Below are 72,089 nucleotides of genomic sequence, written 5' to 3'. Positions count from 1 at the left end.
TAGGTATTAGGAAGATGAATGCTCCAATTTACTAGTATTACATTACCTTATGATCGTGCTCAGACTATTGGAACGTTAGGTTTTTGCTCCAATTAGCATATTTAATTTTCAAAAAATGTTTGATAACCTGGAAGAAAAATTCAAAAGATTAAAAAAAGGGGTGAGTAAAGAAAAAGAAAATGAAAGAAAGATATATTTGTGTTGAGTATGAAAAGTGAAAAATAGAAAGAAAAAATAATTGATATTCTTTTACTTTAGAGAGAAATAGAGATTGTAAGATGTAAGGGTGTTAATTTTTAATTAAAATAAAGAAATATAAAAGGTATTAAATTTTTATGAGCTGCAAAATAAAAAATGCATTTAAATGTTAAAGCCCAAATACTATGACAAATTCTTTGGATGCAAAAATAAAAGTGCAGCTAAAATTGTGTGTTCAAACCCATTTATGTTGTAGTGGTTCTTCTTTAAAAGGTAAAGATTTAAATGCTAAAGATATAATTGGCAACCAAGGGTAAAACAATAATGGAAAGAACATTTGATGAGTCATGCCATAATTAAAAGGAACGTTTTGGAGACTTTTATAATTGTTACTTGAATAAATTTCTCAAAATTGTTTTAGGGTTTTTAGAGATTACAAGCTAGCGTTGCTGGTTTATATATAACTACTCTTCAATTCCTCAAGAAAAAAACAAACAGAACCAAAATGTTGTAAGATAATTCTTATTGCTGGTAATCATCTTTACTCTTTTTCATTTTCTTAACTCAAATCATGGCTGCATTCTCTTAACTTATGGGTTTTTTTTTTTTTTTTTTTTCATGGATATCGAATTCAATTATAATTGCTTTGGTGTTGAAAGAGGTATGTATTCTTTTTCTTTCTTTGAATGTTACGGTTTAGCTTTGGTACTTCTCTCAAGATTTGTTTGATATAAAAATACTTTAATCCAATCTTCATGAATTTACCATGCTTAATCCTGCTTAATAACACCATATCCATTCGTCCTAATAAACTTGTTACATTTTAATTTTTTGACTTTGGTGAAAACTCTTAAACTTTTACCTCTTTTATTTTATATTTATCAATGATGAAAATATTAAAAGAATGTTTTCCAAAAATTTTTAATCAAAATTAAAAGAAAATTCATCAAAATGTGAAAATTTAAATGCGATAAAGGGAGTCTTTTATCAGCAAAAAAAACTTGGTAATCTTGATGTTTTATGATACGAGCTTTTGTTGGTTATTTTGGCTATTCAAATGTGCATAAATAGTTATGATTTTGCATTGAATTAGATTTGTTGGAATTTAATCAATAATACTACTGGGATGCTTCTTTAAATTTTATAGAAACCATTCAATGAAGAACGTAGAAAGACCTATTTTTGAGTGGTTGGAAAATGTTGATGATGTGAATGTAAATTATGTAAATCCAGTAGATAATTACATATATCACATAGCTTTCGTTGAAAAACCGAAGAAGGAAAAAAACAAAAAACCTCCACGGCAGTCTAATTGAATGACACTTGGGCTATCAATTGGAACAATAGTGAAACACGATGAAGTGTTGATTAGGTAACATTTTACTACGGGGTGTCTGCTTCTTTGAGTTATCTAATGAGGGGTTTAGGAGGATGGTTTTTGAGATTGGTAATGGTGGGATATAGTTTCAGAGTACTTAATGTCTACGATGGATCTTGGATCAGTTTTGTTGTTGCTGTTTTTTTTAATAGGTTTGTTCGCTATTTTCTCTATTACAATATAAGTTTTTTTTTTACAAAAAATATTTTTATTATGAAGCAAAAATTCACAAATGTACAATAAATTAAAACAAAAACACATATACCAATGGAGAGAAAGAAAACCGTTATGCCATTTGAAATCTCTAGTGTTGAGTAGCTGAAGATTCCCTACGACATTACAAAGTCGTTTTGGACAAAAATAAACATTACACTTACCAAAGAAGTATTCAAACAGTTACGTGGATCATTCCAGCATGGCTATACCTATTCCCGCATCATACTATGTGTTGCTGTCTAATCCGATCAATAAACACTTACCCTTTATCATCGCGAAAACCACCTAAGTAAATATACAACGACCCATTGACATCACAAAGGCCATACAACAATCCAAAAAAAACAACGCTTACCAGAAAGAACATCCTTTCTCAGAATATTAACAAGCACATCCCTTACTAATCTAGGTAACAACCCAATTTGCCACCATATTAGTTGATCTAGGAACAAAATTTATTTCAACTTTATCAAATTTAGCAAAATACTTCCTATGGGTTGAGGTAAATTCGCCAATCATTGCATCTCTATTCTTTTCTCAAATTTTGAAGACATTTCGTCAATCTGTGTATTTTTTTAAAAAAAAATTTTGAAAACAAATGTCTGAATCTGAATATAAGTTTTTGCTAATTCAATTTTTGTAGATATATTAATAATTTTTTTATTTTAAATATTTTAAAGATAAAGAAAGTTCATATATATATTTTGAGTCAAATACTTGAGATCTTTGTCATAATTGTCCGTGAAACAAATAATCTTAGAAAACGAGAAAATATTGTATAATATAAAATTGTATAAAATACAAATAAATTTAAATTATATATTGAGAAATTTAAATTATGTATATTAACTATATAAATAAAGTATATATACATAATTTAACTCTAACTAACCTATAACAATATTATAGTCCCATTGGATAATAATATTGTATAATAACTCTTAACTAAATAATTTATATAATTATCTTAACAAATCTATAAATCAAAATGTATTATATACTCCTTCATGAAAAAGTGTTATACAATATTTGTTTTTGACGGTTAGCATTTACATATCGAATAGAACCAAAGAATCCCAAGATTTGTTTTCCTAGAAGAAGAAATATGTTTTTCATATCATAAGCATGCTAAAAACTAACTAAACGAAAATGCAGCTAACGTGAGCTTAGAACTTGCATGGGAGAAATAAGTTTTCCATATCATAAGCATGTTAAAAACTAACTAAGCGAGAATGCAGCTAACGTGAACAGCTCTCAATTAACTCATATTTATTGGGACCTTTTTTTTCTTTCTCCACTATTTCTGTAATTAAATGAGACAGACAGGGACTGCAAAGACACCGTTGTGTTTACTCTTTTACAATGAAGGTGGTGGTGGAGATATTGACAGGAAACCTTTTCTACATTCAAGTCGGCAATGATGCCACGGTTGGTGATCTCAAGAAAGAGATTGAAGCCCAGGAAAATTTGCCACGCCAACGTATGATCTTGGTTGTCGACAAAAATCAAAGTCACCCAAGGATAAATGATGAAGATGCAGCCTCTCTAGTTGATTGTGGAGTGCAAGATGGATCTCACATCTATCTCTTCTTCAACCACCTTGAGGACGAGTCACCTTATCATCATGTTTTTACCTTGCCCGAACCTTTCTGGGACTAGCTCCTTTGCAAAAAGAAATATATCGCTATGCGAGTTTGATCATTTTGTGTTTTCATGTGTTTGACATTAACATAGTTTTTGTTGTATGAATGAGAAGATATTTCATGCAGGTTGATGTGTAATGGAATTTTCTCTTGATAAATTTAATTGTAATATTGACCTTGATTAGTGATTAGTTTGGATAAGGCAACATCAATAGAAAACTTAAGACCTGTCCCTAATTAGATGTCTTACCAACTATTATTCCATTTCACGACAAACCAAATATGCCATAAGAGGAGAAGCTTCTTTCTCCTAGACTAGTTGATGGCATTTCATTTATTCTTTTAAGCCTTGTGGTAGAATTGCACCATGTTGATCAGAGGGAGTATGGCATGGAGAAAAAAAGAGAGGAAATTTTACCATATACATATATCTCAACTATGGGAGAACCCTTTTTGACTCTAGCAAATAAAGTAAGCGATGTGACATGCGAGTAGTACCTTATCTTGTCGAAACCCAAATATAGGAACGGTATGCTTGCCAACCCTCTGTAATCTTTAGCTTGCTTAGTAATGTAGATCAAATAGGCTAATTTATGACTACATTGACATGGCTAATGGTTTAAATTTGCAAACCCTACAGAGTATTGAGTTTTCCTCAAGTTATATATAGGTTATGAGATAAAGATTATCGAAACAATTGGTTAAATTAGTTCTTTAATTAATAATATTAAAGATTTGGAAAAATCATGTCTTGCATGCAGATTAACATTCCAACTTTATAATTTTCTTAATATAAAAGTGAATGATTAGTTTTAAATATTAATTGGGAATGTCAAAAGAATGAGCAAAAATTCAGAAAAGTAATATGTTGGAAAGAATAATGATAAGATAGCCTGAAACTAAAAGCAAAGACATTCAATTTAGAGTATAAAAATGAACCGTTACAGACGCAAATGGTTTAAACTAATTATGGAAGAAGTTTATTAGAATTGGTGTCCACCCTCTTCTCCTAAACTTCAAGTTCTAATGTAGGTTCAGGTTTTTGATAGGTGTAATTGCCTGTTGCCGAATGCCATTAATTGAGGAAGAGAGAAAGCTATTATTAAGAGTAATCTTATAGCAGGTCAACACATGGAGCTCACAAGCACACCCCACCCCACCTACCCAACCCATCCCTCCACTTAACTAAAGAAATAAGAACAAAGAAAACGAAACATAAAATCAGTTAAGCTATAAATTAAAGCTGATTGCAAATGCCTAAAACAGCTGACAATCAAAGCATCATAAGGCGAAGAGGTACCCTAGCATTATCAATCTAAACATGCAAGTGGACATGCAAGCTCATCTATAAACTGTATGTGTGACAGGAAAAGAGAGCTCGAGGCTGAAAAAAAAAACAAAAAGAACCCAGAATGGTATATCAATTATTAATACACACAGATACACATACCATTGATTTCATGTTTATATTAACGTAACTATGTTCGACTCATTGTGATTATCAACAAAATTTTGTTAATGCAAGAAAATATAAAGGACCAAATGAAGATATGAATGAAAAATTCTAGCCATGTGAGATGAGAATCTTGCCCACTTAGATGGTCTACAAGAGCTCTGGACCTAAAGGTGCCTTCAATGATGTATCTTGAAACCAACTTCACTTGAGGTTTAGCTTGCAAGATGGAAGGTTAAACTCAAAGAGGTGCAGGTAAACCGCTCACTTTCATCATACATGAATACTTAGTTGGAACAATAGCACCTGCCCGTGAGCACAGGTCCACCACAGCTGGTGCATGCCCATAGTAATCCCGACCTTCATCCAAAAGCACTAATGGATCTTGAGGCCTTCGCCGCCACACAATCTTTGGTGGGACCAAGTCATCAACCCCTGCCTTCTTCCAAAAATGGGCTCCACGCCAACTTTCATATCTAAACACTCCACAAAGACGAGCCCTATGGCCAGATGGCCCCACATGAACTTCAGAACAATATTTACAAACCTTTGCCGGATAGACCAATAGAAGCTTCATAACGCCAGATCTAAGTGTCTCCCATGCCCTCAAGGTGCCATTTGCTATCACAGTCAAATCATCATGTGACAAAGACTCAATCCCTCTGACACCACCATAAAATTCATCTGCAACTAATGAACCCGAGTTCAAATTTTCATCATTTAGATCAGCCCCTGCTTGCCAGCATAGCTCCACAACTGCAGGAACACGTTCAAAATCAAATCTTTGCTGGTGTTTGATAACACCTTGGAACATGTTGTGCAGATGAAATGCTTCTACAGGGACAAGTATATCATTCAAACCCCCGTTAACCCATTCATGAACGCGATTCTTTCCAATGCGCTTGTATCCACAGCAAGTTTTGATTAAATGGCCTTTCTCACCAATATATACTTCTGGACAGAACCTGCAAAGATTTATATGAATCAAATTGCAACTTGGTTTTTGGGTAATATTTTGCTGAATAGAGGCTGGACTAATGCAGTAAAACTAGAGAAATTTCTTTATGGAAACAAAGGTTTCCCCTCCATTCTCATCAATCATGAAAGGTACTAGACTTCTTCCAAATGCAAACATAAATATGAATCTGAAATTTCAACCCAAATGAGAGACAGAGAGAGAGAGGTATTTGCCTTGTTAACTGCAAACTAAAGTTGCTTACTTTTTGTTCTAAATGAGCATTCTATTATCCTTAAAATGCAAGTGGTAGCATTGTGGAGACAAATCTATTGACCAACAAGCAACAATATATGACAGTAGCATTGCAGTTTTCCCTTGTTGTCTGCTTATGAAGTCACAGAGGCGACAGAAAAGAGAAGTGACTGCTCTTTGCAGCAGGAGATGCAGAACATTTATTATTATAGAATAGAAATCAAAGGAACTGGAATATCTGTCAACAGTTTGATTCATACTCATGCATGTTACAAGTGCAATTAAGTTCGGGAAGAGTCAGTTATCCCCATATTCCCATGAAACCATTACTCCATGTTTAATTAATCAGCAATTACTGAACTTGTATCTATAATGGATTCATTGACTAAAATAAACAAATTTTATCCTGGGACTCACAACTAAAATTTTGCATCCAGCCCAAATTCTAGGACAATTTATTGCTGTAAGAGTTGCTTTGAACATTAAAAAAAAAAAACTCTACCTATTTGTGCAAAATACTTCCTGCAATCAGTTGGAGATAATATACATAAAGTGCAAGCAAAACAGGAAAGCCTAACATTAGGGGCAGTTAAATCAGTCAGATTCTGCTGTCTTGACAGTATTGTACCTTAAAATGGTGGTGGCATTTTACAAGGTCCATGGCGGAGTACAGGCTGTTCTTCCATTACCTTACGGCAAACGTGGCATGATTTCACTCTCAGCAAATCATGGGGCACTAAGGTCTCTGTGATTGCACCCTCAGAGGAAGGCACTACACTGGCAAGCGGAATGCCAAAATCCATCTTGAGACAATGCTGGCATTTAAACACTAATCTACTGAAAAACTCGTCTGAGTCAATTGAAAGTTTTATATATTATAGCTTGGCTCTTTCCAGAGACATATTGGGGTTGTATTTCTAGAACATGATATCTGAGTTCATCAGTGACTAGTGAAATTTCCAAACAAGTTATCACTTGACAACCTAACTAGAAGTCTTTGATGCAGATATTATAACAGTTAAGTCTAGCACAAATGAACATATATGCAAAGATGATGCAAACTTGGATTAAGGTTTATTTGAATATAGAAATTGAGGGAGGGACTTACTTGCAGGCAAGGACAGGGAACAATTTGAGAAGGATGGAGACTCCTTGGAAGAGGAGTGCTCTAGCCATGAGGACCTCTTGGGCCACTGGAATCATTCCGGGCACTGGATAGTCCTTAGCTCGATTCTCGATTCTCTTGAGTATCATCGGCCTCAGCTTCTTCAAGTCGACCTTCGAGCTGTATGATCTCCAGTAACCCCTTAATGCCATTGACATAGATCCTGCTAAAAGGCATTGAATCAAACACCTTGCGAACACTACAAATAACAAATAGAAGCATCTTCAGATTGAATAAACTGACAACAGTTAGATCTAAGAAACATAATCCAACACAATCAGATAAAGTTGAAACAAAAATTGGAACTTTCAAACTGAAATAAAATAAACAAACATAAAGCAAACTGAATTAGTTAGAGAATCCGGCACAGTATCCCCTTAAAATTCAAGTTTCCAGAATAAGGACCATGACCATGAGTCCATGACAAGCAAACTACGGCTCTGCCTGATTGCCGCTTTTGCTATATGAAACATTTCCAAAGCCTCAAAACAAATCAATATTTAACCAAAACACTTGCCAATTTCATCAACTTTTAGTTACAAGCATTTGCGTTTAAACCCGAATCCACGCTGACGAAAAGAATAAAAGAAAAATATTTATAGTAGCAATTCAATGTCAGCCAAAATACCAATTCAACTAATGCAACAAGCAGCAATTCATTCAAATTGAGCGAGCAACCCACATCAAATCTAATATATATAATACATAAACCAAAGCATAAAAAATCAGCGCAAAACATTAAATTTTCTCACATATTTTTATCAAAAACAAATAGTTTTGACAAAAAACAAAACCATGACATTAAAAAACAAATAAATCTCAAATTATCAACAATAAGATAAAGTAAAATAAAGCACAATTCTACTTGTTGGAAAGGAAAACAAGTAACTTTAGTTCCAAATTATAATAGTGAAATTCAATACTAAAACGCAAGATCACAAATTTTATACCTAGCGCACAACTGGGTTATTGGGGTTTCTTGCGTCTTTGGGTCTAGAGTTTTATGGGTGTCGGGTTCTCAAGTTCCTATGTCTGGTTTCGTCAGCCCTTCTTGTCGTCCAGAAACGAAAGGAAAGAAAACGGCAACCACCGCCGCCACATTCTGGGAAATTAAGGAAAAAAAAATATATATATATATATATATATATATATTTTTTTTTTTTTTTTTTACGTTTTTCGAGAATTGGTAACTTAAATTTTAAGTTAAGGATAGGAAAAAGTTTTATTATTATTATTTGATAATGAGAATTTCACTTTACTTATTTAATAATTATCAAATAGAAAATGATTTTAATGAAAGTTTTTTAAGGTGATATTAGGGAAAGATTGCATGAAAATAAAAATAAAAAATCATTCCAAGATTATTTGCAATCATAAAAATAATCTAACGCATAGATTAATTGGGACTATTTTGAAAGAAATTTTACATTACTATACTCTTGAACTCAAATTGGTTTCATGAATCGCGATTTAACATTTTTAAAGAATTTAAATCAAATGATTTTATTAGAAATTATAAATTTAATGAAACCCAGTCAAGTTGATTTTATCGAAAAAATGAATGAATGAATAAGGCAAAAAAAAAAGAGACGATATTTCTTTCTAAAATGACTTTGTGTGGGTAAGAAAAGTAGCTTTGATTTTAGCAAGAGTAATGTATGCATCAAGAATGACTTTGTGTCGATCAGAAATACTTTTTTGTTTTTTCAAGATCTTCTCTAATTCAGCCCTGTCCATAAACAATCCTGGCAACCATACCCAACATGACATCACACCACCGTGTCATCCCCCATGCTACCAGGAAAAGAAGGGTCCAGCAGCACGACCATTTCAACCTCAAGTAACATGGCATCTCATTGCCTTAGCAATCTTCCAGGCTACCAGCACCACAATCATAACATCCTCAAGCAACCCCCCCCCCCCCCCCCCCCCCCCCCCCTTCCTTCCCTTCCCGCCGCTACCCTTGAGATTGATCTGCACAAACTTCCAAAACACAGCCTCCAAAGAAACACAGTAGCACAGCCCCTGAACCCCAAGGTATTAATCCTCCATCCAATTGTCACTCAGACATCAATCTTGAGAGACATCCCTCCGCCTATAGCCATCCCGTCGCTCCACCCTAATCAAAAGAGAACATCCACCACCTAAAAAAAACCAGCAATGTCATTAGCCAAGCCACTCCCTAAAAAATAGCAAAGGAGAGGAGCCTTCATAGAGCCAGAGGAGTTAATGGCAAGCCAAAAATCACATGAATGAAGATGTAGAAAGAGAGAGATCATTAATCAATTAACATTGAAAATAGAAAAAGGTAGTGTTTTTTTTATATATATTCTTTTCTATTTTTTCTTTATTTCTTTTTTTAACATAGGAACCTCTGTTCATGAACAAAATTCGTAACCATTCTAGGTACCCTATGAACATCAAGCAGTTCATGGCTCATTAAACACGTCATAGAAGAAGAAACTCACAAAATCTCATGAACCACCCCTCCCTCCCCCTTTCTCACATAGGTGAGTGAAGTGATGAGGTGCAGCATGAAGGAATTGAAAAAGATCAAAATCCCTAGAGACATTAAACCCCATGATATTCCAAACTAAGAATTTCACACATAGGTTTTAACCGCATCAAGTTCAAAATTATTGTCAAATTGGACTTCCTGACACACATCTTCCCCTACCAGGGATTGTTTCTCCAAAGTAGTTTTGTCAGTATGCACTACCATTTGTGAATCATCAAGATTATCATCAGCGATTACAACGAAGTTGTTTGCAGTACTAATTATGTGTGTGGTACTGTTTATGTCAAAATGTTGTTTTTTCTTCCATGACCACAATGTATGCATGTACATTGTATGCATGTACATATATATAACTAATGAATAATAATGGAAGCAAAAATAAATAAGTATAGGCAAATATCAACTATGATTTAATAATAATAGTGCATTTTTGTTTCCTGGCAGATAAACCTACCATCATCTAATAAGGATCATGACACTAACCTCCAACCATAGCAAATATTAAGCTTCTTCCTTCACAAGTTCCAAGCTTTTGTTTTTTGGAGTTCTTCAATCTTTTCCTTATGAGTTCTTCCAACCTAAATAACAATTAAAAGTGATGGTAATACAGTATTTTTTTAATAGATTGCCTAGGGTTGGGGATCCATACATTTTCTTTTATAAGTAGAATCTCTCCCATCAAAGTAATAACTACTACCTCAAAATTAGAAAAATTTTCAAAAACAATAGGTAATTATCACAATCACATTCAAATAATGGGTAGTTATGACAATCCCATTAAAACCTTATCACTTATCATAGAATCTAAAAGTTAAGACCACTAAAGATAATGCGATATTTAAATTTTAAAATTAAAATTCCAACATTTTCCCACTTGATCTGAACTTTTATTACACAATTATTTCTGCAACATAATAAGCTTATTCCCTATATGCTTATATAAAAAAATAGAAATACATGAATCATGGCGGTAAGTCCTTTTATAAATAAGTATTACCTTTCATGTATTACAAAACAATTTTTTTTTAAACAAACTTCATAATATGATATATTACTTTATGAATAAACCTCAAATGTTTATTTTGGGTCTTTAAATATTTGTTGTTCTCAAACATAAATGTATACAATGATAAATAAGAAAACAAACTAAAATTCAGTGTTTCATTAGAAAGAAAAATGTGCTAGCATCTCAACTCAAATAGTAAGTGACAGATCAGAAATCAATCCCATTTTCGCTACATAATCCTTGAACATCTTTGGTGGCATGCCTTTTGTCAAAGGATCTGCAATTATTAACTCAATATGAATGTGTTCAATAGCATTTCATTTGCTTTAATGTGCTTTCTGATAGTGTGTTTACTTTGATTTTCACTTTTTTTATTCTTAGCAAAGAACACAACATCAGAATTATCACAATACAACTTTAATGGCTTAGACATTGATTCAACAACTCAAAACCTAAAGATGAAACTTTTCAACCAAATACCCTGTGATGGAACCTCAAAACAAGAAACAAACTAAGCTTCTATCATAGAAGTAGCAACCAAAGATTGCTTTGTACTTCTCCAAGATATAACTCTTCCAACAAGCATGAAGATATATCCAAATGTTAACTTTCGAGAATCAACACAACCAGCAAAGTCTGAATCCGAATATCCAACAACTTCCAAGATGTCAGATCGTTTATATGTAAACATGAAATCTTTAGTCCCTTGAAGGTACCTTATGACCTTTTTTTGCAGCCTTCCAATGATCTAAGCCTGGATTACATTGATATCTTCCCAAAATTTCAACTACAAATGCAATGTCTAGTTTAGTATAGATTTAAGCATACATTAAGCTTCCAACAACTAAAACATATGGAATGTTTTTAATTTGTTCCCTCTCAAGTTCATTCTTAGGACATTGGATCAAATTAAACTTGTCACTCTTCACAATAGCTGCAACATTAGGTGAACAATCTTTCATCCAAAATCTCTCTAAAACCTTATTGATATAGGCTATTTGAGACAAACCCAAGATACCTTGAAATATGTTTCTATGAATCTTGATGCCAATGACATAAGACGTTTCGCCCATATCTTTCATGTCAAAATGCTAAGAAAGAAATTGTTTTTCCTCGTGTAGCAATCCCATATCATTGGTTCCAAGCAAAATATCATCTACATATAAAGCCAGAAAGATGATCTTACTCTCACTAACCTTGTGGTATATTCATTGATCCATAACATTCTTTATGAAACCAACTGAAGAGAACATTCTGAAACTTTAAATACCACTGACAGGAGGCTAGGTTCAATCCACATATAGACTTTCTAAACTTGCAAACCTAGTGCTTACCTTTATTCGAAATGATCCCTTCAAGTTATTTCATATAAACCTCTTGCTCTAAATCTCCATTAAAGAATGTTGTTTTCACATCCATTTGATGTAAATTTAAGTCAAAATGAGCAACTAATGTCATGATGATACGAAAGAATCTTTTTTCGAAGCAGGAGAAAATGTCTCTCGATAATCAATTCCTTTCTTTTGTGAGAATCTTTTGGCAACAAGTTTAGTCTTGTATCTCTCAATGTTGCCTAATGAGGCTTTCTTGGTTTTGAATACCCATTTATGACCAATGGGCTTCAGCCCATTAAGCAACTCAATAAGATCCCATACTTGATTATTTGCCATAAAACCCATCTCATCCTTCATGGCATCATACCAAAATTTAGATTTATCACTTTCCATTGCTTGTGAGAATTGTAGACACTTAAAAAAATATATAAATATAAATAAAAAATAAAAAATTTAAATTATAATAAAGTAAAATAAAATATATAAAATAATAATAATAAATAAAGAAAATAATAAAAATTAAAAAAAAAAAGGATGGCTGGGCATACGCCCAGCCATCCTTTCCCTAACCACCCCACATGATGGGGTTCTGGCCACCAACTCCCTGGTGCCAGAACCCCATCGCCGGGTTGTCCAAATTTTTGGACAACCCGACTTTTTAAGGGCTATCTGCAAAGAACAAAGGACGACAACAAAAAAAAAATCCTAGATCTACCAGCAGCAAATACCTAGCCACAGGAACAAAAAAAAACAAAACACAAAGCAAAAAAGAAAAGGGAGTTAGATATGAGAAATGAGTGGGAGGGGGGTTCAAGGTTAAAGAGTTTTGGCTGGCGGCGAAGAGAAGAGAGGGAGTGGATCTATCTAGGTGTCCGACCGACGGTGAAAAAGATAAGAAAGAGAGTTTGGCGCCGGCGACAGAAAGCAAAGAGATCCGCCTGGCGAGAGAGAAATAGAGAAGAGGAAGCCGAAAGAGAGGAAAAAAGAGGGATCGGTCTGCGAAGGAGGAAAGGTTTTTTAGAGAGAAGGTGGAGAGTGCCGCCGCTAGAGAGAAAAAGTGAGGAATGAAAATGAAGAGAGAAAGAAAGAAAAAGGGGTTAAATACCTAGAGTTCGGGTCTCAAAACGGTCCCGTTTTAGAGTCAAAATTTTAAAAGGGGAGAGTGTCAAAACGACATCGTTTTGAGAGGCTTTGCAGGTACCAAACGGTGCGTTTTGAGTCCTACCTCGTGGGCTCCTAGAAGCAGACCGGGCGGAGTAGATTTGGGCTTCTGCAGGCCACCGAATTGGGCCAATCGCAGCCCAACAAGGTATAATTCTTTTCTTTTTTGCTTGGGCTTGTTTTAGTTAGTGTTGGGTCTAACCCATTTTAATTAAAATGTATTTATTTTTTAGGAAAGAAATATATATATAATATGAATACTTATATTTAATATTAAAAAATCAGAAAATAATAATGATAGTAAAAATAATAAAATAATAATAATAATAAAAGTAAAAAATAAATGAAATGATTATTAAAAAAATTTTCACCTATGAGAGGTAAAGAGTTATCTCTTCTAAGTGGATTTTTTCTTTTTGAATGCGAAGTTCGAGACGGATTTTCACCGAAGCGTCGGGATAAATCCGAACTCCAAATTTCAATACTCATCAACTCAAATAATGATATATATATTGAGAAAAGTAAATCTACACAATATCACATTTAAATCTAGGTTAGTGTAGTCAGTTAATTAGCAAATAAATATCATTGAATAAAATTGAGTTAACCATTAATTTAATTAATTATTTATTTGATTAAAAAGGAAGATAATACATAAGATGGAATATTAATTCACTATGCTAGCTAAAGAATATATATTTAAATAGGAAACTCTAAAAGCAATAAAAATAATAAATAATTAATAACAAATAATATTAAGTATATGAACAAAGTGATAGATATTATTAAACACATAATTGAGTGGATTATAAGATATTATTAAACACATAATTGAGTGGATTATAAATCACCTAAATCAATAAACGCGTGCATGTAGATATCATCATTTTATCCTGTCATAACATGCCACTCTTATTTTGCAAATGGCGTGAAAATCCCGATGATGGGATTTCCCCGAGGAGCTCGTAGAGACGAGTTCTTCTGGGGATATCTCTAGGTGAGGAGAATTTCGAGACTTCACCAAAGCGTTGGGATGGTTTTCAAATAATTTTCCAATAAAAGATTACCGACTCCATCATTTAAAATAAACAAGTCATGACATCATTTTACGCTTGCATCATGTGCATACGTCAAACCAAATAAAAACTCTCAGTCAGTCAATTTAACAAAAATTTAATTAACAAGTAGGGATTAAATTAAAAGTAGGTTATATTAAGATAACTTAAGATTAAATGGTACCGTTCGTGAAACGGGTGCCACGGAGGTGCTAACCCTTCTCCGTGCGTAACCGCACTCCCGAACCCATCTCTAAAAATGTAGACCAATTCTCGTTCTTTCGACAGATCTAAAATTAATTTAGAACTTCGTCGATTAGAATCGGGTTAATAGGTGACCAATCACACCTAGATAAAAAAGATTGGTGGCGACTCCCACACCATTTAATTTTCGCCCGCGACTGGCAGTCGGGTTTCTAGACCCCCACGTTACGACAAGAATGTCTTTGGGTCATTTTGACACTAACATCATAGTCAAATTCTTGTAGATACACAACATAATTTGGTAAAAATTGTTGATTTTCTTAATGTTGTATTAACAATCTCTAGTGGAAATTGTTGTTCAACAGGTTGTTCCATTTGTGATAGTTGCTCAATAAAATCTTCCAAAACATTTTCAATAAGACATGAGGCTTGAGTAATTGGTTCCTTAATGTCTATCCTATTTGGAAGAACAACCAATGTGTTACTTGATGCAAGAGTAATATCAAGAACATGATCTTCCTCAAAAATTAAGTTTCTAAGTTGATCACTCCCACTAACCACACCCATCTCAAAAAACTTAGCATTATATAATTCAACAATTCTACTTGTATGATTTGGATAATAGAACTTGTAATCCTTGGACTTTTCAGCATATCTGATAAAATATCCACTTATAGTCCTTGTGTTTAATATTTTCTTATGGATTGTAAACCCTAACTTCAGCCAAGCAACCCCAAATGCATACATGTCTTACACTCGATTTTCAACCTTTTCATAATTCAAATGGCGTTTTAGGAACTGCCTTATTTAGAACCCTGTTCAATATATATGTTGATGTTTTAAAAGCTTCACACCACAAAGATAAAGAAAGTTTGGAGTAGTTAAGCATACTTTTTACCATATCCATTAATGTTCGATTTCTCCTTTTTTACTACCCATTCTGAGATGTTGAGCCAGGCAGGGTGTATTGAAATACAATACCTTGCTCTTGATGAAACTCAACAAATGGACCAAGTGCTTGTGTGGTTCTTTTGTACCTACCATAGTATTCACTACCTTTGTTGGACATCATAATTTTTATTTGTTTTCCACATTGTTACTTTACCTTTGCTTTAAATATTTTAAAAACGTTCAACACGTCATTCTTGTTATGAAGCAATAAAGATACATAAATTGTGAGTAATCATCTATAAAAATGATGAAATATTTTTTACTACTCGAGCACATATCAAGGCAGCAAATATCAATGTGTATGATTTCTAGAATTTCAGAACTTTTTCTGGCACTTTCTTAGTCTTGTTAGTCTGCTTTCCTTTAATACAGTCTACACAAGTATCAAAATCAGTAAAGTCAAGAGTTTCTAAAATTCCATTGTTTACTAATCCTTTGATCTCTCAATGGAGATATATCCCAATCTCTAATGCCATAACATGGAAGTTTTCTCATTCATAACACAACGCTTAATACCAGAATTATCATGTAAAGCCATTAAACTTTAAGGAACACTATCATTTAAATGAGTTTTGAACAAACCATCATCCATTGTATCATTTCCAACAATAGTTACATTTTTTAATAAATTAAAAGATGTTCCAAAAAATTGAAGGAAAAACCCAAAGGTATAAGTCTTCAAATAGAATTTAAATTTCTAGAAAAACTTGGAATGTAAAAGGTTCATTCTAAATCCAAAACAAAACTAGTTGATAAAACTAGTCTGTATGTTCCAACATCTTCCACATGTGAAGGCATCTGATTTCCAGAATAGCTGTTACATTCACTCTTTGTTAGTTTCTTTAGGTTTAGAAATCCTTGCATGGTATTAGAAACATGGATTGTAGAACCAGAATCAATCCGCCAAGTGTTACGGGAAACATAAACCATATTAGATTCATAACACACATAAGATATGAGATTACCTTTCTTTTCAAGCTGAGCCTTCCTTTTAAGACAATCCTTCCTCATGTGTCCCTTTTTTTTAACAAAAAAAAAACACTTAGATTTGTCTTTCCTTCTAGTATGGGTAGGTCCATTCGACTTGCCAGTTGCATTTGATTTTCCCTTTTTTTTCTTGTTAAAAGCTTGCTTGTTGTTTTTTATTACCAAATATATACTTTCACCCATTTTCTGAATCAATCTTGTTTCCTCTTGAACACACGTGGTCAAAAGTTCATTGATTGACCATTTTTCCTTATGTGTGTTATAAGAGATTTTGAAAGCATTATATTGAGATGGAAGAGAGTTCGGGATAAAGTGCACTAGGAAATCATCAGAAATCTCTATCTTCAGGGACTTTAATTGAGCAACAATATTCCTCATTTGCATAATGTGCTCATGGACGTGTTTAACACCAGTGGGCTTCATTGATGTCAACTTGCTCATTAAGGTGCTAACAAATGCTTTATCAAAAAACTCAAATTGCTCATTAATAGCCTTTATTAGATCATTAACATTCTTACAATCGAGTATCAACCCACGAATACTACTCATAATATGGGATTTGATAAACATCATACTTAAACAGTTTGACCGTTCCCATCATTCATACAATGTTATCTCAGCTTGAGTACTAGTACTCGTAGGTACAGTTAGCTCATCCTTACGAAGAGCATAGTCGAGGTCCAAGCATCCTAAATGGAGAAGAACATTCTCCTTCCACCCTTTATAGTTGTCACCACTCAAGTAGGGAACTTTATTATTAAAAACCATCAAAGTTTGATCAATTGTAGATAAATAAATAAGTAAATAAAGATGCTTACTTAATAATATATGAGGCACAAACCATCAATCATAAAAATAGGTTTACTAATGTAAGACAAATCAAAATATACATGAATTAACATGTCATCAAAATCTACTTGTGGGCAAAGATTCTAACATATAATGATTCATTAACTTTTATGATGAAACTAAAAATTATTAATATTTTCTAATACTTGTGGGCTAATTAAGAAATAAAAATAATTTCTATTTCATCCTAATTAATCATGAAAATATAATAATTTCCCTATGGGGTAAAATAATTATAAAAATATGTTTAATTTAAATATTATGTCATTTAAACTTGATGTGATCCAAATAAATAAAAAAAATTACTTAATGTATATCTTATCATAATTAAGATGTGTGGCTAATCTCAACTATTCAAATATATACGATCACATGACATCACAATAATAATCAAGACATACACAAAATAAGTATAACATAAATTAAATATCAATTAATTTATTATACTAATAATGTCTCAACCAAATAAAAATAAATAAACAAGTAAGCTTAATTTGGACTAAGTAAACTCCTTTCATGATTACTATAGTCAAACTAATTAGATCTAGAAAACTAAATTAGATCCAAAATTAGCTTTATTTAAATAAGTTTACTTTTTTTAGGTTTATTGGCCCATTAGTTTTTTATACAAAATAGTCTATTCAAATTAACAACCAATAAACCCAAACAAAAACATAAATAGACTAAGCCCAATATCTATTTATTCTGATTCAGACAAATTGCATAAAAGTAAACACAATATTTGTTTATTTTGGTCTAGACAATTCACACAATTGATTTGGAATGTTAAAACATAGACTAACAAAACCAATTTGGACCCAATACAGATATGCAAAGAAAATATTTTCTTTCAAGACTTTGCTAATTCACAGTAAACAAAGCTATACCTCTTTAGAGATGAAGAATAAACTAATTAATGTGATAAGATTTGTACATTTTCGACAAGTAGAGAGCAGTCAACTCAATATTTTATAGTTTTCATCAATTATATAACAAGAGCGCAAACTATTTTCCAACATTATGTAATGACAAAATCTATGAACCAGTTATTCACAAACTAATTGAATATTTTATAGTACTTTGCAATGTAAATGTTAACCAGAAGCTATTACTTGGATTTTTTGTACTCTTAATCACAGCCGTTTCAAGATAGACATAAAAAAATCTAATTTTTTTTAATAAACAATGGGTCTTTATAGAAGATTTTACAAAAGCAAGATTAATGCTAAGGCTTATAACTCTTTAAAAATAAATTTTTAAAACAATATTTTAGAAATATATAGAAAATTATAAGCATACAATTTTTGAATAACTCATCAAATATGTTAGGCAGAGATTATTCATTGCTCTGATGCCACATGTTAAGTATATTCACAAACATATGTATGCACATATATATAAATAATGAATAATTACGGAAGCAAAATAAATAAGTATAGGCAAATATTAACTATGATTTAACAATAATATTGCACTTTTGTTTATTGGCAAAAAAACTTACCAAATCATCATCCAATAAGGATCATGACACTAACCTCCAATCATCCAAGCCTTTTCTTCTAGAGTTCTTCAATCTTTCCCTATGAGTTCTTCCAATCCAAATAACAATTTACAGTACTGGTAATATGGTACTTTTTTTTTAAATAGATTGCCTTAGGTTGGGAACTCATAGGTTTTCTTTTATAAGCAAAATCCCTCCCATCGAGGTGATAACTACTGCCTCAAAATTAAGAAATTTTTTCAAAAATAATAAGTAATTATGACAATCCTAATCAAATAATTGGTAGTTATCACAATTCCATTAAAATTATATCACTTATCATGAAATCTAAAAGTTAGAACCAATAAAGATAATGAGATATTTAAATTTTAAAATTAAAATTCCAACACACAATCCAATCCTTTGAAATTTTCTACTTTGGCTTTGTAGCCCAAATTGTTTCAAGTTCTTTTTCGTTAAGTTCATGCTACTTAAACTCTTGCTTCTCACTAACTTTGGTAGTGTGACCAAACAACTTACACAAATGACATTTTTTAGGACTTCAAGGTATTTCAACCTAACTGACTACAACAGTACCATTTCTCAATTCAACATTAATAATATTAGAAATTTTATCATCAAATCCAACATCCACACGACCTTATGACATGTTTGGTTCACGAAATGAAATAAAATAATTATTTTATGAGAATATAATAAAAAAGAAATAGAATAAAATTATTATTTTGTAGTTTGATTTATGAAATAAAATAGGGTAGAATTTCTATTATGACTGATTCTAATATTTGATTGATAAAAATAACTTTGAAATAATCAAAGAATAAATGATAAAATAACAAAACTACCCTTTATTATAAAAAAATTTTATTATCATCTAAAACAAAAATAAATTCTATTTTCATTAAACATCAATAATTTATTATTAAATTATTAATATAAATTTTTAATTTTTTATTAAACTATAGAATAATTTATTACTAAATTAGTTATATTATTTTTAATTTTAATTATTGAATTTATTTTTCTCTATTTGTATTTTTCATTTCTTAATCTTTTAATTTCTATTTTTATTAAATATCAATAATTTATTATTAAATTATTAAATTATTTATATTAAATTAGTTATACAATTTTTTAATAAATTGTTTGAATAATTTTTTTCCAATTGTATTTTTCATATTTTTATCTTTTAATTTTTATTTTCATTAAATATCAATAATTTATTAACTAATATAATTTTTATTTTAATTTTCTTTTTTTTTTTGTTTTTTCATTTTTCCTCTTTTTCTACGTTTCTTTCCTTTTCTCGTTTGTTGCTGGCCAACGGAGCAACCGTCAGCGACATTGGAGTGCCAATCTGGTCCTGGTCGCGGCTAGATCTAATCGTTGGAATGTCGATCTAACATTGACTGAGACCAGATTTGGCCAATGGCATTACCAGATTTGGTGCTTCCCACGGCCAGATTGGTGCTCCAACGGCCAAATCTAGCCGTAACCATTGTCGGATCGACGCTCCAACATCGTTGCGGTTTCTTCGATGGTCAACAATAGATAACTTGGCGATGATGACGACAGAACATAGCGGTGGCTGTGGAGGAGGGCGGTTGTAAACTTGCTTAGAGAGAGAAGGGGTGGGAGGCAGATCAAGAAAAGAGAGAAACAAGGAAAGCAATTGAGTAAAAAGAAACCTTTTATCGTACTAGGGTTGTAATTATTTCTATTAAATAGGGACATTTTCGTCTAATGATATTTTTACCCTATTTCTTCAATTATGAAATGGCTAATAATGGGGGAGAGAGAAATAGCTAAGGCCCTTTTTTGGGAATAGTGGGGAGAGAGGGGAATAGCTAAGCCTAGCTAATGGCTATTCCCAACAGTAAAATGCAACCAAATAAAGGAGTAAGGGGGAAATGGCTTAGCTATTCTCCCGTGCCAAACCCAAAATCACCGTGAATCAATACAAGAAAAGAAAATGTTGCCCCAAACACAAAGAAGCAACAAGAACAAAATCTAAAAGTCAAAAGAGCCTTAACAGGTACCAAGAAAACATAATGGCATACTAACTCCTAACTAGGTAGTTGATCTTAGTTTGAGTGGAACATTCCACAACTTTAGTCGAGGTTAAAGCCGTGAAACCCGTACCAGGTTGCCATCTACGATTTATTATTAGCTTGTGATTCATATGCCATAATCCTGATTCCATAATCTATTCACAAGCGCCATTTGAAGGGAATAAAAAAAAAATGAACATTGACCTTCCAACAAGTTTAATCTAATCGTACCAGATTTCCCTCATATTAAGTATGCAGCTTTTAGCTTATGTTTTAATTGTTAGTTGGATTTGTTAAGACACCAAATTGAAAAATTTTTAAATAGACTTCAAAGTGTATTAATGTCATTGTCCTTAAGGTTTTATTCGCATCACTTATAGTGTGTAAAAAAGTTACCGACATATAAACTTTAAAGATATAATTGACAACGTTTTGCACTAACGAAATCAATTCATTGAGTATTCACCGGAGTACAACAAGATTATCAAATTTTTATAATATTTTTTTATAAGTAAATAATAAAGAAGAATTGGAGAATGTTTAAGAAAAGAAGGAAAAATATTATTGTTTTTTTATATATGTTCTGTTATCTAAAGGATAGACCTTTTTATAGGTTTAGATACTTATTCTTAACAACACAGTTTGTACTTGTCTATTTCAAATAAACATAACTCTTAGTTTTTCTCAATAAACGTGACTCTTCTTTATTTTCTTATTTTCAATAAATATAATTTTCAAATACGATTTTTTCAATAGAACATTTTAATGTTCCAACAAAGTTCTCCAAAAACTGCACCACCAAGCTAAAATTCGATGAATTGATAACCTCATCAGTAACAGCTTGTAGAGGCTTGACCACCTTCCTTCCCTCTGCTTCAATAAAGGGAAAGAAGTCGAGGCATGTACCTTTTTCAAGCCCTGACAAATTTTTCCAGTTTGCTTAAAACAACGCATTGGCAACATCATAATTTCTACAACAATTCCAATATCAAATATATAATCAATTCAAAGTATAAAACTACTAAATATTAAGAAATATGCTAATTAGACTTATTAAGTAGGCAGACTTAAGTATATGATTAAAATATCCAATAAATAATTTTTGAATTCATTTACATAGATATAAGTATAGATATAGGTAAATTTTTAGGTTTTTTAATTAGTTAATGGTTAATAAAAACAAGGATAAACCAAAAGCATACTTACATCAAAAGCCAATTTTTATTAACCTTTTATAATAAGTAAATTTTTTTCATTACATGCGAAATTGTATATTAAAATATAAGATGGATAAAGAAAAATAATTTCTTTCATGTTATAAATTTCAATGCTCTCTTTCAAGTTTTGAATTTGAGAATTTGAAAATATATAAAAATTTCAAATTTAAAACCGTTGAAAACTTGCGAATAAAATAAATGTAAATGATACAAAAATGAACTAAACAAAGAATAGTTGTTAATTATTTGAGATGCTAATGAAGAAAGAGTTAGTTGCTTCTAATGGTTAAGTCACGAAGAGATTTGTCTGTAAATCTCATTAGGTTATAGATGAAGGCTCCAGCTATAGTTCCGATGATTGGTCCAAATATGTACAACCAAAGTCCCTTGTAAACATGCTTAACAAGTGCTGGCCCGATACTCCTTGCAGGGTTCATTGAAGCGCCAGAAATTGGCCTGCATCACATTAATAATTTTCTTCAATTTAGTATAGCTAACTTCTATTAATGTTTTGAGAAAAAAAAAGTAGAAGTATAACAAATGAGGAAATGAAATTAACAAGCTCAAAGTGAAAGATTACCCAGCCACAAAGACATTCAACATAATAGTCATTCCAACAGCTATTCCTCCTAGTTCTCCCACCTGTCAAAATGGGAATAAAAACTGAGTGTCATGTTTGTATATATGGTCTACATTGTTAATAAATTCTATGACATTGCAAGCAATATCATACTGATAATAATTTGAGTAAATTTATGCTACTAGAAAATCAATTATTTGCCTTAATGTCTAAGGTATTAATAAGTTAGTCGTTGATTATGATCTAATTATATCACACAGCAAATTTATGGAGAAAACCCCTCTCCGAAGGAAAAGCAAAAGCTCTTGGAATCTTTGTAAAAGGTTGATTTGTTTCGATCAATTTTGTGCATTAATAAGAAAATGTAAGTGAAATATATATGTAAAACTGAAAATTAATTACAAACCGCTCTATTATCAGTGGTGGCCCCAGAAATCACGAACATCAAGAGGAAGGAGATGATGATTTCTACAGAAAAAGATTGGGCATTAGAGCCAACTGGTACAGTTCCAAAATAAGCAGACGGAGTCACATCAAGCACCAAGGCTAATGTGGCACTCGCAAGAATTGATCCCATTAGCTGACCTGCAACGTACACTGGAACCTACAATTTCATGCAATGTAATAACAAATTATTCACCATTAATTCAACCAAATATGACTTTTTTTTATTACTGTTACTGCAAAGAACAAGTTAACACACCTTTTTCCTACTATCCATTTTAATATTTGACTAATGTAGACAATTGATACTTGTTATTTTTTAAGTATTTTAATCTAAACCCTATAAATACTAAAATAAAATTTTTAATTATTATTTGAACTCGAACTCGAATATTCTAAATATTACTGTATCTGTTAAATACTTGATTAAAATAATTTTAAAATTATTTTTATGTATATATTAATGAAAAAAAAATTAATAAATTAAAGATAATTCATAAAAATTAAAATTTAAAATCATATTTAGAACAATTAATGAATTTTAGTATGTATTACATTAATTATAAAGAATTTGAAAAAAAACATAATATATATTTGAATAGCAAGCATAATATATATAACTAAAATTTAATATTAAAGAGTATTATTTATAATCAAATTCAAGTAATAAGCATCCACAATTACCAAAACCTTACCCCGATTCCGTGACCGATAATAATTTTACAATTTGAACCAGATTATAGATACTCTAGGGAAAGGTTAGCTTTCTAAGATGACGAATGGATGGAAGGAGTGTGGTTAAGACAGGTGTTCCCAAGGATGTACTCCTTAGCTCTTAACAAGGAAGGGTCGATTAAGGATTTTGGGAAACGGATTGGGGAAAAATGGAGGTGGAAAATACAATTGAGGTGTGATCTTTTTGGGTGGGAAAAGAAGCAATAGGACCAATTAATGCAAGTTTTAGAGGAATACCTAGTGGCATCTAAATTAGAGGATAAGTTGATTTGGAATGGATACTTAATGGTGTTTACTCAGTTAGGTCATTCTGTAGAGTTGCAATAGGACAAACGGGTAGAGTGGAGGTGATGTGAAAGGCTGTGTGGATGGGGATGGCACCGATCAAGGTCGAATTGTTTTGCTGGAGAGGGCAGTGAAAGCGAAATTGATGAAAAGAGGACTATTGAGGTCAGAGTCGGCAATGTGTTTGCTATGTACTGAAAAAGTTGAATCGGTGGATCATCTGTTTTTGGAATGAAAGGAGAGTTGGAAGGTTTGGATGGGGTGGCATAAATGGTGGGGGATTCAAGGAGGAATGCAAGCAAAGGCTCCCTTTTTTTTTTCCGAAATGGAATGATTTGGTTCAAGCAGGCAAGAGAAGATTATGGAGATTGGTCTTTTTTGCAATTAACTAGATTATTTGGCTGATAAGAAACGAGATGGTGTTCTAGGGGACATTGTGGGATGGGAATCAATGTTTCGATTTAACTACGACTAGAATTGCTTGGTGGGCTAAGGCTAAATGGTCAGAGAAGTATGAGAAGTTTGAAGATATTATAAGGAATCCCACCATGGTCACATTCCAAAAAAAGAGTCTGAAAATAAGAGGAAGTGTTAGTTAGAGAGCACCACCTCCAGGTGCACTTAAATTCAATGTCGATGGCATTGCAAGAGGATCCCCGGACCAGCAAGGATAGAAAGGGCACTGAGGGATCCTAATGGAGCAATCAAAGTCTTGTTCTCAAAAGTGGTAGGGGTTATGGATGCGAATACCATAGAGTTACTTGCTACGAAAGAGACGTTTATGATTGTCGCAGCCTCAAAATGGAAGGAGATGAACATGGTGGAAATCGAAAATGACTCCAGTAATGCAGTGACCTGGCTTGATAATCTTGATAAATCTCCTTGGATACTAAGGAAGATCATTTTAGGTATAGAAGAGTTGAAAAGGCAGATAGGAGCATGGGAGGTCAGAAAAGTACCTAGATCAGTTAATGAAATGGTTGATGATCTTGCTAAGGGGAGGGTGGAGAGGAGTGAGGATTTTTTATGGGTAGCTAATTAATTTTGACGCTTTTTTCTACTTTGGATTTGTGCACTGATTGTTTTTATGGTCCATTCTTTTGGTTTTTGTGATGGCTTTCCCTTTGTTTAATGTTTTGAATTTTTAAGACCATGTTTTGCTTTGAGAAAAGCCGAGAAGGTAAATGCGTAAAACTGAGATCATCTTTTCTAGTAAGTGCTCTTCTTGAGAGTCCAAAAGGAAACTAGGAAAAAAAAGAGAGAGAAATAAATAATAAGGAAAAAGAAAAAAGAAGAAGATAATAGAAAGGAGAGAAAAAGTCCTTTCTAAGAGAAAAAGAAGAGGAATTCTTAGAGTTGGATTCTAGGAAATTCAAAAACAGTTACAAGGACTATGGCATGTGTCTAATTGTTTTTTGCTAGTGGGAAGCCTTTATGTTCTGGTTGGGAGGAGTTCCTTCTTTGAGTTTCCTTTTACCTTTTTTATTGACTAATTTTTGTGTTATTAGGCTTATTTTGGCCTAGTTAATGGCTCTGCTCTTGAGTTTTTTGGTTATGTTCCTATCTTTAAGTGTCGACTGGGGGGGGGGGGGGGGTTGGGGCGTTTTTTGTAATGGTGGCCTTATAGGGGCAAGGGGTCTCTTTCCCTTATGAGTTGGTTTTTGTGTTTGTTTTACTTTGTTTTTCTTTTTTTCCTTTTGTCTCTATTTTCAAGCTGATAGATTGTTTGTTTCTAAAGGTTGCTTGTGGATTTTGTACTATAATTTGAGCACGAAAAAAAAATTTGAAAGGAAAATTTTGTACAGAAAAATAGATGACAAACTAAAAATGAATGAAAAAAGAAAGAAGAAATAAAAAGGAAAAGAAAAGAAATCTTTTTTTAAAATTTTTTGTGTATTTTGAAACAAAAGGACATTGGTCTCCCAATCTTCTTGGGAGGAAGGTCTGTTTTGGTCCTTTTGCTCTATTTGAGGATTTCTTTAGGGGCGGGAATTGATGGTGGATTGCTTTTTCTTGATTTAAGGTTGTGAAATCTCGATTTTTTTTGGCCTTTGGGGGTTTGGGGAAGGAAATTTTGTTTGGTATGGTCCTTAGGATCTTAAGGTTCAAGTTGTTTATGGGTGACTCTGTTTTTCCATGTTCTCATGTATGTGAGGGTCCTCAAGGATTGAGGAGGGAAGATTATGAAATTGAAGGTTCTTTAGGGATTGGATGATGGTTGGTGTTCTTTTTTTGATCTGGTTCGATATGCGATTCTTCTGATTTTGTAAGAGGGAAAGGAACGCTCTGAGGGAGGAAAGGGCTTGGTGTGGTAGGATCTGTTTGGATGGTTGTTGGCCTTGGGGTTTGATCTTTTTCGTTGGCATTGTTTATTGTTGTCATGGTTTTTTGGGAGGGTGTACAAATGATTGAGGGGGAGGGGGGTCTTTAAGGGGTCTGTTGGTGGTCGCTGGACTTAGGTTGAGGGAATGGCTCAAAGGCGGTATGGTCTGCTTTTCCATGCTCATTTCCTTCTTGGCTCGAGCTATGTTCTTCGGAATTTTCGACTGTTTCTCGTGTTTTGGCTGGAGATCTTCAACGATGGTTTTTTTGCTTTAGTGATTGCTTTGAAGGCTCTCTTTGCCCTGCGGGTTCCTTTCTGTTGGTTTTGGTTGATCTTTTTCTTCTTGTTCAGTAGTGAGCATCTCTTCTTGGTAGCTTCGATTCTTTGGGCTTTCTCCTCTTTTCCCGTTTTAGGTTTCAGGAAGATCTTAGGTTTTAATGTCCTTTGACGGATCTTTTGCATTGATCTATGTTGACAGTGGCCAATGGGGAAGCTAGCTTATTTTTCGCAATTGTGCAAAGCTCTTTCCCACGTCAAACTCTTTATGCTATCAAAATCTTTTGCAAAAGAGGCTTGTCATGGCATAAGCGGGGTGATGGCGGAATAAAAACCACTTTTCAATAGCAAAAAAAGAAAAAAAAAACAGATTATATATACTTTAATCTTACTTAGTCGAATAATATAGGATACTCGGTTACAATATAATCATTGACATTCTTATCTTTATCAAGATAATAAGAAAAAAAATGAATTGTAGCCTAATCTAAAAAGATTTGTCAAAAGAGATGGCAAAGTAGGGTCTACTTAACTCCATAAATTAAGAAAAATATGTTTTTAGAATCAACTTTGTCTTGGTGAAATTGATGAATCGGACTCAACAAGTGTTTGGGTTTTAGAGTACCGAGATGACTTATCCCTGAAAATTTATCCATGCAAAGTCGTATTAAAAATTAAAAAAAAAAAAAGTAATTTACCTGCTTAAATGGGATTCTACGAAAAATTGCAAAGGTGATGGTAACAGCTGGATTGAAATGAGCCCCAGAAATATGGCCAACTGAATAGATCATGACCATCACGATTAGACCCCATGTTACACAAACGCCTGGAAATGTGACTGATCCGTAGATTTTGTTCACAGCCACAGAACCGCAACCGGCAAATATTATGAAGTAAGTGCCAATAAGCTCAGCAATCAACTGAAAGAAACAACCGGCGAAAGATATCAATTCAGTAATATTTATGCAACAAAATTAAATAAAACTATAAATGTCGAATTTGCTCATGACTGACCTTTTGCACTGTGGTTACTACAGAAGTTGAAGAACAAAGAATGGATAATTGATCAGTTTCAGATTTATTTGAAGTGGGATGACCTTGTTCCATCTTTGATATTTCTTCTTCTTCAATGTTGTCAGTCTTTGTAGCCATAGTTAAGCAATGAAAGAAAAAATAGCAGGTAGTTTTGGGAGAAGCGATAGCGTGGATAATTAGGGTTTGAAAGGGTCTAAAATGGTTTTAAATTAAGATAATGACAAAGTGGATTTGGTTAGGATATATTTGAGATAGAGATTTTTTTTCTTTAAAAGGAGGATGTTTGATCGCTTTGAACGAGAGTGCGCAAATTAAGCTCGAAATTATTTGTTGTGTACTCAAGTTTGGTTCAAAAATAATAATAAATTAAGGTATTTGGAGTAGAATGATCAATTTGGTTCGACCTAAAGTTGGAACCAATATAAGATTGTAACTTAACTAAATTTTATAGCTTTATGTAAAGAAAATTATCACTATATATATATATATATATATATATATATATATCTATATATATTGCATTAGGAAATAATTAACAATGGAAAAGTTGATCAGGCTAGTGATTGGCTTAAGTTTACCAATAAAATATTTAAAGTTAAAATATTCGAACCAGTCAAACTTGAACTTAGTTAAACAGTAAAGAAATCAAATTCAAGATATTCAAATTACTCAAACTTTTAATTGGTTGATCGGTGACAAAGTTGAGTTATTCCACTAGTTATTAGTTAAAATTTAACTTATTTACACACACCATCATAATTGGAGGTAGTTATAAAAGTTCAAATTTTGATTTCAACTCACCAAATAAAAGGGGATTTAGATCATCAATATCAAATTTAAATATGAGCATAGTTAAAGCTAAATAACATTACAGTTTGAAATAAAATACATAATAAATAAAAGATAATTTTTTTAACATACAAATCTTGAATTTTTATGTCAATTTTTTTAGAAAAAATAAACATTAAGATCTAATTTAAAAAATATTCATATCAAACTTTTTATATTAAATACATATATATATATATATTAATTGAATTAAATTCTCAAGTGTATTACATCAAGTCTTTGGAATCTAGCAAGCTATAGATAGTGCATTTTGAATATATGAGTGCAACCTTGAGAATCATTTCTCGTGTGTTTTTTATTGAATGTTCTTGTCAAGATGAATTCATGAGTTGGCAATATATAGGAACATAAAGAAGCTATCAATATTCCCAAAAAACAAAAAAAGAAATAAAATATTTAGACAGTATCATGATATCTTCTTGTTGATATGGAACGACATACACTTTTTAACTTTACAATTTAGCTAGATGCCATTGATAAAGGGCAAATTAAAACCCAAACTCCAAATACGTCAATAACCGATGATGGGAAATAGGTAGCCACATTAGATGTTCGATACTTGAGGCAATGGCTTGCTATAAATGTGAAGTACATAGCAATGTAGTCCACGGTCAATAGGCCTTCTTGGCCCATGGCCTAGTTAAGCAACGTACCTTCACTATGTTCTAGTCCAGCGGTTAAGCCACGAATTAAGGAAAGTAGTTGTAAAACTTAATCATCAGGTTAAAAAAAATTTCTTTTCCTCTCCATTTCCATCCTTCTTTTCCCCTCCCCATTTCCATCCTTCTTACCGGCTAAAGGATCAAATAGGAGAGTCTATTTCATAAATTTTGTGTATATTATGTGGAAAACACTAAAGTGTCTAACTACTTCCAAAAAATTTAAAGAAAAAAAGAACCCATGAATTTACTATTTACTCTTACTGGATATAAAGAATTAAAGATGCCCTCATAAATTTTGTGTATATTATGTGGAAAACACTAAAGTGTCTAACTACTTCCAAAAAATTTAAAGAAAAAAAGAACCCATGAATTTACTATTTACTCTTACTGGATATAAAGAATTAAAGATGCCCATAAGCTCTTCCAAAAAAAAAAAAAGATGCCCGTAAATGGAGTGAGTTAAGCCTATCAAGCTTCGTTTAAAAAACCAACTCCGAGCTGGGCTTGACACATTTATTTTAACTATTTTTTTATTACTTAAATAATAAAAATATTACTTTTCATATTAATATTTTAATATTTTAAAATTGAAATCAAATGAGAATATATTATTTATTAATATAATAATCTAATCTAATCAAACCTGGATGCTGGGGCCTTGAACACCTATTGGATGTCATTTGTGAACAATCAAATTATTTGACTTGTTGCATGAAATAGTATATCATGTCATATTTTATGTACATGTTATATATATATACACACACATAAGTGAGGGGCATGCTAGTAAACGTGCCTTCTAGCACATTTTGTGACGAGGAGAGGAGTCTTATATTGGATAACTAATGAAAAAGGTAAGCATTAGGTTTTTGAGAAAGAGCTCATATATTGCAAGTTATGTTCGTTGAAAGTAAATGGGTGATTTAGGAAGGTCCGATCGCCAAGGTTAGACACCTTCACTCTGTCACGACCCGAAACTCTCATCGAGCCCGTGACAACCGTCGCAACGTCTCGATAGGCACTCATTACCCCGAATGCCGATCGAAACCCCGCAAGGCTTAGCATAAGCTTCCGCATCTCCCCAGTGAGTGACAGTTATTAAATCTCACATTTCAAAAAAATCATAAGTCATTTCCAAATCAAAATAATAAAATATTACTTTCTGGCTCACAGGGGCATTTTCGTCATTTTTCTTCGAAAATACCGAAACTCGCCAAAAACATGGTGTAAAAGCTAAATATATTCATACATACTTTAAATCAAATAACTGAAGAATAAAATTACTTTTACGATGACACGTGGGCTCCCAACTGACTAAGAAGATGTAGGGCTATGAACCCTTACTTTTTATTATGCAACTCCGAGATTAATTCTCGTCTTAATCAACTATCAACAAATTATCCTGAGCCTGAAAAATGGATAGGAAGAGGGGTGAGATTATGATTACATAATCCCAATGAGTAGACAGACATCATCAAAATAATCTAAAGCCGAGTAATAGGAGACAATTAAAATAATTCATCCCAACCCATATAAATAATTGGATTTCATTCAATTACTCAACATGGCTTATGCACTTTTCAAAAACTTGGCCCTTGCCAAAAATCCATTCTCGGGGATACCTCGCAGAGGCATCTTACTGAGACCGCCAAGGCTGTTTATTGTCACACACACAAACACATTTCACCTCTGACAACACAGCCGTTCCTTGACGTTGGCTGAGTCTCACTCTCACGTGGTGGCCCGAACGTGAGGTGCACTCAAATCCTACCTCAAGAGTTATCCTACGCGCCTCTCCAATCGAGGGAAGCTCAATAATTGGGAACCGTGCCCCTCTAATTAGGCTAGCTCACGGAACCCCCGTCACTGCAGTGCTCACTTTATAATCCACAAACCAATAAAATCACAATAGTATGACATGGCTCACTTAACACATTCAAGGCAAATCAAAGCAGTTCACATATTCTTTAAATCATAAAAATAACTAGTCATACCCACATTTATCATAAGCCATTTAATGTAAAATCATGGATAAACAACACAATCATAGTATAGGTCTCTAATTACTCTATATTTGAAATCATTATTAAATTTTCAAAATTTTATAAAATTATTTTATAAAATCTCATTTTCCCATAAAACACAATAATTTTTCAATTAAACCATTTTTTCATAAAATCACACAATTAAATAAATCTACTCTAGATAATTAAGACGATAATAAGTTCACTCACTGTTCTAGGAGTCGATAAACTCCTATTTTCAGTTCGCGGGTACAGTCCTTTACCCGTATCTAATGGCTCACCACCTAACCATAATCCATGGCACATATTTCAATTAAATTGTGTCTAACAGTCATAAGCTATTTCAGGCTCGATATATATGCATGATATGAAATGAAAAATGCACAAGTAGCCATCTAGACCCGGTATTGACCTAAATCGATTTTTCATCCAATAAATTGGCCAATGCGTCCAATTTCACTCCAACTTTCTCCATTTCTTTTCCAATCCCTCAATTCACCAAGCACAACTAATTAACACACAATTAGGCAAATTTATCTTCACTTTTCTTCTTGGAACTTTCGGCCATTGAAGGTTCATGGGGAAAATGGATTCTTTTCTTGTTGTTTTGTTTCTAAACATGTTTAACTAACTCTAAACACCAACATAACTCAAAATCAAACAATTCCAACATCTTTCTCTCTCCATACCCGTTTTGACCAGTCATAATTTCATCATGAAAACATGTAATTTAACCATGAAAATTAAGGAAAAATGCATGGGTAAGGTAAATCACTAGCAAAATCAAAGAAATTTTACCTTTGCTTGATCAAATCCTTGAATTCCAACACTTTCTCTTTGATTTTTCCCACCTAGGGTTTGTTCTTCCTTGGTTTCTCTTCTCTTCTGGTTTGGCTGATCACTATGGGAGAAATGGGCTGATTTTTTACCTTTTTATAAAGAAATAATAAAATAATAAAAACATGACACATGGCATTTCTTTATTGGCTCAAATTTTAAATATTTGACTTTTAATTCTTTAATTCTCCACCACACTTTTATCATGTTTATCCATTTCCATGATGAATAAAATCCCTTGGTCTTGACAAGTGTCGGGGGTAAAAATTTACCGATTTGCTCCCGAGGTGACAAAATTACCATTTCACCCTTATACTCTAAATTATACCTGAATTAAAATTTTTCACTTCTAAACTTCAAATCATACTCCAATACTTAAATCATACTCCAATAAGTCAAATGGACCAAAAAAAAATCTTTTCTAAAAATTCTCATTTTATCCCAAGTGGCAAATGACCATTTTACCCTTGAATAGTGAAAATTCCGATTTAACTCCAAATTAATTCTCGAATTCCGAATTACCATTTTGAGTCATCCATGAGCTGTGAAACTCTTAATTTCACCTTAAAATTCCTATTTGAACTAGTTCGAGGCTTAATCGACTTAATGGTACCATTAGGGGCAATATCGTCTTTTAACGATTTCTCAAACTTCCTAAATATGTAACCATTCTATTGAGCATGTAAATGACGTTGTAATTATTTTATACAACAGGGTTTGACACACTCACTCAAAGTCACCCAAGTAGGAGAGCCTTTAAGCTAGGTTGGTTCAAGGCATGCTCAAATTAATTGATCAAGGTACAAAGCCAAAGGGGTGCTTAATTAGGAAGCTCCATGGCCTAGCTAGCTACACACCTTCATTACACTTGGGAGTTGGGAGGGTGGGTCGCCTGGTTATCTATGTGGGAGAGTCCCTGCCTTGCAATAGAGAAGGGACTCCTTTTTCTTGTACCAATGACACTTTTATTTAAGAAAAAAAAAAAAGCTAAATGTTTATTTTAAAATTTCACATTTATTAAATTTATTATTATAAGATTTAATTTGTTATTTTGTTCAAATTAGAATGTAATATTTTGATTATTGTGATTTCATCCTGTAGCATTGTGTATACTTTGAATTATTTTTTCCTTTAGTCTTTTATAAAACAATTTGTATAGTGAGAACTTACCCTCTGCTTTTACCGGGAAGTTTCCGAAATTGGATGTAGCATATGTGGTGGTGATAATATAATCCTTGTTTTGAATCCATTGAATGAAGCATCAACGGTTTTGGTGGTGAGATTTGTCGTTGAAACTGTAGAGAAAAAATGCAAGGACCGTAAAAGACAAGTTGCAAAAGCAGGAAAATTGCCTCCACTTTGAATGGGAATTTTCCCACCATTTAAACTGACTTGTCCTCCATTAAGAATGAGACAACAACAGTTTTCATACAAAATTCAGCAAGTAATGAGTTATAATTGACCCTCACAAAGGTCGCAAATATCAATTCAACAAACACCGGATTGATGCTGACTTGATGCCCATCTTTCTTCGATTGAAAGCCGCCCCATCCTCCAATGGAAACTCAGCTTGATAAATTTCAATTTCATGGTCAGCCTGCTACTTTACCTCATCTCTGTTAACCAAAGCTATAATTCGTGTTCCCAATGCAAAATGGAATTTTAATGTTCTCAAAAATTATGATAAAGATTGAAATAGTTTTCCTCAAGAAGATCATGTCAAAGATTAAACATGTGTAATTATTTCTGAGCCATCCATGTCTTGCATGCCAGACTGAAATTTTCTGTCAACATGCAGGCAGGCATGTTGATGTTGTTTGGTGACAATGATATCAGAGCCAGGCTTTAAACTCTCTTCCTCGTGTTCTGAATAGGTTTTACTTCAATCAAATCATACGCCATGAGAGAAGAGGAGAAAGGAAAACTTCAATGACTGTATAACATTTCATACAACAGTTTCTTTACAAGCAAACTGGAAACTATTTATGCTTTCAACTTCATATAATTTCCAGTTTATTGACACTTTTACCAGTCACCCGATACCGATATCACCACAAACGGCCTGGACTGGCATTTTTCACTATGTTATTTCATCTTTTCTACAGAGGAACATTTTATATAACAAACACCACAAGTAAAAGGGGGGGTTGGGGGGGAATGCAAAACAGAAAAAAGCCGAAAAACAGAAGCAATCATTTCAAGGAAACTTCAGAAGTACAACTGCTACTAATGGGCAAATCAGTTGGGGTGCAGACCAGAGCCCTTTGCTGTAAATGTCTCAAGCTCTGTTCCATACTAACTTGGACCATCTCAGCCAGCATTTTCTTTGCTTTACTAGATTGATCATCGCCATCAATCTGAGAGATTATGTTGCAAACAATGTTCTTTAGTGTGTCAGGTGGAAGCTCGGATCTGGGATATGGACTATCCCTCAGTAACCGCAAAAGGGTTTGAGCTTTTGTCTGAGACTTGGGTGTTCCTTGCACTGTTAACTCAAGTAATCCAGGAATTACACCTTCTCCAAGAATCGGTTCCCTATATTTACATCGGTCACTCTCACACATTGCCAGCAGTGCCCCAACAGCGTGCTCCCTAGCTTGGAGAGTGCCATTTTCAAGCACTTCCACAACTGCTAATACTCCACCTTCTTCAGCTGTCAAAGCTGTTCTTCCTTTATCAAAACCCACCAAGGATTCTATCAGAGAACAGCATTTTTCAGCTGTTTTTGAAGACCTTTTACAGGTTTTCAGTAAACTGACTATAGAAGGGATGGGACTGGTTTCAAGAATCATTTTAACATTGTCAGGGTGTGTTGAGAGATTGGAAAGAGCCATTACAGCATCAACCTTAGCTTGTGTGCTTCCATGTCTAAGGATATCCACAAGCAGAGGAATCGCACCCAATGCGCCTATAATGGGCTTGTTGTTGACAGAAGCAGAGAGAGTGAGCAAAGCTGCTGTTGCATACTCTTGTAGGTTTAAGTTCTCATTTTCAAGGAAGCTAATAACTGGTTCTAAGGCACCTGCTTCCACAATGCTGATCTTATTCCTGCAAAATAACAATAGTGAGATTTTCTCTTCATTCAAACACCAAATAATATGACAAGTACAAGATCACAAATTTAACAGTGTTGGCACTGTAAAGCAACTCAAATATTACTTGAAATACATAAAAGAAAAAACAACTATTACGAATTATATCTGATTTAGTAATCAAATTCAAAGTAATTCTATCTTATTGGGCTAAGGTTCTACGGATAAGTTTAATGAGTTCTTTTCATGATTGGAAAGGAACAAAAAGATATTTAAGAGGATGCGTTTCAGAACAAAAAATTTGTGTTACGGAACAAGTTGTATAATCTCTAGGCCAGCAGTAAAAGATCAAAAGCAATGTCTTGATTAATCTAGGATTATTAACTAAACCAATCGTTTTCAAAACAAAAAAAAAAATTAACTAAACTAATTAGCCAATGAATGTCTTAATTACTAATATAAAATTCTTGGGTTAATCCCATTGGGTTGCTTCATTTTAAAGGAAACAAAATACACTTTCATAGATTAAAAAATAATAATCCCAAAAAGGTAAACAAGGTAAGATTAAAAAAAATAGTTCCTCTTTAATTTGGAGAAAGTGCATATATTTCTACATCACCAAACAAATTCATGATGACAAAATAATAACTTCAAAGACAAGATAATAGAAAGAAAAAAAAAGTTGAAAATAAAAAGGGAAAAGAAAGAAAGAAAGAAGAAAACATGTGAAAATAAAAGAACAACCACATCTTTTAATCAAAATTCAGCTATATAAAAAAAGAAAGCATCCAATTCTTTTTAAAGGTTACAAGGATAATCCCAAAATTCACCCTCACTTTAACGTGATTCAACAACCCAAGTACCCAACCCTATCTAGTTATAATTTTAGTCGGTGACACAGGGATATATAAATAAAATATTTTTTTTTCAAGAAATTACTATGAGTATATAATTGTACGTCCAAAATATTTGGAAATTTTAAATAATTATTCTTTGATGCTCTGAATATTCTTTTTACAACCAATCAGCGGTTAGATATATAGAAAATAAAAAATTCAAATTTAATTACAATAAAAAAAAAAAAGAAAGAGAATCAAGACTAGAATCTTTTTCCTCGAATTCCTGAAAATTATAAAATATTTTCCAAACAAAAAAGGTAAAGAGTAATCAACGTGAAAATCAATCCACTAAAACTCCAGTTGCCGATAAAAATAATCAAAAAATTAGTAATCTAATTCGCAAAAAGCTTCGAATTACTAAAAAATATTTCCTTAAAATACTTCAAATATACACGTTACGATATTTTATTAATTGCGATTAAAGAGAAAGAGGGTTAGCGTACTTTTCGTCTTTAACGGCGAGGTTAAGGAGGGCGAGGAGGGCGGACTCGTGGTAGGACTCAGGTGAGTCAACTCGGAGCATAGAAACGAGTGGAATAACAGCGTCAGCGAGAAGCCGCCGACACCTCTGGGAAGTTTTGGTGAGTCGCCGGATTTCCTTAGCGGCCTGCAGCTTGGAATCCGAGTCGTCGGATTGGATTAACTGTAGAGCTCGACGGACGGCCGAGGTTGCTCCACGCGGCGTGCCATCGACGTCCGAAGAAGAAGAAGAGGAGGAAGAGGAAGCGCTGTGGTTGTCTGCGGCGGTGTCCATAGAAGGGAGAGTAGGTGGGTGGTGGCTAAGAGAGGGAAAGAGAAAAATCTGAGAAAAAGTAAAGTGAGAAGAGAGAGAGAGAGGAATTACAAGGTGGTTCGGGTTTGGGGTTGGAAGAGGTGGCGTCAAGCAACAGTTTACAAGACATGTAATAAGTATTTATAATCGGAAAAATAAACACAAAAATAAGGCAATGCTTTTTCTTTCTTTTGTTGTTTTCAATAATGGAAGTGTGGAACTGGCGGTTGGTGTTGGTTGTTGTCGTTGTTGGTTCGGTAAAAGCCTTCACCAAGTATTTTTTTTTTTTTACAATTATGGTATCGGAATATCAATTGACTAAAATGACCTTATAATTCAGTGAAGAAAATTCTCTTTGGGTTACGTTGATTAAATCTTAAATTTGAAATTTTTCACGTGCCTATTTAATTTATAATCATATCTATTGTCACGTGACTACTTATTTGTTTTAATTATTTTTAATTAATACAATTAATACTAAAATATAACGTTTCAAGTATAAACAATTAAATTGTAATATTAATCCACAAATTAAACAATACTATTAAAATTAAGAAAAACATTTTTAATAAAATTCATTCAATGAAATTAAACTTTGTATTTACAAATCTAATAAGTCTTCTTAATATTTATAATAAATAATAATTTTAATAAAAGCCATTCGATTTAACTAAATTTTCTATTTACAAATTGGATAAATTTTTTAATACTTATAATAAAACTGTTTAAAATAGAAATTTAAAAATATAATAAGTAAAAATGTTCCTTTTCATTAATTAAAAGTTTTTTCAACATCCATACTTTATATATATGTCGACACACATGTATTTACAAATAAAATTTATATTGCCATTTTAAATACTTTTTATTATAAATATTAATATAATTTATGTACTTTCATTGAAAACTTTTTTTTAATTTTAATAGTAGTAAATAATATATAAATTAATATTACAAAATCTCATGGAATAAGTGTATTTTTTATCAAATTTAAAAAAGGTAAGAAAATATTTTTTTAAAATTAATAAAAAATAATTATATTTTCAACCAAATCTCAAGTGTTTTTTATTTTACACAAATTAACCCAATAATTTATGTTAAGATAGCTTTGAATTTTGATCATCATATAAGATGAGTGCATTAAAACAATTAGTAATTATAAACAAGAAATACCAAGGTCAAAATTAGGAGGGGGCAACGATGTGGGAGAGAATATCACCCTCATCCAAAATGAACACTTCATTTTAAAAAAATATTTTTCAATAGACATGTGAGTCAATCGTTATTTAACTGTTTGTATTTTTGTCAATTTGATGTGATAAGGGTAAAAAAATAACTTTACCCTTGATTAATTTTTAAAATTATTATTATATAATTTTATTAATTTTTTAGGAATTAAAAAAAAAAAGCTCCCCATCTGGGGAGCTCCGATGCTTTTGTTGGGGGAGCCCAATTTGGGGTTCTCCAAGGGAGCATCGATGCTTCTCTCCCTTGGGAGCATTGATATGGTGCTTCCCTCCCCTTTTTTTGATGAGATCAATGTTCCCTATTTTTTTATTTTTTTAAAAAATATAATAATAATTTTTTAAATTAATAAAGAAAGAAAAGATATTTTAATCCTTTGATACTAAAGTATCAAACTAATATCTTGACCTCACTTAATCTAAACAAATCTTCTTCAAATTAATAAAGAAAGGGTTTTTTAAAAAATAATTTTTTTATTTTTTTAAACAAGGAATAAAAAAGTCAAAATTAGGAGAAGAAAGCATGTGGGAGAGAAAATACGAATAGAGACAAAACACTAAAGATGAAATCTCTTTATTATTATTATTATTTGCAATTTATCCTTAAATGAGCAATATATTCCTAAAGTAGTTGGACTTTTTTCGTTTGATTATTCCCTAAATTTGAAAGTTGGTCTTTCTTAATTTAGTAGAAATCAATTTTGTCCCTCACCATATATTTCACTATAACTTGTTAATTAAACACTTACATAAGTAAATGGATACATATTAAAATTAAATTTATGAGAAAAATATAGAAGTAGATTAAAAAGGGTTTGTCTTTGTAAAGAAATTGTAATCTCGTGGCAAGCGTACTTTTCCTTCTCCAAAACTATCCAAAATAGGAAGCATACTGGGATTGAGAAATAGAGAAAACTAGAAAGAAGATTGTGACTTGTGGATTTTGATTTGTAAAGACTTATGAGTAAATCCAAACTCTTTTCAAAATAGAAATATTACACTTTTAGTCATTAATTTACCCAATTTTTCCTAATGTTCCATCAATAATATAGTAATTTATGAGGTGAAAGAAACTAACCAATTCACCTCATCATATATTAATATAGTTTTTCATTTTTTAAAACATTTGAAAGGAAAAGAAAAAGAAAGGAGGAATGAACTTTATTTATAAATCCTCATTGATGCAAAAATTCAAAATATTTTTAATTAAAACTACATTACTTATTAATAATTCAAAAAAGTTTTTGTGTCATGTACATGATCATGAAAAAATTAAGTTTCCATTGGAAAATGACTGACCTTCTTATAAAAATGTAGCACATGTTGAGGTATAATGGAAGTAACTGTAATAAATTACTAAAATGAATGCGTGGAACACAAGTGGAGGGATTATTAGACTACACCTGGTAAGGCATAAGCGCAAGCAACCTTCAAACAACTTTATTATCAATGATAATCAACGAATTATTAGGTTATATCTCCATGATTATCCTTAGCTTGGCCATTCATTATAAAACAAACACACTTGTTAATTATAGTTAATATATTATTATTAAAAGCTTATCCCTTATGATTTTGCATGATTTCGAAATGAAATGGGTTTGAGTTAGGTTCTTGCTAATTAATTTGGGTTACTTTGTGTTTATTAGTATGCCATATTTGGTCCTTATATAATGACTTAAGCATGCCAACATTTTTAGGCAAGGAGATTTGTATAAGCTAATCAGATAATACTTTTCAAACAAAAGAAGTCTGGTTTAGCTTGTGTTATATTTTTTGTGAAAGTTTTTTTAAAGTTTGAAATTGATATACTTTGTCTCCTAATTAACTTAAAACCCAAAAAAAAAAAAAGTAGAAGAGATTGTCGTATCTTGCTGAGATTTTAAGTAGAAACAAATGCAAACTAAAATCAACGTAAAAAATAAATCACATATAATAGATAATATATATTTAATATGATTTGACATCCATTACTTAAATTCATAGATAAAAGAAAAAAGTTATTACAAACGCAAAGATGATAAAGAGTACAAAACACCTAAAAATAAAAACTAAACCCGAACTATGAAACAAACCCATTTTTCTTGTTTCTTAATGTTTAAACTAGTGGAATATCCTTTACGATCACATGTAATTGATGTTTCCACACTCTTCCTAACATCCATGTAACCAGTGTTTTCACGAGTCTTCCTCGCTTTCATCCAACCTTCTGAAACTCTTACAAAAAAATCTATTTCTCATATAAAAATCACATAGATTACATCTTTCATTATTCTAAAGACTGAGACTCACATTGTACTTATAGAGTCTTATTACTTGATTACCAAAAATTTCTATACATTATAACTATATTTATCTGTTAAACAAACTTAATTATTAAGTAATTCTAAACTAACAAAATTATATCACAATCCAAAATAATTGCCAATTAAAATTTGAGTCAAATTTCTAACATACTTCATACACCATCCCCTTGCATAAGGGGTCTTATTGAATTACATCTCAAAAAGTTGTACTAATTGGTCTACTAAATTTGCAAACAAGAAAATAATGAAGAAACTAATTAACCCGTGGGTCATAAAAAACTAATACTAGTTTAGTGCTTGTTTGGTTTGATTTTTTTTTTAGCTTATTTACCTCTTAAAAGCACAAGTCAGATCAAACAAAATGTTTTAAAAATTCTTAAAAAAAAAATTTTTTAACAACAAAATTTAAAAAAAGCTTAAAAAGGAATTTTCTTTTCTCTTTTTTTAAAAACACATCAATTTTTTAAAAAATATCTCTCTCAATCAATCTCCCTATCGTTTCCCTCCTTTTACAAATCATCATTCTCCAACGTAAAATCACAATCTCTCTCTCCTCTACTTCTTTCTACAAAAAACTACTAAAAAAAAGAAAGTAGAGGACTCAGCAACAAAATAGCAAAATCTAAATTTATTTATTTTTACAAAAATTAAGAAAAAAGAAAAGCCAAAGTTCAGAGTTGCATGCATGTACTATTCAAAGGTTTTCTCTCTTATTCACTAAAAAATTTAATACTATTATTACTATATAAGTTTGAGAGTTATTCTGTATCTCTATGAATTTTTTTAATTTTAACATCTAAAGTTGTATATACACTTGAAATAGATTTGTTCTTTTTTAATTTATTAGGTGAATATTATTTATAATAATTTTAATAAAAATTAAAATTTATATAATTTATTTTATCAAATACTTTATTAAACAGTTTTAATTTAATTTTAAAAACTTCAAAATTATACTCCATAAAAGCTTAGCAGCAACAAATATTTCGAGTTTAGGCCATGACACAATCAAACTATGTCTCATGTACGCCCACGTCGATAAACAAATATACATTTGACAGCTTGTTTTTCTATTTTCTATTTTATTTCTTTTTCATTTCTTTTTTCTTTCAATTTCTACAAATACCGGCTGGAATTCAACCTCAATGACGGAAAACTCGGACCAAAGTCTGCCCCAGGTGTCGGCGACAATAAAAACTAGCTGCCAACTTGCAAAAGAAAAAAATAAAGAAAAAGGCAATTATAAAAAGCACATCAATTTTTACCAATAAATTTGAAGCAAACAACAAATTTCTTTTTTGGGAATTGGGAAAGGGCGAGGTGTTCTCTTCGTACCACGTTTTCTAAATATATTAATTTATTTTTGAGGGACAATGCCACTTTCATTCCCAATGAAGTTTCGTTTTCAGATTTTGCGGATCCACAAAAAAAAAAAAAAATTATAATTCATTGGCAAATTTTAATTGTTGCATAATGTCACTTCTCACGATGTGAAAACATTTGCACAAATTAAAAAAATATGATTGGAATTATTCTCTGCCCTTTTCTTTCTCAATAATAAAACTATTCCTGGATTACTTAATCAACATGAATATGATGATGATACGTTGCCCGCCCACATGCACGTTTGTAATTAATAAATCTCCCTTCAAAACGTTGACACTTTAACATCTTTAAGATTGAGATATTTGAATTTCATGCTTGGAGTCTTATGTACTTCGTCTGATTGTCATTTTTGTTTTTCTTTTTACAAATTTTTAACTTAACTAAGCAATTATATTTATATTCTTTTATATCGTCAAATACTAAGTTTATAGGCAGGAAAATGTTGCTGTCAATTATTTAATTCTTTTTTTACAAGCAAATAATTCCTGAGCAGCAACTTCATTGCCAAAATTTTCATGTTGCATGTGTTTTATTTTTGGCAATTTTTGTAGAAATTGGTTTGGATGGGGTTTGCTTTGAATAACAGCTACAATTGTGTTGTCTATGGTTTATAAAAGAAGGGGAAAGTCATTGTAAGAAGAGATCATGACTTGTACTTCAACTAATTATAGGTAGCAACGTAATTGTTAATTCAAATGTTTTTTTCGTCATCTTTTATATCTCCTTACAAATTAGAAGAAAGAAAAATATAAATTAAAAAAACAAAATTATTTATTACTAGTCATGTTATGGACCGAGACCAGTGGAACGTAATAAATTACTCAAATTGGACTCAAATGGACGTTAGAAACATATTCAAGACAGATTTTTTTTTGTTTTGCAATATTAGAGATAAATGAATTGAAATAAAACTCTTAGAAAAAAGAAAAATACGTATCAATGGATGATTCACAATCAATGGCAGGAGGTAATATGTCAGAGACAAGTGACCAAGTGCCTAAATGTACTGTCTCTTGATGATTAATGAAATTCATCTTTCTTTAAAAAAAAAAATTCAAGTGTATGATCAATTTATTTTTAATTAACATACAATATGCCTATTGTTAATTGGTTTATACAGTCACGAGTTAAGGTGATACTTATTGACAATAATTTTGTAATTAAACTATTTTTTTTTTTAGAATAGATAAAAGAAATGCATAAATGTAAAATTATTTGCCTTACGAATTGTCTCCTTTTAAATTTGATGAAAATTGTGCATTAAAGGTAAAATTTTTTTCTAAAATAATATTAACTATTAATCAATGTCTACAAGCACGCGTTAATAAGACTTTTGATAAAATAACAATTTAATTCATATTAACAACTGCAATTAAATATCTATACAAACCATTAATTAACTATATCCTAAAATTAATTATTATTGACTCTCAGTATATACCACCCTTGTACCAAATGAACCAAATGTTCATCTACATAAATATGATAGTTAATTATGAAGTTCATAATTTCTCAAGGCCCTTTATAACTAATAAAAAATTAATATAATTTAAAATAAATAATTACATTCCAACCTCTTTTGGCCTTTTGGGCGAATCCCCATCCTCCAGATGTCATCATGGACCACTTTCTATTTGAGGCATGCATAAAGGGCTGCATTAATTGCTTTTAATCAGATTATTGAGAAATTCGAGATCCAACTACAATGATTTGTAGTAATGTGTGGCAGTGGATTAAATCATCACCTGGAGAGTGTGCTTTTAATTTTATAAACATGAAATCCACCTGATTGGCTACAACTTTATATCGTTAGTGGGTCATTCATGCTTATTGTACTTTAGCCACATGTGAGTTCTTGGAGTCTAAGTTGTGCACATATATAAAGTTTGTCATTTCAAAAATAAAATATATACAACAGGCAAAAAGGGGCAAAACAGAAAAAGCACTTCAAATTCTTTTCTTTGGGAACAAGTGATTTCTTTGCAAGGTTCACCTTTTACTACTAAAATTATCCTTCAGATATTTTTCTTTCTTTTTCTTTTGGATAAAATATTTTTTTTTGATAGTCACACTGTTAGATCAATCATAAATTATATGGAGATAACAAAAAATAAATTCATGAATATTACTTTTTTTTATTAGTTAAACCATTGGACCGTGTGTCATATACTTTAAATATTCTCTATTATTTTTAGTTTAGATGGAGAAAAAGGTTTTAGTGGCGGTGGTTATACGTTTGCAAGGTAACCTTATACCATAAATGCAGCGGGAAAAAAGGTGAAGAATTTAGGTAGAGTTTTTTTTTGGCAGAATTCCTATAACTTTTAATTAAAAGGATAAAATAAAATAAAAATGGCAATCAATATTTGCAAATTGATAGAACTTAAAAAGAAGAATAATACGTCAAAGAATTATTTGAAAATGATATATGCAGACAAATTTTAATCAACATTTACTAAAGGATGAAAATATGTCATAAATTTGAAATAAAAACCTATTTAAATGAAATATAAAAATCAACTTGTTAAATTTATTGAAACTTTTGCATGAATGAGTAATTGAATGAATGCAATTAATTTAAGTGGTTGGATTACTATTCACCCTTTAAATGCTATAAACTTAACTATTTAGATTATTATTCACCTTTTAAATGTGATTAATTTAAGTGTTTTGATTACTGTTCACCTTTTAACCTTTCTAATCAGAAATTTCAGAAATTTTATTTCTATAATTTCATAAATTTTTGGACCATAAATGAAAAGAAACATAATACCTAAAAAACCCATAATCTATTCAAGAAGATTAAAATAAGTCTTTATTTTTTATTATTTTTAATCAAGTTTTTATATTTTTATTTTGAATCAAATAAGTTCTTATAATTAATGGTTGATTAAAAAGCTAGTCAAAATGCTATTTGCAATTATACCACATGATCTATGGACATATTATAATAGATGATGTCATGACATATTGATATAGATATGTGACATTTTTCATCATTCACATTAAAGTTACATTAATATCACGTGGACATCAAATGACAAGTGATATTTTGATAAATGATAATTAATCAACTATTAATTATAAATATTTATTTAACTTTAAATAAAAGTATATAAACTTGATTAAATGTAATAGAAGAATAAAAATTTATTTAAATTTTTTAAAAATAATTTAAATGTTTTGCAAAGCATTATGACATGAAAATACTACAAAACCTGAGTTAGAGGTTTTGAAAATAAAGGGAAAAAGTATCTAGGCAAAGGTTTTTTTTTTTTTTTGTCTTCTAGTTGGTTCATCTTGTTTTTTTTTTTTTTTCCTTTGAGTTATAAAATAAAGATGACCTTTAGGTCTTTCTATAAAACTCTTTGTGCTTACTAAAAATGGAACTTATGATTTCATATATGGTAGCAAAGCTAGTCGGCACGATTGAGTTGAACAAATAAGTCGAGTTGATCATTGGCTATACACCAAGGCCCATAAGGTGTGACCCTTATGCTGAATCCCCATCGTACTTGATTGAGCTAAACAGACATATATTTATCTTGTGAGAAAGACATCGATCTTGAGATCCAATTTTGTCTTTTACATCTTAATTTCACTATTATCCATAAGTGGCTTGAACTAATTTAAAACATTGATCATCGCATTATATATATTTTTCAATTCAGATAACAATTTTTATTTTATTTTAAAGTATTATAAGATTCGAATTTCATATTTCTTTTTCGGTTTATCACATGCAAAAAAAAAATTATATTTCTCTTTTATTTTTCCATTTTTTTTAGAATGGTAATATGTTGCAAGTGGTGTTTTTCAAGAACTATGATGAATTTATTAAGTTACTCCTTGTTTTCAAGTATATTTTCAGGAAAGGATGCATGATCACATTGACAAGATTATTGCGTTATTTTCAAAAATAAAAATGATTGAATCATGCTCATGTCCTCGAGAACAATAGGAATTAAAATCTTCAACATAATTGATGTGTGGTTGATGAAATGCAAGTAATTGCCCTACGTGCTTGTCTGGTTATGAAGAAACGCCTGCCAAGAATACCGACACATTCACATGATGAAGCAGAAGCAAGTTCTTCACATTTCGTTCAGGATGTTTTCCATTTGTGGGGGAAATTGGAATTTTCGTCATTACATTTTTGAATTTCGACTTCTTCAAATCCATGCATTTGGTCATTACCCTAAACGTTTGCCATACAGTTCATTGTAATTTTTGGGTTTGGAGGTATGGATTTTGGATTATTGATGGGCTTTAAATGTAGTAGGGTTAGAGAATACATCACAAATAGGTTGTCTTGTTTTGGCCCAAATACGATATCACGTAATAATTTCCGAATGCCATTCTTTTGTAAGGTTATTTCATGCGGAAAGGGCACATTTACTTTTTTGTATATATTAATTATAATATTTTAATTTCTATTCTTGTTTACATCTAGTAATAATTAGGTATAATGCGATTAAAAAATTTTTGAATTATTTAAAAAATTTAAATAAGATATTTTTTATTACATTTCAATGAAATTTTTATATTTTTATTTTAAATCAAATAAATCTAAATAATTAATAGTTGATTAATTATCATTAATCAAATATTACTTATAATTTTTTATGTCACATGATGCTTACGTGAAGAGTGAAAAAAGCATGCAATTACATTATGTCACATGAACATATCACGTCATCATTCATTATGACATGTTAATATGTCACGTCAAAAATATATAACATAAATTGACAAGTAATATTTTATCTAATAACAGGTAGTTAATCGTTAATTATAAAAGTTCATTTAATTTAAAATAAAAGTATAAAGAAATTAATTAAACGTAATAAAAAAATAAAAATTTATTTAAATTTTTATGAATAATTCAAAAATTTTTTAAGACAATGTATTTAATAACTATTTATTGTGTAATGTACTTTCATTAAGCTGATGATTTTAGTTTTATGGGTATATCGTAACAATTGTGTATAGGTAGATAAATGTGATATATGTATGTATGTACATCATTTAACAATAATTATGGATATGTAGCATTACTCTGGAAAAAATAATTCCATAAATTCAAACTGTAATTTTGCACCAGCCTATCATTATTGCCCAAATATTCTGCGAAGATTAAGATAATTCCCCGATATCATTATGTTGGCAGAATTAGAAAGAAACAAGTAGTTCTGAGTTCTGACAAGAAATTATGTGTCTTTATTTGTCAAGAAAATATCTTTTATTCATCAACAATTAGAATCTTGACTTTTCAATTCCATTTGGAGCAGCTCTATCAAGTATAACGTCATCTATCATTCTTGCACGTGGTCAAGCTGCCTGCTCACAATGTTTTATATTTCAACAATTTTCGAAGTGGGAAGCCAGTAATTAATCCCATTTCATTAAAATTATATACAATTAAGTTCAATCAAACCTACAAAAAGGGAAAGAAAATGTCCATCCACCCTGCCTTTTGCTAAGCCCACATGGGCAACTTATGCATGACAAGGAAATTACTTCGTTAATTAACAGCTTCTTTTAAATTCCCAAATCCCAATTATAATATATTAACATAAAGCTTTCTTCCAACAATGGGTTATGGAAATTATTTTCACAAAATTAATACTCAAGAAAATTGATTAGAAGCTTAAGGAGCATTTAGATCATAAATAGATTAATTTCCACGTAATTATTAATAATTTTGTGGCTGTCTAATGCTAGGCTCTGTATATAATAAACTTAGAAAAATTAAATGATCATGCAGGTTTAGGGGTACATATTATCAAGTAGCACGAGAAAGATTATAATATATATATATATAAATGAAATCTCTTGTTGTCAATTCGAAGCCGACAAGAGACTGCAATATTCCTATGTCTCCTTGTTTGATTTATTTACTTATTTTGATGTTCATGGATCAGGCCACAACGATATTCACATTGGAGGAAAAAAATATTGTTGTTTCTTATTTTATAAATCATATTCCTTTATCTATCTTAATTAGAATTTACATCCAAAACTTCTAAGATGAACTCTTAAATTTACAGTAAATAAAATTAAATTAAGTTAAATAGGTGGAAATCGCCAATCATGTAATCAGATTTTGAGTTGGAAAAACAAAAAAATTGTCAAACACCGGCATTTAATTTGATTAATTATGGTTGAATTTCCTTTTTTTTTTTTCTTTTTGGGTGCAACTTGATAGCTGGGAATTATGCTAGATCTTATCATGTTTTATGGTCAGCGAGACAAGAAATCAATTAATGGCATTGGTCAAATGGGAAAACAAAAGAATTTTGAATGCTTTTGTGGCTGTCTAATAAGGAGAGACACATCATTATTTCCTTAACTTAAATAATTGCATGGAATTCCAAGAGAGATACATGCTAGGGAAGGTAATAGAAATCAAGTGGTCAGTTTGATTATTTGGAAGATGAAAATCAATATAAGCAATGCTTTTTTATTCATAAAATCCAAAAAAAATAATATTTTACATGATATATATATATATATATATATATATATATATGTATATGTATGTATACATATAGATTGAATAAGCTGGAAGTGTATGATGAACTACATATTTTATGATAAAAGGGTAAAATTAACTAAAACATCTTTGGGAGTTTCAAAGAGCTATCCTTAATGGAAGTTTATGAACAGAATAATCGAAAATTCATACACATGGAATAAAATGAGGAAAAGTTTATGAACACATAGCAGTAGGTGAGAGGAAAGACATTATGATGGTCAACATCAACATAATAATAACAAGTGTGGAAGCTCACTACTAGCCTTCAATCAAAAACTTAACTGGGAAAAAAGGCATGCAATTTAAAAGCAATTTTCAGTTGGCTGAGTTTTATGGGAAAATGCATACCGGGTTTTATGGGATTGGGCATGTGATTAGACACGTGATTCTTGCTAAACACTAGAGCAGCTGGTCATGGTCCCCCAGTAAGCCACTTCCTCAAGAAAGATGGAAACTTAATTAACAAGTTGATTATCTGAAGTTATGTTTTGCCTAATCATTTTAGCAAAGCAAGAGCAACATAATTGTACGGACGTTCACATCTGTTGCCAAAAGGGCAAAAAGCTACTAATCATGTACTGAAAGCAGATATATGTGCTGCTGCTGCTGCTGCTGCTTACATATATATATATAAGTTAAATATTTTTTTTTTTTAAAAAAGAAAAATTGGTAAATGAAAATTTTTTAACTAATGTAGAAGTTAAAAACTATTTTTTCCGATATCACATTTTGTCCAACTTAGGCTTTCTAGAGTTAAAAAATTGCACCAAAAACTAGGCAAAACAGACCGTATGTATATATAAAATTTTATTCTTTCTCATAAATCTTTTATCCTTTATGATCTGTAGTGCAATTGATCTTCCATGTATATTATGAATCAATTAGAAACACAATCTCAAAAGTACATAAGGAGTTTAACTAACGTTATTAAGTGAAGGAACAGTAATAGTTTGTCCTTTTTAGAAGCAAGTGCCAAAAACAATAACACACCAGCAATAAAGTTTGTAGTTTGGTGCCTGCAATACCTTAAGCCGCTTGAACCTCCTTTGTTATGCATCTGAAAGGCAAACATTCTTTCGATCATTTACTTAATCTGCAATCAAAAGTTGTCAATATCTTAAAAAATTAGGTTGCTTGTGATTAAAGGAAACATTGGCTGTGATACTTTCAGGTTCAAGTCTTTCGATGATTTCAAAAAAGTGAGTCTGTGCTAGCTGTAGCATTTGATGCCTAAATGTCTTATTGATTCTTTGCAACTAGCTGGCTATTCTATATTAACCAATGTGATCCTTCAAAACCTTGTAATTTTCACATTTGGGTATATTTATGAAGTCAGATGGTTAGTTGAGGAATTGACTGATCAAAACTCAAACTCTGGGTCTTATGCTACATCATTTCATTCCTGAGACAGTTCAAGTCCAAATTCCCACATCACACCACATATAGTATTATTAAACACTGAATAGTTCCCCATACTAGTCTGTTTTCCATGTTCCAAAAGCTTGGCAAGACAAATAATAATTAAAAAACAGCTTTGATTGTAAGCTTTGTCTTCAAAGTTGTCAACATACAATCTCTCTTTGATTCTCAGGCTGCCTTCAACTTGAACCACTCAATTCTATTCCTTACAACTTAGATTTAAGAACTGTGTGATTTCTGGAACGCGTGCAAGCTGCTAACAGCGACCCTTATAATTTAAGTCCAATTATTTGAGTCATTAAATTTTACCATATCAAAAATCCACCTTGCCATTCTTCAACCTCACATGACCTTCAATTTTCAACTCTATGATAAAGGGTATACTTAATGTTATCTCATTCTCCATTGTCCGGAAATAATGAGGAACCTTCCCCCATTCGAATGTCAACCAAGAACCAGGCCTCCTTTGTAGAGTTGTAAAATTTGATACTAGTTTACATTACTAGCTAAAGTTGTGAAATAAATCTCAATCTTTTTGGTTTAATGCAGACTAGCTAGCTGTTAAACTGGATGCTTACTAGGTTAATTCTTTCGTTTGCTTACAGATTACTCTTAGTTTTAACAGAAGTATGTACAAATGTGAATCTTATTTTACTAAAAAACAGCACAGGTGAAAAAACCAACCATTCAACAAGGAAACCAAGAGAGCTCTCTTGTGGAATATTGATGCTCCACTTTAAGTGGGATCAGCATGTGATTAATCCATGTTAAATATCACATTGAGTCAGATGGTCCCCTTCTTTGAGAAAACCAGCTGAGAGCTCATCACTGTTAATTAACAAAGTTAAGACATCTGGAGGAGATTCTTCAGATTTGCATGCACGATGCATGGATGAATGTACATTGTTTTCCTTTTAGGGATACAATTGAAGAAACAAGGTCAAAGGATGGAGAGGATTTGAACCCTGAACCTTAACCCTCCAAGAGTAATTACAACCGATAAGCCAAACCCAACAAACTGAACCGAAACTGGATAAAGATCTGTTTGATTTGCAAACAATTTAATTTAGCACATTAGCTAGATGCAGAACCATTTAGTTGCTAAAAAATGTTCATGCAGAGCCTACGAAAACTCTTAAGGAATCTAATGAATGTCTCAGCATGAAGGCATTTGGAATGATAATCATGTAAATAACTTGCTAAGTACTTAATATCTGGAACATTACTTAATTCGCTATTCGGTCAAAAAATTTTCATATCAGAATCAGAATGAGGCCAAAGGAAGTGGAAGAATTCCTGCAGCAAATAGTTGTGTACTATATTCCACATCCAACATTGCTTTCATGCAATACCATCAGTTATTGCAGGAATATGCTTCAAATACCTCCTAGGTGTTGAAAAATTGGTGTTAAAAAAGTTCCAAGGTAAGAAATGGTATTTTCTGTTTGATGGTGTACCAATGCTTGACGTGGCCTTGGAGAGTAATAAATGAGAGAAGCATGATATAGTTTTGTTTCAGGGCCCATTGTACAGTATGCACAGGCCAACTTTTCCAACTCTGCTATTGACTTCTATTTTTTTTAATGCTAATTCGGCCAAGCACTTGCCACTAGCTCTGCTGTTTGTGTACAGTTGGCTGATCAATTTCAAGTAGGTGGCAGGTTTTGAAATTTATGTTAGACTTTTCTTTATTCTAACAATGTTTTTATTATTGAGATCAGTGTGATTAACCGGTGGTGGCCTGCATGAATATATTTTGCCCATTAAAGAGGAAAACAGATACATGGGATTGGCAATGTTTTAAAAGAAGTAAAACAGAAAACCCCTACTCTATATTGTCAGATTGTTTAGATCTAAGAATTAACGAATAGTACAAGCCTGACATGTAAAGAAAAGGAAAAAAACAAAATAGACAGATTCTCTGTGAAATGAAACTAAGATAAGGTTGAACATCTTAGTTCAAATTAGATAAAGGAATGAAAATTTCCATTACAAGATCTTAAGAAATTAGACTATCTACTCAGATTCTCCTTTTTTGTTTCTTTCTTTCATTCAGCAACACTAACTTCCAAAACAAATCTTTTCTTTGCCTGGAAAGTTGTCCATAAATTATACTACATTATTCTAAATTTAAGTCTCTTCTCCACAACCCATTACTTTGAGCTTGAATTCCTGTCTTTCTGAGACGAGAGTATAGCATCAATGGCTTCTCTTACTTGAGAAATATCGGGAGCTTTCCCACCTTGGACAGGCCAAAACTCATCTGTTGCCAACACCTGCATTATAAATCACAATACAATTTTAACTTAAATCGCCCCACTTATCAACTCTCTATGATTAATTCAGGCTGATGACTGATAGATAAAGATCAATAAATCAATGATCAGAAGCTGAAATCACACCTTCACTTGCAACTGAAGAAACTTGACATAGCTAATGGCTTTCTCCAGCATGGTAACCAGATCAACCTGTGCAAGACAAGGACAAAGATCATTTCCAGCTTTAACTATAAACAAATTGCAATTTGAAATATCACATCAATAGGACCAACGCCTCACCTTGGAGCCATTGGGTACCAGTTCCTGTAGTATCTTCAGCCGCTCACTGATCCTCTCACGTCGATTCTGGGTAACAGACATTCTCTCAATGTTAATATTCATTCTTAAATTTTGCTTAATTTGCAATCACACTTTCTCAAAAGAAAAAACAAGTCTACTTGAGATCGCAAGAAACCTTGGCTGCAATACTTTGAGGGTCCTTTGATGGTCCTGACTTAGTTTTTGCCTTCTTAGCTTCATTGGAGCATTGTTTCTTCAAAGCTTGATTGCTCTCTTCCTATAAACAATTTTGTCAGCTGCAAATCAGAAGCTATCTTAAATGAACTGACTATTTGTTACTTAGTTTGATTGGAAAAGAAGAATATTACCGCATGTGGACGCTTGAGGCCACTTGCTTCTGGTGATCCTGACTCCTGGATACTATTAGCAACTACAGCTGCTTCTGAGTATAACCAATCCCCATGGTTTTCTTTTGTAGCACTTGTCATGGAATTAAAATTGCTAGCAGTTTCAAAGCAGCTGAAATCTTCCACCAGTCGAGGATCGGTACTGCTCTTCGGATTCACCTGATTCCACTGGTAATTCTGATTCAAACTGCCCTCCCATATTGAGTACTCATCTTTGTGACTACTAGTTTTCAAGTAAGTGTTTTGCAGAACCCTCTCATTTTGCTCAAAGCTAAGCAGAGATCCATTAGTCCCATGCATGAAGTTATCATACCCGGCGCCCTTGAAGTTTATCAAAGACTGAGCTTCCTCAGGGTGATAGTTCACAGCCCGGAACGCCAAACCATCAGAATTCACGCTGTTTGGAGAAGAAAATGAAGTAGAACTACTCGTGGAAAAATTCTTGACAACCCCACCAAGCTTTTCCAAGCCACCTCCTTCTTTAAACTTGTAAGGCTCAGGGGAGGAAACATCCCCCAACAGGTTTCCACTAAAGGCAGAGGTTTGAACCGAGCAGATAGGGTCCTTGGCAAGTGCCATTGAGAGAGTGAATAGAACTAGACTCGAACTATTTGGACTAGCTCAAGCTGTAGGCATATGCAGAAAGACGAGCCCTACAAGGCCTATTTATGTAGAGGTTCAAAGTAATGGGTTAAATATTAACGATGATGGGCTTTTTTGCATTTTTAAACTAGAAAGGGTAATTAAATATTGGATTGAAAATACTTATACTTATCGGAGCAAGAAATCTGTATTAAGTATTGCATAGATGTAATGAACTAGCAAACTATATATATATTATATGCTTGCATCGGGATTGTTAGCTGGCACAGGTGAATATAGATTGGAAGATTAAAAAAGAAAACAGCAAAGAAAAAGAATGCAAAGCAGCATAAGCTTCGGCGGATTTTTCTCCATCCCACGTCCATCAGATTCCCATATTTTGCTATTTAGTTTTTCACACACTTTCAGGGAAGTTGGCAACTAGTTTTGACGGAGGTTGCTTCCTTCACTCCTTCCAACTTCACTTGTGCACGTGGATTTCTACTGTTTTCTTTACAATTTTATGGTTCATGCTGGCTTGTAAGTTAATCATGGAAGGAACCCATGCTCATCTTATCTAGCAGTACTAGGCTCTTTGATTAGCATAGTGGTTCATATATCTGGCAAAGTCGATGGCTATATTTATAGCTGAAGATTTTGTTGTACTTCAGTCCAGAGTTTTCGAATCTGAGCTCAATAATTTTGTCACCAGAACAGAATATTAGATCACTTGAGACCATGAATTAAGGTTTCTCTTTATTATTGGATCTACTAAACTATTAGTGTTAATTTAAATTTGAAACCAACTAATTAAAATTATATGATCATTGATTATCATATCTAGTTTACGTGTAGTATAAATACTTCTCTAAATTTTAGTATAATTTATATAACATCTTTCAACAAGAAATTCGAAAATTGCATTTTACATTTGAAAAATAATAAATACATAATTATATATCAGGTTCAATATTGTATATCACCTATACGAAATTATATACAATTATATACAATTGTTTCTCTCTTTTTTTTTTTTTTTTCTTTTTAAGCTATAAAAGAAAGCAGCACGACTCAAACAGAAAATCTTTAGGTAGATAATTTTTTATTTTTACCACCTCAATTAGGCCTATGGTGACATTGATAACTCCTTTTTCTTCATTAGCGAGATGTTCACCTTCAAATATCAATATCCCAAATGAATTAGTTCATTTCGATAAACTCTTTCCTTTATTCAAGAGATGTACTAAATCCAATATCAAAAAGGAATTTCTTCATTATATTTAAAGGAATGAATGATAATTTATTACTTAAATTGATATGGATGTCAACAATTGTTTAGATATAAAGAAAGAGAAAATAGAAAGAGTACTCCAAGTCTCCAACACCACGCCTTGGATCATCAAATTAATAGCAGAGCAAAGAGTAAAGATAAAAAGAAATGTATTAAGCTTTTAATAAAATATATTATAGTATTTAATTAGAGTTATACTTGGTAGTTAATTATAATTAGATTATGAATGTCGTTAGAAAGTTTAGAGTCCAAAAAACACCAAATTTCCCCCCAATATTAACATTTTTTTGTAGTAATTCAGACAACATAAATCATGGATTTACAAGGACATTTGTTTTATTCATTGGCAACAAGGTGAACTGATCAGAGTCCTTCAAAAATAAGTAAAAAAGCTTCAAGGTAGAAGCTTTTTATAAGGATATATTGGTATGCTATATATGTGAATTGTGAATTAGCATTTTAATTGAAAGTTCTTTGCCATTGGTTTTTTCCTTTTTTTTTTCCTAGGAGGTGGAATACGCGTTTATAGATAACATTGCAGCTAAGATGCAATTACTAATGAATAAAAATAGTAGTAAGCATGGAACCCTCTTAGCTGGACTGTTTCATAGTTTATCGTCTTGGATTAAGAACTTAAGAGGCAACTACTCCCTGTGTGAACCTTTTATGGTACAGTACCCTCAAACATAAGAGTAAACAAAGTAAGTACAAAAGTCATAATGTGACTTTGATCTATTCTCATGCACTTCAAATCAACATGAATAATGAAAGCACACTCATAGAGAACAGAGTTTCGAGTTTGAATTTTAAGATGAAAGCAGCGAGGTTTAAAGTGTGTAATATGGGTCTCCATATGTTCTTTGTTTTTTTAAAAAAGAGAAAATTGTTATTATTTTTCATTTTTCGCAAGTGTATACACAAACATTACAGGCATTTATGCGTTTGTCACTGCTACATGTTGTCTGTTTAGTTTGTTCCCTCAATGGGTGGCTATTGACAACATATATGATCAATAAAAATATATTACCATAAAATAATTGTAATAAAAATATTTAAATTTAACCCTGACCATTTACAGTTAGTAAATTCAACAATAGCAAAAGAACTATATATGTTATATTAGATATTTAATTTTTCTTTGAGTTACATGTGTAGAGATAAAAGAAAGTAAGAATTTAAATTTTGAATCCTGTTAAATATGAATAGTAACTGTTAAAATAAGTTTAAGGTATGAAATATTAATGTATATACAAACACGAGAATATGTATAAAACTCTAAGGATTATAGTAAAACAGATGAGATCATTGGCTTGATTTCAAATACTTGTTTTTTATTCTCATACACACATACAATTGCTCAAAACATAAAATAACAATTATTTAATTGTATATAAATAGAAACATATTCTGCATTTATTGCAGTTAATGAGATATAATGTGTCATATGTGTTTCTGTGAACCCGATGAAGATCATCCACATGTTCAGTTTCATGGTCCAGAGGAAAGGAGGAAAGCAAATCTGGCCTCCAGAGAAGATCATTTCCATGATTTAAGGGAATTGTTGCTGTCCTCATACCATGAATTTGGAAACTCTTAACTCCAAAAATATCATGGTGGCGCATCACCATGTCAACATTTAATGAGGTTTTAGTCTATTTTTTAATTTCATAAAAATAAAAAATAATAATTTGGAATTTCATAATAATAAAAAAAGGCTATTGCTTTAGACTTGAAGTTATTACGATTTTATAAAAGGGAGAAACATATTTGAATTTGAAAAACACTAAAATATTCGACAATATAATTGTTTCAATATTACTCACAAAAAATATAAATATCCAAGAATTTATCATTTATTATCTCTATTTTATTTGTGAGTAGTCAAATTATCTAAGGGTTCATTAGACCCCAATCGTCCTAAAAAAATCTTACTCCTCAATGATTTTTTAAGAAGGAATACGAATTCAGCGAGACACCTTATGAATATTTTTGTCTTTTTACTTTTGGGATAAGATGATTTTCAAATTTTTTTTAAAAATTCTTTAATTAAAATGGTTAATTGTATTTTATAAACACAAATATATAGTTTAAGTACCTGTATTGAAATTTTCGCTTCTGTTTATGCGGGGCCTTACTTATGAAAGGGTTCAAAGATTGAAAATATTCTACAAATAAAGAAAAATATTGAATATTTGGTCATTATTAAAAAGGATAATAAATATTACTAAAATATTTAACCAACATTTAAGGAACTAAGCCAGCCAGCCAAGAAAGGGGATGCATGTGCATAAAATAAAAATAAAATAACCTTTTTTAATCCAGGTGTTGATATGTGAAGAACCCGTAAGATACTCAAAAGAGAAAATTATTTTTTAGTCGCAAATTTAATTCTTCAAAATTTTCTGTTTTAATCACTTAATTTTACAAAGTACAATTTGATCGCCAACATTTATAATTTTTATTATTTTGATCACTTATTGTGATAAGAATTTCTCACATAACATTTTATGTTGACTAAAATAATAAAGTTGGATTTTTTTCAAAAGAAAAAAACAATTTACTCTAAACAAAACCTTCCCAATGTTTGTGCCCTCTTCGGGAATAAAAGCTCCGTAGTTCTGGCATATCCTGCTTATTTCCCATACCCATTTCAAATACAATGATGAAGCTTCAGATTAAAGACAGGCATTGGGGATTGAAACAGGTGTCGTTTTGGAAGCTATCATGGCAGGAGGTTTCATCGTGTCCGCCCCCGCCCAATTTGATGTTTGTCAAAAGGGTTTTATTAATAATTATCTTAAAAATTATTGTTAAGGTTATTATAATATTTTTACCAAATGAATCCAAAATTATCACGTTAACTATATATACCTAATGTAAATATATTATTATAAATAATACCATAAGCACATGAGTAATAGGAAATCAAGAATATCCCTTGAATTTTCCAAGGAAAGCAAAAGAAAATGGAATGGAGAAGCCTTCGTCAACCAAAAAAATAAAAATGATTTCATGACAGTGAAATAGTCAACTTCCACTAGTACTCTCCTACCGAAGAAAAAAATATCACGTAGATCTGGATAAGACAAATGTTACTCAAAAGTCCGATAATCAACCAACCCAAAAAAGTAGAGCTCATTAGCAACCATGAGGCAGGCTTGAGGAAACAAAATTTCTATCGTTGAGCCAAGTCAATAGCTTAACCAGGTGGATCAACTTAATGTAACAAAAACTTGAAGTTTGATTTCGCAATAATAAGCTATATTTGTTTCTCACTTCAGCCAGAATAGCATCTGACAGTAAGCAAAATGACTGTGCAACTAGTTAATAGAAGCTTCTTAGCTGGTTTGATAGAAGACAGGTGTTTCAAAAGACCCATAGGGCTGGGGTTCAAGGTAACGGAATATAGAACAGAGAAATACAGTCAATCATATGCTATGCTACAATGGTATACATCTTATATTACACAGACCAAGACAAAGGTTTGTACTAAACTAAGTAATCACTACAAAATACAGGAGGCCATTAGCAAGGTTCATAAGGCCACTGAACATGGTACTGCTTGATTCAATGTAATACCAGCAACAAAGAACCTGCAAATTTCAATACATGCTTCTACGCACAGCCACACATCATTCTTTAAAGGGAGGAAAGGGTATCATGAAATGGCAACTTTGTGTAACAAAGTTATATATAGTAGCATTATTCTCTAAGTGATAATGAAAATTAAATTATATACACCAAAACTAATCAACTGACATACAGTGAAATCTTTTACAAAGACAACATCAATCAAAACATAGAGAAAGACAAACCAAAACTTATTGAGTTTCAGTATCCAATTTAGCCCTTTTCTTTTTCCTGCGTCGCTTTCTTGAAGAGCTTTCACCGATAGGTAAAGACTGTGCAACAGCTGTAGGCACAAAAACAATTGGAAGATCAATATGTTCAGAACCTTCTTCTAATTTTTCAATCTTGAATACATGGTGAGGACGTTTTGCCCCTGAGCTTGATGGTAGAATTACAGTATTTGGCACACTGTTAGTGACTACAGCAGTTTCAATCTCTTCATTCTTATGGATTGATGTGTTTGCTCCAGCAGGTGTAGTGCCAATATGGGAAATGCTTGAATCCTTGACTTTATTTAAAGCGACATACAATTTAGCTTTGGACTTGATAATCTCTGAAAGAAATGTTCCATACCTAGAATCATCTGCGTTATTGGTCCAACAAAAAGATTAAGTCTCATCTAGTTAACATGCGGCTTGAAATCAGAGTAAATATAAGAATATGTGTATATATGTGTGTGCTTGTTTTATTCAAAAGAAGAGAAAGAAAGATACCGAGAAGAGAGAGGAGAGCAGCACGTGCTGCTAATTGTTCAGCCTCTTTCTTATTCCTACCAGTTTTGCCACTATAAGTCACATCATTAAAAACTAAAGAGGATACAAAAAGGGGAATCAATCCTTCTGACTGAATGGTATTATAGGATGGCATTTCCATATTCATCTTAACCGCAAATTCATTCAAGATAGACTTGCAGAATACCGTATCCTAAAAAACCAACACCAAGAATTTAGCAAAACATTATAGAACAAGTGAAATGAACCTATTTAAGGTTGTTTAATTTTGTAAGACATTTTCCATTATCTATTTACATTTACAATCGAAATATGAACAACAAGAAAAGGGTCATTCATTATGAAATGACCTTAATGTATTTAAAAATTTGGAAAATAATTTAGACTCATTTTTCCAATATCTTACAAATGGGAAAACAAAGGTTTCCAAACTTAGTTGTTATCCTCATTTTGCTGGTCAATTATAATGGATATATGGGGATGGAAAATGGAAAAAAGTTTCTAAAACCTAACGGGCTTCGCTTTTTTTCTTTCCCTTTTTACTTTCTGCGGGGAAACATCGTTACTTATTCGCACATATCATATTGTTGTCTCACTTCCAAAGTTTATATACTCAACAGTAAAAATTCCAATCATATTTCCTACTAAATAGTAAACAATTCCTAAAGATAAAGAAATCGTATAATTAGGGATAAAAATCTCATGCCATCAAAGTCAAAAATCAAAATACCTTTCTTAAACTTTGTCCTTTTCTTTAACATAGAACAAGATACGAGACAAAGGATCCAAATGTTGTACCAATTTGACAAGCTAAGTTGCAAGATAAACAAACCCTTATGAATGACCCACAAACATTTAAATAAAGAAAAAGATGTAGTTGTAATTTGTACCCAAAAGACCAAAAATTCCAACATTATGCAACAAACCTCACGAATGATAGGACATCCTTCATCTTTTATCTTCTTTGTTATACAATCTAGTGCAACTTTGGCAGCATCTTGTTCAGCTGCTTTTCTATGTGAAAAGGTATCCAGAGAAGTGTAACTTGTTCCATCAACTAACACAGTTGACCTAAACCTTGGAGCATGCAAAGATCCTTCATTAGTTGTTTGATATACTGGGAGTGGTATGGATGATCTTTGAGTATACTCCTGCAAACGATTCTTGTGCATCAACGGTTCTGGAGCCCCTAAACATAATCAACGCACAAATTAGCAAGGAGTGCCACTTTTAAATAAGTAAAGGCAAGAGACTCAATCAAAATATTGCTTATAAGCAAGCCAAGTAAATTAAACTATCTAACATAAATTTAACCAAAAAACGATCTTAGAAAAAAATTATGAAAACACGATACAGTATATCAAAGGTGCATAATAGAGCTTAACATAAAGCTTTTAAGTGTAAGTTGAATAAGAATGAAGTATCTCTATCTTCAAGCATAATCAACTTAAACTTAATTCAATGAGAGAAAAACCCAAAATACCACAATTCCAAAAGGACAGTTAAAAGCAGCCTATATTGACTATTTTAATGTTTCATACACAAAAATTCACAGCCCACTTGGGTGAAGCTAATGAAGAAAAGATACTTTTAGGTCATTTGTGTTCACAGGAAGGGAGGGGCGGTATTGGAGCAATGTTTGGAAGCTTCTGACAAGGAAAAGGGAAAGAGATTCGGAAAGTTCTTTCACTTCTAAACAGGAAAACTCTTCAATAAGCTTGCACTACTGAAGCCTATCTTGACTGTCAGATTATTTTTCAAATTCTACCCTTATCATTCCCTCTTGTGTTCAATATTGACCTTATATCCTCATTCTTTGCCAACTTGGAATGGTAGCTAGTTTTACGCCTTGCACTTCCTAGACTTCTATAATAACATCCAAATAAAAAGATCGCTATCTACCATTTCACCTCCTTTCCCTATTTGCTTATTCTCCCTTAATAGGTATAGTCACTCGACTCTTGGCTTGCCGGGCACAAAGCACATTTGCCAAGGCATCATCCGTTGCAAAGACCTTCCAAAAGTGCAGTACCCTTTTTAAGCAGCCAAAAAAATGGAATTTTAAATTTCCAAAAAATGCTAAAATAGGTTTAAATTAACATTAAGTATAGTTGAGATTTCCTCAAGTTTTAATATAACATTGACAACTTTAAGTATTCAAGATTTTTATAGTTCTAACTATTTAAACCCATATTTCTATGTAATTAATTAAAAATAAATTATCATTAACCCTAGATACCATCAAAGATTAAAACCCTAGCAGAATTAACACCATTCCAAAACCCAAAAACAGCAAAAATTAAAATACAAAAAAAAATCTAATCAACCAAACATTTTTCAAACGCATTAAGAGAAATTAGTTACACCTAAGATAAAAAGCCCAAACTCTTTGAAACATGAAGCAAAATATCGACATTATCCCGCAAAAAAAAAAAAACAAAATCTTTAGAGAAAACTACCCACAAAAAGTTCAAATGTAATACTTACTAGAAGGATTCGGAGCCGAAGGTTGATTAAAGAGTTTGGATTCGAGAAAAGCTAATATGGGATTCTCCATTTTTTTTTAATTTTGCGTTTAGGGCAATAGCAGATTTTCTCCACACTTAAAAATGGAGGCCGAACTTTTTTTTAAGCTGGCGAGGATGCCGAGTGCCGACTGCGTTCAGTAAGGGTATTTACGTCAAAGTGCTTCCACTTTGTCCTTTAACAACCGGTTATACAAGTTGTACAATGTAACACGGTTAATAAATATTAACTTGCTCAGACTACGCGAAGCAATTAACCTGTTTAAAGCGTAACATTATTAACATAATTAATATATTTAAAACTCACATGATTAATCTATGTAAATATAAATAATATGTTTATTTTATTAATTTTTAAATATTAATATTTTAAGACATAATACTGAAAAAAATAGTAAATTATTTTTTATTATATCCAATCAAGTATTTATTTTTTTACTTTTCGTTAAATAAGTTTTTGTCACTAAATATTAATTAATTACAATTAATCAAGTTACGATTGCTAGTATAGTGCCACATGTTAATGGCGTGGCATATTAACATATTATTTTGAAAGATGACATTACCATGTGATAGATAACATGGCTAAAGGTTTTGTTAAGTGGAAGGCAAAAATGAAAGAAGGCCATAGTAACGATAATAAATTATATAATGTGGGCATCTTAGTCATTTTAAAATCTATCAACCACATTTAAAATTTTGAAGTGAAATTTTTATTTTCAATATTAATAGATCAAGAGTGAATTATGGTCAAAACCTAAGAGTAAGAGTATTTTACTAAATTTTAAAATATATCGAATGTTTTGTTTGATTGATTATTTGTTTTTGGATTAAATTATGCATAATTTATGTACTTTATAAAAAATGTAGATTTAATCCATATATAATAATTTGGATAAATTGAGTGCTTGTACTTTTTCAATTTATTAATTTCAATTCTAATTCTAACACTGTTAAAATTTTATTGTTAAATATATTAACGTGACATTTTAATTAAATTGATGTGTTTTTTTTATTAATGTCGCGATTACTATATGTTAACATGGCAAAAATGTTGACATGACACTTGTTGACATGACAAAAATGCTAACGTGGCAATTGTTGACAAAGATTTTTTTGAAATTAAATTTTCATATTACTTCAAAATAATATATAGATGTTACAAATAGGTTGATGAAATGGTACAAAATTAATAAACATATTCACACTTTTTTTAGCAGCAAGAAATCAAGATCAAATTATATAATTAATCTTTGTACTTTATCAAAATGGTATATTTAATCCTTATACAATAATTTGTAAAAATTGAGTCTCTATATTTTCTAAAATTGATAATGTTAGTCTAATATATTAAAAATTTTATATTATTTATATTGATATGATATTTGAATATGTTAACGCGACATTTTCTTGTTGATATAATATTAAATTTGATGATATGATAATGATAATGTGACATTCTATAAATGATGTGATAATAGTGTTGATATGGCATGACCAAACACTAATATAGATCTTATAAGTGTAGATGTGGAATTATCGAATATAAGCTAATAATTTGTAGCATGTTTGGTTAACTGGAAATAATAGAATGAAAATAGAATAGAGGAAGAATAACTATTATATAAATTAATTCATGAAAATAGAATAGGATAGAAATTGTTATTATTACTTATTCCATTGTTTGGTTGGAAAAAATAATTTTAAAAATAGTTAAAAAATAATGGGTAAATGATAAAAATACCCTTTATTAAAATTTAAAATTTTTTTAATTAAAAACAAAAATCCTATGATGAGAAAAAAACACTCTTTGTTAAAATTTAAAAATTTATTTTGTTAAAAGATAAAAATATTCTAAACAATAAAATCAGAATAACTTTTACTGTAATCAAATAATATTTTCACCAAAATACAAACATGTTTTTATTATAATTTAATAATATTTTGTATTAGAAGATAAATAAACATTTTATTCTAATTAAATAATATTAAATATTAAAAGATAAAATATATTTTTTATTAAATTTAAATATTATTAAATAATATTCTTTATTACATTTATTATATTCAAATAATAATATTAAATAATATTTAAATATTTTTTTAAAAAAAAATAAAATAAAAAATTTTGTGTTTTTTATACTTTAAAGAAAGGAGTGAGGGAGAGAGAGAAAAAAGAGTTTAGTATTTTGTTATAAAGTAATTTTTTAAATTATATAGAAGTATATTTATCTGATCAATTTCTTTTCTTTCTTCTAACAATTTGTAGTAACCCTTATTTGATGCATGATCTTGTATAATTGCCTTTTAAGATAGGCCATTAGATATAAGTGAACTCGTAAGTAACCTAAATAACAATTAAGGTTGTGACTGAGTGAGCCGATATAAATGTAGACACTATTTTATTCCCACTATTGATAATTTTATTTTTTATCTGTTTATTTATTTTTGATTATGGATTAATATCAGGTCCAAATTTGAAATTGAGTTTCCCTAGTTTTCAATGAATTTTGGCTGTACTAAGTTCAGTAGATTAAGTGCTTGAACCTATAGTTGTTATGGAATTAAAGTGAATCAAACAAGTTAAATGAAACTAAAACCAACAAATCAAGATTACAATAACTAAGACCCATAACATTTTGGAAACTAGGAAGAACAGGAAAACAAAATAAAAAATATTAAAAAAAAAACAGAGAAGAGAGATGCCAACTGAGCATGGCTCACCAAGGTACGTTTTGCACCTTACCAAGGATAATGCCACCATACTAGACGTGAATTTTTCGCGTCTGGCAGGTGCCTCGTGACGCTAGGGGTGCATAAGTGGCACCTCCAACACTCAAAGAGGGCAGCTTCTTTTCCCCAAATTCCCAAAGGAGGTCGATTTTTGAAGAAACCTTAGGAGAGCAATTTAAGAAAATTCCTTAGAGGCAACCGAGAACCTTAACCTAGCCAAAAAGCCCTAAAAACCTTAGAAAACCCTAGAACAAAAATCCCAACTTTCCTATTTTATCAACCAGCAATACCACAACCACAAAAAAAAACTCCAAAAAACTAAAAAAAAAAAAGCAAGTGGGATGCAACGCTTGGTGAGTGAAGGGAGTTTTGATGCTTTTGGGGAAATCATTTTTAAGAAAGGAAGCTTCATTAGGTTTCAGTTTTAGAGGGAGAGCGAGCCGTCAGTTGGAAGCTTGAGGAGAAAGCTTGAAAGTTTGAGAGGCTAGGGTTTCATTTGAGGGAAAAAGGAGAGATTTTTTTTAAAGAGGGGAGGAAAAAATCAATGGTAAAGAGAGAAAGCAAGCAAGGAAAATGAATAGGTAGGAAGAAAAGAGGGTTTTTATACCTAGGGCTAGTGATTGTTAAACGATGCTGTTTTGGGAAAGAGTTTTAGTCCAAACGATGTGGTTTTGGGAGGTCTTGGGAGTTGCTTTGCAAAGCACCAAATGGTGCACCTTGGTTGAGGTACAACGGGCTGTGGAGCAGATCGGTCGCCTTGGGCCAATACTTGCCCAAGGAAGGTAAACTCTTTTGCTATTATGAGTTTGCTTTGGTTTTGTTGTGTTGTACTTGGTCTAACATTTAGTTAGGAAAATAAATTAGTTTTAGTATGTGATTAATTAAAATAAAAAGATAAAAATATGTAGTAGAATTATCAAATGTTAAGGTAAAAAAAAATGTTAGGTGAAAAGAAACAAAAAACTATAAGCAAATAGATAGATAAATATTTGATAATAAAATGATAGGTTAGTTAGATAGAATATAGATATATAAAGAAAAAAAATGAATGCCCAACCTAAAAATAGAAATAAATAACAATAGTAGATCTAGGCTAAAATATAAGTAAATGAGAGAAATAAGCAAATATTTAGCAGTAAAAATTTAGAACTAAGTAAGTAACATAATATCTAGTTAGGAAAAACTAATTTAGCTAAAGGAAAATATATGAGTATGTAAAAACATATAAGATAGTTAGTCATAGGAAAAATAGACTAAGGAAAAACTAAAAAACAATAATAATAAAATAGATAATCACATAAAAATGAATTAAGTAAATAGAAGAAAATATATCTAATAAAAATAAGTTAGGTATGTAATAGAAATAAAATGTTTAACTATACAAATTTTTATATATAGGCGTATATAGAATATAAAAGAATATAATGTAGTCTAAAATTGTAAATATTAAAAATAGAGTGGTTGATTAGATTAAATCCGATTATGAAATTTCATTTGAAAAGGCAAAGAGTTGCTATTTTCGGGATGACTTTCTTAGGAATGGGATTCAATTGGGGTATTCTCCGAATTGTTAGAATAAATCATAATTTTGTATTCTAATATTCTAATTATCTCAAGAAAGCACCTTAAAATTCATAAAAGAAATAAACATGTATAATGTTTTATCTAAATGAAGATTGATATAATTATTTATTAATTTGAACATTTGTTGCAAATAAAAAATTAATTTTTTTATTCAATAAAAATGTATAATTCAATAAAATATATTAACCTATAATATTAATTAAAAGTTATAGATTTAAATAGAATGTTTCTAAAAAAGGATATAAAAGATAAAGTAAATGAGGTGTTAAATTACATTAAAATATTTAATATATTGTTGAACAAAATTATAAATGCACACATGTGACATCGTTCATAATTTTATTTTGGCATAGCATATGACATTATTTATTTTGTTAATGGGAGGAAAACCTCGATAATGGGATTTTCTCAAAAGACTTGTAAAGATGAGTTCTTCCAAGGATACCCCTAGGTGAGAAAAACTTCGAGCCTTCCCCAAAGCGTTGGGATGATTTACGAATGATTTTTCGATATAAGGTTTTCATTACTCATTATTTAAATTTCGTAAATCATGACATCATTTCATAACTAGATTATGTGCACTTGTAAAACTAAAATAAAAGCTTTAATTTTCTAATTTAATAAATAATAAAATAAATAAACAAGGATTAGGGAAACATAAGAATAAAATCAATGGTTTAGGCTATAATAGGATAACATGTGATTAAATGGTACAATTCGTTGAACAGGCATCACGAAGATGCTAATCATTCCCCGTGTGTAACCATATTATGAAACTCAATTGGAAAAATTTATAGATCAGTTTATTATTCTTTAGACAGATTTAAAATAAATTTAAGATTCCTTTGAATAGAACAAATTTAACAAGCGGTCAACCGCATCTAGATAAAAAAGATTGATGGCTACTCATAACACATTTTTTCACATCTAGAGGTCGAGTTCCTGAACTTGCACATTACGACAATAAGTGAGCTTGTAAGTAAACTAAATAACAATTAAAGGTGTAATTTAGTGAGCCGATGTAGTGCATTCGAGCTTGGCACTATTAAAAAACTCGAGGCTCGAGCTTGGTCGATCTGTAGTTTCTTGTGCTTAAGCTTGATTGAGCATTATTTTTATTACTTATATACGACTTGAAAAATAAAGGAGTAACTCAAACTCAGCTTGATCAAACATAAATATTATTAATTTAGATAAAGAATTCGAAACTTAACTCAACTTAAGTTAAGATTCAAATTTAAAATAAAAATTCAAAAAAAATTAAAATATATATAGATATTACTTTATAATTATAGGTGCTCACTCAAACAAAGTATTACATAAACTTAAGAGGAAATTGAAAGAAATAAACTTCCTCATAAGTTCAATTCAAAAATATCATTAATTATAATTTTAACTATTTTTAACATGACTTGACAATAATACCTTTTAAACAATTTTAAACAAATTAAAATGATTTTGGTTTCTCTATCTCGCCATGACTTGACAATAATGCCTTTTAAACAATTTTAGACAGATTCAAATGTTTCAGTTTCTCTATCTCGCCATCCAGACAAAAATTCTAAAATTAAATCTCGATTTCTCTCTTTTGTTACATACTGTCTATCTTGTCATCTAGCTCTTTCTCACCACCCCAAAAAGTAGATATAACATCAATGTATGTGTTTTGAGGTTCTTAAGTTTATTGGTTTATATTCATAAAACCTCAAAATTGAAGGATTGAAATTGATTAGACATATTTATAAATTAGAACATTGTATGACTTTGACAACTTAAACTTGACTGCAAGTAGGTAAATTAATTAGTTGTTAGGCATTACATTACTAGTTTTTAAGTATTGCGAGATTTGTTTTTAGGCATTGCATATCTGGTTTTTAAGTATTACATGACTGGGTTGTAGGCATTGCGTGATTAATTTTTAAGCAATGCCTAAGTCCAATAATACCTAAAAATCAGTCATACAATGCCTTACTAATTTGTCACGTAATGACTAAAAATCAGTCACGTAATACTTAAGTCACGTAATATTTATTAACTAGTCATGTAATATCTAAAAATCAGTCATGTAATGTTCTATCAATCAGTCACACAATACTTAAATATTAATAACGTAATGCCTAAAAATCAGTCAAACAATACTTAAAAATCAATTACGTAATAACTAAAAACCACCAAAACTACCAAATTTCATTTAACAAAATCAACAATTTTAAACAACATATCATATTTCATTTAACAATATAATTAACGAATATACCTACTTGGTGAAGAATATTTAAAATGTTCAAAAAAAAATTTTCATATATCAAAAACTACTTTAAAATTCTTAAAATGCTCAAAAGTTTTTCTTTGTGTATCAAATATCACTTTAAAATACTTAAAACGTTTAAAAATTTTTCTTTTTTGACAAATATTACTTCAGAAATGAATGGTCTGATTAGGAAAACTATAAAGATATGAGTTAATTTGAAGTGCATAACTAAATATATGAATCAATTCCATTAAAAATTATTTTATCTAAAATTAATTTCTTTTAATTAAAAATAATTAAAATTATAAAAAAATTATTTTAAAAAAAAGTACCTTAACTTAAACTCGAGTAGAAGTCTTAATCCCATACTAGGGAGTTTGAGCCGGACTCTGCAAACAGTCGAATCTGAATTTAAGTAAGGCTAAATTTGAGTAGCCGGGCTCGCTTGCATCAAAGCTCTCAACTTTCCTCTTTCCATCCTTCTTCCAAACCCACAACCCTGTCAACTCCGCCACAAATCTCCCTTCAATTCCACCACTTAAACCCAAAACTAGACCAACCTAATCCCTGAAAATGGCCAAAACCAAGAAAAGATCACATTCCCAGCGCTCCCCTTCCCCGCCGTCCCGGAACCCCACACCCCCAAAACACCCGATTTTCCCTTCCTACCAAACAACCCCAAATATCCAGCCCAAAGTCAAACTCCTCTGTGAAATCATCTCCACGACGCCTTCGTCCACAGTCGAAGCCCTGCTAGAAGGCGCGGGCCTCCGCGTAACCCAACCCGACGTCGAAAACGTTCTCAAGCTCTCCTACTCTTTCCCCTCCCAAGCCGTCAAGTTCTTCCGTTGGTCAGGCTACCAACTACAACACCAACATTCTCCTTACTCCTGGAACCTCGTCGTCGACTTGTTGGGTAAGAACGGTCTCTTTGATGCAATGTGGGACGCCGTTAAGTCCATGAAAAAAGAAGGGATAGTTTCTTTGGCTACTTTTGCTTCTATTTTTAGTAGTTATGTTAGTTTTGATAAAGTTAGGGAAGCTATTTTGACTTTCGAAGTGATGGAACAGTATGGCTGTGTTAGGGATATTGCCGCTTTGAATTCTTTGATTAGTGCTATTTGTAGGGAAGGTAAAACTATTGATGGCTTGGAGTTTTTGAGAGTTATTAAGAGTAGGATTAGGCCGGATTCGGATAGTTTCGCGATTTTGCTAGAAGGGTGGGAGAAAGAAGGGAGTGTTAGTCTTGCAAAAGAGACTTTTGAAGAGATGGTTATGGAAATAGGGTGGGATCCTGGGAATGTACCGGCTTATGATTCGTTTTTGAATACTTTAATTAAGGGGAAGGATGGGATTAATGAGGTTTTGAAGTATGTTGACGTACTGCAGGAGAGGAGGTGTTATCCGGGGATGAAGTTCTTTAAGGAAGTACTGGAGGGTTTTCGGAAAGTTGGTGATGTTAGAGGAGCTGAGTTGATTTGGGAGGCAATGGTGGGGAAGGTTGGGTTTAGGCCAGATACAGAGATGTATAATTTGATGATTGCTTTGTATTCTTCTAAGAATTATATGGATATGGCAAAGAAGATGTTGGATGAGATGGTGTATACTGGGGCATTTCCAGATTTGCAATCTTATAATTTGCTGTTTCATTTCTTGATTAAGAATAGGAAGCTGAAGGATGCTTCAGTGTTGTTCAATGAAATGGTTAAAAATGAGTGTTTTCCAAGCAAAGCAAATTGTATTGCAGCAGTTAAGATTTTTATTGACATTGGGGACCCTTATATGGCCATAAAAGTTTGGAAATTCATGATAGACAATTATGATTCTGATTTGGAGGAGACTGGAAATTTGTTGGTTGTTGGGCTTCGTGATGCAAAACTGCTTCCTGAGGCAGTTAAGTATGCTGAGGGTATGATCGAGAAAGGAATCAAGGTCACATATTCCACATTGTCAAAATTGAAACAGGGTCTTAGCAAAGCGAGAAAAGAAGGGGTATATGAAGAACTTTTAAGAAAGTGGAAATCCTGTTAGGCGGGTTGAAATTGCTTGAAATCTATCTTAGAAACAGTGCCTCATCATATTGTGTATTGTGTCCTGTTGCCTGTGTGGCCTGCACAATTTTTTCGTCACAGAAAAATTTCAGTATATATTATCTTTCTTTTGTATATGTGATAAATAATATAAATTTGCTCTATGGATAACTAATGAATAAGTTAACTCATTTAATGCCATCTGCCTAATATTAAACCATTTTTATGGGGCAGGACTCAGCTTCCTGGTATTGTAAAGTCTCATTGAAGGTCCTAAACACCACAGTTTTTATTTCTAGACAATCTGAAGTTTTGATTTATGGCTTACTGCTTCATGCTTAATGGTGTTCATGCATGTGCTGTTGTGCCCAAGTTTGTCATATAGCAAGGTATTTGAAAATCATAGCTATTTTAGTTGTGATTAGAACATCCTCTCTTCAAGTTTCTCTTAATCTTTAGGCAATGAATCTGGTGGTTTATTCAAGTTTTACTTAGATAATTGTTTTATAATTATGAGTGATTAAACTCAGTTAACATACAGATTATCATATCAGATCTGATAAGAACTTCCCGCTGACAGTGCCAGAAAGTTTGCAGAGAAGTACTTCTGAATTTGTTTCCATGAATATTGAATATCGATATTGTGGTTTTAGCAGAGGTATTGTTGTCTATGTTGATCTTTGTTTCTATCATGACACAAATGAAACAGATGAGTTAAGAGAAGATTTAAAAGACCTCTTGCTATACAGACAATTTATGGAAATGCTAATTAATGAGTCCTAATACTTTTCTTTTTTCTTTTTTTGCCATTAAAGAATGGTATTTCAGTGTACCAAAGTTTTGCAAGTTTCCAAGCCCATATTGAGTATATAAGTATAGAGTTGTTTTCCTTTTAAGCGAAGCGCAAATAATGGAGATTTGGTTTTCTGTTTAAGGAGAAAAAACAATAGAAGATTTGAACTTAATTTCTGGAGTGAAGAAATACATGTACTAGGTATTGATCTAAGTAGACAAACAATTATAGAGTGAGTTCAGCCAAAGAGCTGAGCAGTATGCCCAATTTCATTAGGGACCGGCACCAGGGTAGAATAGGAGTATGAGTACTGAGCAACCAGCTTAATGGGCTTGGGGGCCCAAAAAGATTAAAAGAAGCCCAAACCCAATGCTTCGAAAAGGTCCTATTAAGTTTATGCTTTGCTCATAGTTTTCCTTTTTATCCTTTACCATTTTATATTTTGCTACTAAATAAAAAAGAATAGTTATGTTTATCAAAGTTTAACAAATTTGTTTTAATACTGATGTTACACATAGTATATGTAGCTATTGATAATATAAAATTATAGGAGTGAGTCATGTTATTCTGTCCAACATTTCAACTATCTAATTGTTCATAAATTAATGGTATAGAAGTAGTAAATAATAAATTTATGAGTATTTAACCTTTGTGATTAGTTAGACTATCGGATATTTTAACATTTTTATTCATTGAGAACATTGAAACTCTCTGGTTATCAACACATATTGGGGTCTAAGCTTTGTCCATCGGTCCCAAAAATATTAAATAGGTGACGAGGCATGAATGTGACGCCGCCCCAAATTAATGAAAGAAGAGAAATGGAGCTCCTCCAAATCTCTTTATGGTATGAAACTATAGAATGTGAGGTTGAGGTTAAAGTTAAATATTCTGAGTCTAAATGCTAAGAAACGCATCATGTCACGTGGGACACAATATTTATGCCCTATGCCCCAATATTTAAACATTTGAGTTCTGATGACTGATTAAAGGCAAAGCGGTTTTTTAAGGTTTTAGGGACCACATCCCACTGTAGGTCTAGGCCCACTTAACCATGTCATACTTGAACATATTAAATAAGTTAACCTTTTATTTTCTTCTTTTTCCCCTTTATTTTAGTTTATTAATTATAAACAAGCTTAGCAGTAAGATCAGTGCTTTTTGTCCTAGGGAATGCCTCTAGAATTTCATATTCGGATTTTGAAAGTTTTAAGTTCAAATCTTGAGATGA

The 72,089-nt window shown here is 31.5% G+C and overlaps 6 protein-coding genes across 9 annotated transcripts; 1 reads left to right on the top strand and 5 right to left on the bottom strand.

The window, feature by feature from the left end:
- Positions 1-4,838: 4,838 nt before the first annotated feature.
- APO4 (APO RNA-binding protein (DUF794)) lies at positions 4,839-8,377 on the bottom strand. Of its 3 annotated transcripts, none has more exons than XM_007032998.3 (3): positions 8,214-8,377; positions 7,207-7,462; positions 4,839-5,853 (listed from the first exon to the last, which is right to left on the bottom strand). In XM_007032998.3, exons 2-3 carry the CDS (start codon positions 7,419-7,421, stop codon positions 5,130-5,132), a joined length of 939 nt encoding a protein of 312 aa, XP_007033060.2. In that variant the 5' UTR covers positions 7,422-7,462; positions 8,214-8,377; the 3' UTR covers positions 4,839-5,129. The 3 variants fall into 3 exon arrangements, with proteins under 3 accessions (XP_007033060.2, XP_088661268.1, XP_007033061.2); XM_088805142.1 differs by having other exon boundaries at positions 7,207-7,429; XM_007032999.3 differs by having other exon boundaries at positions 7,207-7,426.
- Positions 8,378-22,355: 13,978 nt separating this feature from the next.
- On the bottom strand, positions 22,356-27,948 carry LOC18601902 (putative aquaporin NIP-type). Of its 2 annotated transcripts, XM_007032993.3 has the most exons (5): positions 27,755-27,948; positions 27,439-27,660; positions 23,084-23,281; positions 22,678-22,739; positions 22,356-22,553 (listed from the first exon to the last, which is right to left on the bottom strand). In XM_007032993.3, the coding sequence occupies exons 1-5, from the start codon at positions 27,890-27,892 to the stop codon at positions 22,367-22,369; spliced, it is 807 nt and encodes a 268-aa protein (XP_007033055.1). In that variant the 5' UTR covers positions 27,893-27,948; the 3' UTR covers positions 22,356-22,366. The 2 variants fall into 2 exon arrangements, with proteins under 2 accessions (XP_007033055.1, XP_088661758.1); XM_088805632.1 differs by lacking the exon at positions 22,356-22,553 and having other exon boundaries at positions 22,674-22,739.
- A 6,113-nt stretch (positions 27,949-34,061) lies between these two features.
- Positions 34,062-36,980, bottom strand: LOC18601900 (ARM repeat superfamily protein). Its single transcript, XM_007032991.3, has 2 exons — positions 36,522-36,980; positions 34,062-35,195 (listed from the first exon to the last, which is right to left on the bottom strand). The coding sequence occupies exons 1-2, from the start codon at positions 36,830-36,832 to the stop codon at positions 34,340-34,342; spliced, it is 1,167 nt and encodes a 388-aa protein (XP_007033053.2). The 5' UTR covers positions 36,833-36,980; the 3' UTR covers positions 34,062-34,339.
- Positions 36,981-51,603: 14,623 nt separating this feature from the next.
- Positions 51,604-53,352, bottom strand: RSL1 (RHD SIX-LIKE 1). Its single transcript, XM_007032990.3, has 5 exons — positions 52,670-53,352; positions 52,477-52,578; positions 52,302-52,367; positions 52,146-52,211; positions 51,604-52,019 (listed from the first exon to the last, which is right to left on the bottom strand). Exons 1-5 carry the CDS (start codon positions 53,285-53,287, stop codon positions 51,897-51,899), a joined length of 975 nt encoding a protein of 324 aa, XP_007033052.2. The 5' UTR covers positions 53,288-53,352; the 3' UTR covers positions 51,604-51,896.
- Positions 53,353-58,237: 4,885 nt separating this feature from the next.
- Positions 58,238-61,597, bottom strand: LOC18601898 (double-stranded RNA-binding protein 4-like). Its single transcript, XM_007032989.3, has 4 exons — positions 61,430-61,597; positions 59,869-60,131; positions 58,925-59,135; positions 58,238-58,794 (listed from the first exon to the last, which is right to left on the bottom strand). The coding sequence occupies exons 1-4, from the start codon at positions 61,497-61,499 to the stop codon at positions 58,403-58,405; spliced, it is 936 nt and encodes a 311-aa protein (XP_007033051.2). The 5' UTR covers positions 61,500-61,597; the 3' UTR covers positions 58,238-58,402.
- Positions 61,598-68,411: 6,814 nt separating this feature from the next.
- LOC18601897 (pentatricopeptide repeat-containing protein At5g15010, mitochondrial-like) lies at positions 68,412-70,227 on the top strand. The gene has a single exon (XM_007032988.3). It carries the CDS (start codon positions 68,609-68,611, stop codon positions 70,064-70,066), a length of 1,458 nt encoding a protein of 485 aa, XP_007033050.2. The 5' UTR covers positions 68,412-68,608; the 3' UTR covers positions 70,067-70,227.
- The last annotated feature ends 1,862 nt before the right edge of the window (positions 70,228-72,089 follow it).

This window comes from Theobroma cacao, chromosome 4 (genome assembly GCF_053813885.1).
Source record: "Theobroma cacao isolate CCN51 chromosome 4, ASM5381388v1, whole genome shotgun sequence".
In the NCBI taxonomy this organism is placed as follows: domain Eukaryota; kingdom Viridiplantae; phylum Streptophyta; class Magnoliopsida; order Malvales; family Malvaceae; genus Theobroma; species Theobroma cacao.
The sequence above is the reverse complement of the archived record's forward strand: the minus strand, read 5'-3'. Positions and strand labels throughout refer to the sequence as shown.

Bases quoted from the DNA above. Each gene is read 5' to 3' on its own strand.
- APO4 (XM_007032998.3), bottom strand. From the start codon at position 7,421: ATGTCAATGGCATTAAGGGGTTACTGGAGATCATACAGCTCGAAGGTC. The intron at 5,854-7,206 runs GTAAGTCCCTCC...AAATCTTTGCAG, and splicing joins TTCCCTGTCCTTGCCTGCAA to GTTCTGTCCAGAAGTATATA.
- LOC18601902 (XM_007032993.3), bottom strand. From the start codon at position 27,892: ATGGCTACAAAGACTGACAACATTGAAGAAGAAGAAATATCAAAGATG. The intron at 27,661-27,754 runs GTCAGTCATGAG...TGTTTCTTTCAG, and splicing joins TAGTAACCACAGTGCAAAAG to TTGATTGCTGAGCTTATTGG. The intron at 22,740-23,083 runs GTTTGTAATTAA...CCATTTTGACAG, and splicing joins CCACCACTGATAATAGAGCG to GTGGGAGAACTAGGAGGAAT.
- LOC18601900 (XM_007032991.3), bottom strand. From the start codon at position 36,832: ATGGACACCGCCGCAGACAACCACAGCGCTTCCTCTTCCTCCTCTTCT. The intron at 35,196-36,521 runs GTACGCTAACCC...GTTATTTTGCAG, and splicing joins CTCGCCGTTAAAGACGAAAA to GAATAAGATCAGCATTGTGG.
- RSL1 (XM_007032990.3), bottom strand. From the start codon at position 53,287: ATGGCACTTGCCAAGGACCCTATCTGCTCGGTTCAAACCTCTGCCTTT. The intron at 52,368-52,476 runs GTTTCTTGCGAT...TCTGTTACCCAG, and splicing joins CTCAAAGTATTGCAGCCAAG to AATCGACGTGAGAGGATCAG. The intron at 52,020-52,145 runs GTGTGATTTCAG...TTTATAATGCAG, and splicing joins TTCTTCAGTTGCAAGTGAAG to GTGTTGGCAACAGATGAGTT.
- LOC18601898 (XM_007032989.3), bottom strand. From the start codon at position 61,499: ATGGAGAATCCCATATTAGCTTTTCTCGAATCCAAACTCTTTAATCAA. The intron at 60,132-61,429 runs GTAAGTATTACA...GATTATGTTTAG, and splicing joins TTCGGCTCCGAATCCTTCTA to GGGCTCCAGAACCGTTGATG. The intron at 58,795-58,924 runs GTATCTTTCTTT...CCAATAACGCAG, and splicing joins TGCTCTCCTCTCTCTTCTCG to ATGATTCTAGGTATGGAACA.
- LOC18601897 (XM_007032988.3), top strand. From the start codon at position 68,609: ATGGCCAAAACCAAGAAAAGATCACATTCCCAGCGCTCCCCTTCCCCG.